This window comes from Anolis sagrei, chromosome X (genome assembly GCF_037176765.1).
Source record: "Anolis sagrei isolate rAnoSag1 chromosome X, rAnoSag1.mat, whole genome shotgun sequence".
Classification (NCBI taxonomy): domain Eukaryota; kingdom Metazoa; phylum Chordata; class Lepidosauria; order Squamata; family Dactyloidae; genus Anolis; species Anolis sagrei.
Genome location: NC_090034.1, coordinates 84,110,273 through 84,182,175, shown reverse-complemented (window position 1 = coordinate 84,182,175; position 71,903 = coordinate 84,110,273). Strand labels below are relative to the sequence as shown.

The window sequence follows — 71,903 nt, the reverse complement described above, 5'->3', positions numbered from 1 at the left end:
CATCAGAGAAGAGCTGCTGGACGAGAAGAGAATTTTCTCCTTGAGGCATTTAAAAGCATTTTTCCTTCCTTTTTTTCACTGATCTCCTGCAGCTGGATGAACTCATGGATAAAAGAAAAGAGAAGCTAGATTCTGTTATTGAATTCAGTGTCCCTGACTCCTTGCTGATCCGAAGAATTACTGGAAGGTAATCGCGAAGTGGGTCTCCTTTTGGGAAAATCTTTGGTGGCATTTCCTTTGTAATAGGTGACATCCAGCAGGAATGGAGATCACACAATCTTCTGGATTGTAATTCCCAGTTTCCTTTGCCATTGGTCACACTGTCTAGATCAGTGGTTCTCAACCTGTGGGTCTCCAGGTGTTTTGCCCTACAACTCCCAGAAATCCTAGCCAGTATACCAGCTGTTAGGAGTTCTGGGAGTTGAGGGCCAAAACATCTGGGGACCCTCAGATTAAGAACCACTGGAATGGATTATCACAGTATAAGTAAGGAACTGGCTAAGTTTTAGTGGGATCACTACTGTGTGTGTGAAGAGAAAAAGACTCACCCTGGTTAATTACAATACACAGGTTTGGTGAATGGTATAATTAAGGTTAGCAAGTTTGGGCCGCTCCCGTAGGGGTATAACTGGAGATTGTTTGTAATTCAACTTTGGGCTTACTGAATGTTTGCTCCTGAGCTTACTCCACCTTAACTCCTGGCTTGCTGCCTATTTGATGCAGGCAACTTTATCTTTTATGCTCATCTCCATGTCCAAGAAAGAAAGAAAGATGGGAAGAGAAACATTTTCTGTAGGAAGAATGACATGAGTTAAATTCAAGGACGATACGTGAGTGTGCTACTCCGGGGTCTGTGATTGTACTATGCAGTATTGCATTATTGGGAGGGATAGTGCACCAAATTGGAAGGGATAGACAATACTCCAGAAGATAGGAGCAGAATTCCAAATGGTCTCAACAGATTAGAGAGATAGACCAAAACCAACAAAATGAAGTTCAACAGCAACAAATGCAAGATACTCTACTTCGGCAGGAAAAAAATGAAATGCAAATATACAGAATGGGGGACACCTGGCTCTAGAGCTGTACGTGTGAAAAAGATATTGGAGTCCTTATGGGGAACAAGTTGAACATGAGCCAAAAATTTGATGCGGCAGCTAAAAAAGCCAATGGTATTTTGGCCTGCATAAAAAGGAGTATAGTGTCTAGATCCAGGGAAGTCATGCTACTCCTATTCTGCCTTGGTCAGACTACATGTGGAATCATACTGTGTCCAATTCTGGGCACCGCAATTTAAGGGAGATGTTGACAGGCTGGAATGTGTCCAGAGAAGGGCAACTAAAATGATCAAAATTCTGGAGAACAAGCCCTATGAGGAGCAGCCTAAAACGCTGGGCATGCTTAGCCAGCAGAAGAGAAGACTGAAAGGAGACATGATAGCCATGTATAAATATGTGAGGGGAATTCATTGGGAGGTGGGAGCAAGCTTGTTTTCTGCTGCCCTGGAGAATAGGACGAGGAACAATGGCTTCAAACTACAGGAAAGGAGATTCCACCTGAAGATTAGGAAGAACTTTCTTACTGTGAGGGCTGTTCAGCGGGGGAACTCTCTGTCCTGGAGTGTGGTGGAGGCTCCTTTTTTGGAAGCTTTTAAGCAGAGGCTGGATGGCCATCTGTCAAGGGTGCTTTGAATACAGTTTTCCTGCTTCTTGGCAGGGGGTTGGACTGGATGACCCACGAGGCCTCTTCCAACTCTATGATTCTAAGTTTGTGTTGATGTTACTGGTTTTTGAACTCTGTTGCGTAAGAATAAAATTTATGTTTTGCTCCTACTTGTGTTGCTCATATGAAATTACAAAAGGGCTAAGCTTCTGTTGTTCTTCACACATTGTCAAACCATAACATAGATCAGTGGTGGCATGCGTGCCAGAGGGGGCACTCGGAGCACTCTCCGTGGGTATGAACTCCATCACCAGCACAGACGTAGCTGTTCCCAAAAGAGGGCAACAGTTGGCTGTCGCTGGCCATGCCCCCCCTTCATGGCGTGGCTCCCTAGGAAATGTAGTTCTCGGTGCCTACCTCCCCTTTAGATATTTCATCACCCGGCTGGCTTTTGAAACAAGCAGAAAGCAGAAGTCAGGACTTGAAACTTTGAGGGCTTTAGTTTCCCTTACTCTAGGAGTGCATCTACACTGTAGAATTAATTCAGTTTGATACCGCTTTAACTGCTTTGGAATCCTGGGAGTTGTTGTGTGAGGCACTCTGAGGTTTTGGGTTGCTGTTTGGGCACTCGGTCGCTAAAAGGTTTGCCACCATGGGTCTTGATCTCTAGTCCAGCATCCCTTGGAGGACCCTACAGGGGGTCATCTTATTAATTCTAAAACGTTTATTCTTCTTGACCAGTACATGGATCTGAGAGGGGATGTCCGTAAGATGTGCTATGAACATTTAAATAATGTCCCCATCCATCGTAAATCATGACTGAGGTGCTCCTTGGTCATCTCATTTCTGAATATATGTGGCTGTATCTTGTCAATCTAAAAATGAACTCTACTGACTCCTGATAGTTTTTTCTAGGCTGATCCACCCAGCAAGCGGTCGTTCATACCACGAGGAGTTCAACCCTCCAAAGGTTGCCATGAAAGATGATGTAAGTGGTCTTCCTGTATTAAACTCTGGCTCTTTATGTGGCTTTATTCAAATTGTCTTTGACTGCTCTCATACGGAGCAGGAGAACCAATGGTCCTACCGTTCCCATCAGCCTCAGTCAGCAAGATCATACAGTTGGAAGAGACCTTGTGGGCCATCCAGTCCAACCTCCTGCCAAGATGCAGAAAAATCACATTCAAAGCACTCCTGAGAGATGGCCATCCAGTCTATTTAAAAGCCTTCAAAGAAGGGGCCTTCACCACACTCTGGGGCAGAGAGTTCCACTGCTGAACAGCTCTAATTATTGGGAAATTCTTCCTAATGTTCTAGTGGAATCTCCTTTTCTGTAGTTTGAAGCAGTTTTCCATTTTATTTATTTAATTTAATGATTGATTGCTTGCATTTATATTCCGCCCTTCTCACCCCGCAGGGGACTCAGAACAGATTACAGTGTATATATACATAGCAAACATTCAATGCCATAGACACACAACATATATAGACAGACACACAGAGGTTATTTAACATTCCAACTTTTTCATGAGCGTATTCTGGCCACCAGGGGAGCTGTCACTTCACCATCCATTTGTGACACTGATGAAGTACTTCCTCATTCTTTGCATGCTTGCTGGAGATTTTTATGGCATCATAAATTAGCCTCCCCGCATAAGTGGTACCTAAATTTCCTACTTGACAGATGCAACTGTCTTTTGGGTTGCAAAGGTCGACAGCAAGCAACACAAATTGGTCAGAAGCTCACTCTGACCTGGGCTGGCTTCAGACTCATGACCTTTTTGGTCAGTAGTGATCTTAATGCAGCTGGTTCCCAGCCAGTTGCGCCGCAGTCCCGGTGCCACCACAATCCCGGTGTGTCCTAGTCTCCAGGGCAGCAGAAAACAAGCTTGCTCCTTCTTCCCTATGATTTTCCCTCACATATTTATACATAGCCATCAATGGACAGAGCAATGGAAGTTGAAGTTCAGCAACATCTGCACAGCCACATTTCCCAGCTCTTCTGAGTGTACTTAGGGATGAAAATAATATGTAAAAAAGCATGGAAACCATGATTTAAGAGGAACAATAAACTGTGGCAAGAAGAATTATGAGGCGACAAGAATCTTTCCAATTCTGCATTTCATCTGCAAAAACTTTTTATGTGCAGAACAACCATGTGTACATTTTGGGCAGATTTTGGATGTCTTTCTTTTAGTGCAGTGGTTCTCAACCTGTGGATCCCCAGGTGTTTTGGCCTACAATTCCCAGAAATCCCAACCAGATTACCAGCTGTTGGGATTTCTGGGAGTTGAATGCCAAAACATCTGGGGACCCATAGGTTGAGAACCACTCTTACAGTGGGAAAGAAGTTTCTACAATTACTACTTACTCCAAGGAGATATTTAGTGAAGACTTCTGTCCCTGGGTGTACTGACTCTTGAGTGATAACTTCCGCGCTCCCATGATCATCTTTTAACAGTTGTATCTTTTTTTTGTCAGGTGACTGGGGAGCCCTTGATCCGCCGTTCGGATGACAACGAAACTGCCTTGAAAACTCGCCTGAAGTCATATCACACCCAGACAACACCTCTGGTTGGCTACTACTCCCGGCGTGGAATCCACACAGCCATTGATGCTTCCCAGTCCCCTGATGTGGTTTTTGCCAGCATCTTGGCCGCTTTCTCAAAAGCAACATGTAAAGACCTCGTCATGTTCATTTAGGACTCTTCTCCTGTCTGATCCGTCCTTCTTTCCTTCTTTCCTGTCTTCTGGGATCAGAGAGAGAGGTAAAGAGACAGAGAGAGATATTGGATGTGCATTAGGAGCAGGGTTCAGAATAGCCAGGTAGGACGGGCTGTTCAAACTGTCCATTAAACCGAATGTGACTCTTTCTGATTTGTTCGTATATATGTTTTTCCACTGGCCTGTGTCTGCAGCTGGCCGGCAGGGGGTGCAGCAGACTTAGGCTTGGCTCTCCTGAGTTTGAGAAGAGGATTACAAAATCGAAAGTGTTTTGCTGCTGCTGATAATTTGAGAGACATGGTTATAATCAGGAAAAAAACCCCACTGGTGCTGTTTGTGTGGTTACGCCTACGTGACTGTCATCCTGGCGCACAATGCTCTTTAAAGGCCACGTAGGAAAAAGGTGTTTGGCTGGCAGCCTCCTTTCCTGAGTCCCTGGCTCTTCTGTTGTGGCAGGAAATCAGGTGGCATGTCAGCAAAGAGAGAATGTACAAAAGCACAGCTGTCCAAAGGTAAAGACACCTAAATGTCTTTATGGACATCCTGTTTTGATTGAGCCAGGACACAGTTCCTTACTGGAGGAGTCTCTGTTTATATCACCACAGTAGCCCGATGTGAACTGCCTAGGCCTTGGCAGCCAACACAGAATTCATAATCTTTTCTTTCGTTAGCTCTGTTTTCCCCCTGAATCAGTGGGGCAGTGAATCCATTCCATCTTTTGGCCCAGATTGTAAAAACTATCCTTTCTCCTAATTAAAGTTCAGATTAAGTCTTATGAGAACTAATTTTCAATCCTTCTAAGAGCAGAAAGGTTGCAGGAATTGGGGAATACCAGAGCCGTTGCCCTATGTCCTCTTGGCAGCCTTGGGAATTTTGCTGGCAAAAACCCCCACAATCCAATGGGAACCTGACACTTACCATGAACTCTTGATCCTGGTGCATTTTCGAACCCAAGTCCTTGAGACGTACTTAAATTGGTTCAATCCAAACAGTGGAGGAAAAGAGAGAAGCTCCTGTTCATGCCTGCTATCGAAGAGGCTCCGCTTTCCACGAATATTAATTCATGCTGCCAGGAATACTGTGCTTCGTGGACATGATTCAGGCTCAAATTCTTCCAGCCACAGATGGGCTTGCTCCAGGGTCGCTACCCTCGAATGTTTAGCTGACTTGCTAGATTAGAGCTAGAAAGCACAGGATGTCCTTGGCAGAGGGAGGAGGACAGGGAGGGACCATACTATCTGTCCATTGACCTGTATCCTTTCCTCTTCTGTCCGTTGACCTGTCTTCCTTCCTCTTCTCTTTCATTCTTTAAATACCTTTTTTGCGTCTGGATGATTTTTCTGAAAGAACCATGCTCTTCATTTGAGAGAGGCTTAAATAAGCTGGGAGTGGATCATGCTGGGCAAGAGCACTTAGCCTATGACGTGGTCTGGAAAGATGATAGAGTATGTTCCCTTTTAGCAACAAAACAAGTACGCCCTTGAAGTTGAGAATGCTGGCTGGCTTGAAGTGGCAGCTGTTAGAGAAAACTACCCTAAAATAAAGCAGAGCATCCAAAAACAAACAGGATGCCAAAGTTGAGCATCAGCTCATTAGCGAGCAAAGTGTGAAGGTGCCATGTAAAGAATTAAGAGCTTAGGAGGCAAACATGCAGAGTCTAATCTTAAAAATCACAAAAGGTTTATTTACAATAATAAGAAATATCTGCATTTCTTAATAATAAAGAACTGGGTTTGAGCTACTTTAACAACCATCTCCTCTAAGGTTTCAAGAGAGGGGGAAAAACTCAATCACTACATCTCCCCAGACACACAAGCAGAGAGAGATCTCAAAGCACACAGCACATACTCTCTATACTAAAGTGTAAGAAGGCAGATTCAAAGAGGCTTGCAGTAGAAAAGTATCCATTTTAGACAACCAATCAGAATGAGATCTGAAACAGAGTGAGAGAACAAAATACAGTAGAGTCTCGCTTATCCAACCTTCACTCATCCAACGTTCTGTATTATCCAATGCAGTCTGCCTCCCACCCGGATCCACAGCTGTTTCAATACATTGTGATGTTTTGGTGCTAAATTTGTAAATACGGTAATTACCACATAACGTTAATGTGTATTGAACTGCTTTTTTTGTCGATGTGTTGTAAAGCATGATGTTTTGGTGCTTAATGTGTAAAATCATACCATAATTTGGCATTTAATAGGCTTTTCCTTAATTCCTCCTTATTATCCAACATTTTTGCTTATTCAACGTTCTTCTGGCCCATTTATGTAGGATAAGTGAGACTCTACTGTAAATACACTCCCAGTTGTCATACAGGAGACAAGGGTGAAGGGAAACCCTTACTGTATACCAGGGGTCCTCAAACTTTTTAAACAGAGGGTTAGGTCACAGTCCCTCAAACTGTTGGAGGGGCGGATGATAATTTGAAGAAAAAAAATGGATTCCTATGCACACTGCACATATCTTATTTGTAGTGCAAAAAACACTTTAAAACAATGCAATAATTAAAATGAAGAACAATTTTTACAAATATAAACTTATTAGTATTTCAATGGGAAGTGTGGGCCTGCTTTTGGCTGATGAGATAGGATTGTTGTTGTGTGCTTTCAAGTAGTGTCAGACTTAGGTTGACCCTGAGTGAGGGCCAGGTAAATGACCTTGGAGGGTCGTATCTGGCCCCCGGCCCTTAGTTTGAAGACCCCTGCTCTATACTAAATTAACTGCTCCTCATTGAGGACTTAAGACTTGAGCACTGTGGGTTTGAATTCCAACAGTGGCTGTGTCTTGCAGTATGGAAGCCAATATTTATCTGTCTCACACACTTCCCATCCCAATTTTTTATGTTTTGCAGGAAAAAATGTTCTGTTTTTTGGTTCAAGTGCACTTCTTTTTTCTGTGCAGAAAACACTTCTATGTACAGTAACCATTTTTTGCTGAGCAGAATACAAAATTATTCTATGCTTTTCAAAGCTTTGAGATGGGTAACAAGATTCAGACATTGGGAGTGGCTATGAGCTACCCCTTTTCTTTTGCAACCAACCTGCTCTGCTTGTTCTTGCCTTAATCTCTCCTGAGGAATCTTGACAGAGAATTCTGTGGTGCTTCTGGAGATTGCGTGCCTCCAAAAGAGACGAGACATGACGAGTGTTTCTTTTGTCGTCATCTCTGAGACAGAGCCGTCTTGTTAGCTAGGATTAGGGGCTCTCCCCGTGAGCATAAGCTGCTTTGGGAATCTTTGGCAGTCTGGCTAAAGAAGGCCTCTAAGAGGGCTGGGGGCTGGTAATTTCCTAGCAAACTCTGGAGAAGTGGCCATTCAATAAAAAATGTGAAAACCACCTTGTTTGGTCAAGCCAATGTCTGCTTAGTTGAGCTATAACGAGTTCCTCCCTCCATTAGGCATCATTCCTCTTGCTCTCATTTAGCACATTATATTGGAAGAGTGGGTTGTAAGTGGCCCCTGGGACTATTTTTGTGGCCTTTGATCTCTCCATCACATGCTTATAAGGTTATAATTGCCCTTTAACGACCATTGTTTCATCTTATGAAATATCTGGGACTTGCCTCTTAAGGAAGTGTAGCAAGAAGAATCAGACCCCTTCTACACTGCCATATAATCCAGATTATCAAAACATCTGCTCTGAAGTGGATTATACAAGTGTACTTTGCCATATGGAGCCCCCGGTGGCACAGCGGGTTAAACCGCTGAGCTGTTGAACTTGCTGGCTAAAAAGTCAGGGGTTCCAATCCTGAGAGCGGGGTGAGCTCCCGCTGTCAGCCCCAGCTTCTGCCAGCCTAGCAGTTCGAAAACATGCAAATTAGTAGATTAATAGGTACCACTCTGGCGGGAAGGTAACAGCACTCCGTGCAGTCATGCCGGCTCTTTGGCTCAGAAATGGAGATGAGCACCACCCCCCAGAGTCAAACACTGACTATACTTAATGTCAAGGGAGAACCTTTACCTTTACTTTACACTGCCATATAATCCAGGTCAAAGCAGATAATCTGGATTTTATGAGGCAGTGCAGAAGGAGCCTCAGCTGCAGAGCTCTAGTGCCTCAAACATCTCAGGATGCTATAGGAAGTTATGATGGCAGTTAAAGTGGAATCACAGTGCTGTAATTTTGTAGGATGAAACCTCTGCTCCCTCCTCTCCTCCATATTGTTTGGTAGTCTTTGTGGCCCTCCCTGGGCAGAAAATTGGCTCCTGTGTTTGCCCACCCCTACTTTAAATAAAGAGCTGCAGCTTTTCCCTTTTGCTCCTCATCCTTTGTGTGCTCTTTCCTATTTATCTGCTATAAGCCATAAGCGATTTTGAGATTTTAAGGATCGTTTTTTCCTTTTCATATTTGTTTCTATTTCAGCTGCTTGAATCCAAGAGGTGAACGGGACGGGACTCCATGGAGCGCTGCAGGGTCATCGCCCCCTCATCCACTCCTTCACCCCATTTTTCACTGTCGACATGGGGGAGAAGGTGTGGGATGGAGGGGTTTCTCACCAGAAGAATGTATTTTGGAAGAAAAATGAATTGCTGTGTTAAAAACAGATTGGAGGGCTAGTTGTCATCACTTTGACATTGGAAAATTATTTATGTTGCAAAGAATGAATTTTCTGTAATGAGAGATCAGACCAGAGGGGAGCATAGGCTGCAATTCCCTGCAGCCTAGAGTAAGGAATGCTGGGAATTGCAATTGAACATGTGGAGAACTGTGTCTTCCACCTTAAGTTATATGGGTTCTACCTCCCACATCTTCGTGAAGCCTAAATGTGCCCCTAACTTTTAATCAGTATTTCAGAGTTTGGAAATGTGCCTTTTTGGGGGCCACAGGTCCCTCAAAATGCCCAATGGGCAAACAGCTTTAAGGGCCTTCATCTCCCAGTTCTGCTATGTGGGAGATACCGGCGTACCAGGAAATTCTTTGTGTTTTTTTCCCCTTCAGAAGGCTATTAGCCTTTGCCTTTTAGAGTTGGTCCAGTTTCAGGCCAGTTTCCCCTCACACACCTTGTTTCCAACCTGTTCTCTCGCCTCCTTTAAAGAGACCGCCTCTTGCTTCAATAAAAATGGCTGAACATTTTGTATCTGACTTTCTACATTTGTGTTTGGGGGGCTGCAAAGGAAAGAGGGAGTCGGGAGCCAGAGGGTTTTGTGGCCATGGCAAAGTCAGTCTCTGTTGAGTTTTAGCCTGAATGTGAGCTTTTTAAAAACCAGAAGCCATTTAGAGTCTCGGGGCTCTCAAACACCAAAATGTCTCTGAAGTTGTACAGAGTGTTTTCTTAGTTGTTTCTAAGCAGCCTTCATACAAAGAGTTTGCAACTGGGAGGATTTCTGCATTTGCGTTGCTGCTTTTAACATGGACAATTCCTCACTCTTCTATGGAGTACACTGGTTGAGACCTTTATGCCATTTTCCCCCTCTCCCAGCTGTTTTAATACAATGAATTAGACAAGTTACAGAGCCGAGAAGAAGCCTATCGGTTTGGACTTCTCTGGTTTCCGTTCTGTCGCACCAAAAAGAGCAGTGCCCTCAGCCACCTACACAAGTCCCTCCAGAATACAAATAAAAACCACTGTTTCATATGGCTTCTGAAATAGCTGCTTGTCTTTCCCTCCTTTTGTGCCTGCCTCCAGCTACCGCTTTTCCAAATGTAGCTTACTTCCCAATTTAGTGTTGGTGACCCAGCGAAAACTCCCTCTCCGCCTGCCTCGGTGTGCAATTTTGGAGAGCTGCGGATTGCCTCAACTGCCGGTTTCTGTTCCCTTGGTCTACGCTCTGACCTTGTGGAAGATTTTCCCCTCTGCAATTCCAGAATATCTGCTCTTGCAGAAAGGGAACTGGCGGAGAAAACAATGGACCACAGTGGGAGCCTAGTTCTCATTCTTAAAAGTTGTGACGGTGAAGGAAATCTTAGCACCAACCTGACTGTTGTATGCCTCTGCCTTTGTTTCAGTGCCAGTTCACTCCTGTCATCCACAGCAGGAAATACCCTGTCTCTTTCCTATTTACCCATAAGCAAGCCCAATGATGTCCCATAAAGCTAAATCAAGGCTGTGATAGATTCAGATTAAATGGTTTACTGCTTTGGGAATTGTGAGCTAGGGTTGGCCAAGGCTGGAGCTGGAATGGGTGGCTAGAGCCCAGTGCCGGGGAAAGGATTGAAATCCTGTTTGTACTACAGTGTTATAGCTGCCATTTTCAAGGTTGTGAAGGTAGGCAGTTACAACCTTGCTAGTTACAAACTGCCTCTTCCATTCTTTACTTCCTTCATGACCTCCTTCATTCAGGCATTGCTAATGGAATTTGTGTTCACTGCCTCCAAACTGACGCTTGAGTCTTGGTTGACCCTAAACCAGCTTTCTCAACCTAGGAGTTGGGACCCCTGGAGGGGTTGCAAGGGGTTGTCAGAGAGGTCACCAAAGACCATCAGGAAACTCTTTTCTGTTGGTTATGGGGGTTCTGTGTGAGAAATTTCTCCCAGTTCTTTCATCGGTGGGGTTCAGAATGCTGTTTTATTGTAAACTATATGTCCCTGCAAATACAATTTCCAAATGTCAAAGCCTATTTTCCCCAAACTCCACCATTCACATTTGGGCATACTAAGTGTCCATGCCAAGTTTGGTCCAGATCCATTATTGTTTGAGTCTACAGTGCTCTCTGGATGTAGGTGAACTACAACGTCCAAAACTCAAGGTCAATGCCCACCAAACCCTCACAGTGTTTTCTGTTGGTCATGGGAATTCTGCGTGCCAAGTTTGGTTCAATTCCATTGTCGGTGGAGTTCAGAATGCTTTTTGATTGTAGGTGAACTATAAATCCCAGCAACTCCCAAATGACAAAATCAATCTGCCCCTAGCCCTACTAGTATTCAAATTTGGGTGTTTTGTATATTTGTGCCAAATTTGGTCCAGTGAATGAAAATACATCCTGCATATCTGATTCATAACAGTAGCAAAATTACAGTTAGGAAGCAGCAACAAAAATAATTTTATGGTTGGAGCTCACAACATGAGGAACTGGGTCCATTATCAAACCTCACACCACTTCAGCACCTGTAAAATCAAGACCATTATCAGTTCTGAGTTGTAAATTGGTGCGTAACCTTTAGAGACTTATATCATTACACAGGTGCAGTTTCAACATCCTGTGATAAATAGAAGTGGGTCTGGGGACATCTTAAATCAGGGGTCCTCAAACTTTTAAAAATGAGGGCCAGGTCACAGTCCCTCAAACTGTTGGAGGGCCGGATTATAATATGAAAAAAAAAATGAATGAATTCCTATGCACACTGCACATCTTATTTGGAGTTCGAAAAACACTTAAAAACAATATAATGATTAAAATGATGAACAATTTTAACAAATATAAATTTATTAGTATTTCAATGGGAAATGTGGGCCTGCTTTTGGCTAATGAGATAGGATTCTTCTTGTTGTGTGCTTTCAAGTCGTTTCAGGCTTAGGTTGATCCTGAGCGAGGGCCGGGTAAATGTCCTTGGAGGGCCATATCCGGCCCCCGGGCCATAGTTTGAGGACCCCTGTCTTAAATGAATGCCCCTCATATCAAATAGCTGGACCTAAACTGATCTGATTTCTAGCCTCTCTGACACCCAGGAGCCTGACTCCAGACATCAAAAGAGATTATTGACAGCGAGTCTAGCCAGCGCAGTTGCAGGGAAAGATTGCTGTGAAGTTGTGGATTGCATTTGAAATAACAGCAAGGGTGGGGAACATACTGCCTTCGCTGATCTGTTTCTCTCCACAGATGGGTTGGCTATGGATTAAAGAACTAATTGAAGTCTCTGCTTAACTGATTGTATTTAAATAGATTTGCATATTACGCTTGGCACCATATAGGACCCCCTTTCTCAGTGATTGATGGCATTAGGAAACTTGCAATTTAATCAGCGAATGCATTTCCCCCCTCTTATTAGCATATGAGTGTGTGCCCACTTAAGCAGAATGGGTGTTTTTTAACTGCCATGCCCATTCTTGAACAGACTTTGGAACTGAAGTGCCCAAAAACTGGGGGCTGAACCTCTCCTTTCCTTGAAATCATCTTGCAAGACTCAACCTTGAAGACTCCTGTATGTGGCTGAATTTCGTGAAGAATTATCAGTCAGAAGCATATTAAATGATCGAGTCCAAAGGAATATTAAGACAGTGATTGTTGTTAAACCCACCCAGGAATCATAAAGGCTGCCAGCAATACCCACAGTTACTTGGGAGTAAGTAACTGAACACATGGAGGACATAGTACAGTCTTCACATTTAAGGACGCTTCAAGGATAATGATTTGCTCTCTTTTTGAGAATACACAAGGTCAATAACAGCTTGACTGCCAGGACTAAGCCCTCTATCCACAGTTTGAGCTTTTCATAATTCCTTGCCATTGGCTCTGTGGGCTGGGATTTGCAGTCTTGGGGAAAACAGCATCATCAACATGGCTGTGGGTGGCAGGTTGGCTTTTTTGTGCTCCAGATTTGCCAGAACTGACTGCTGGCTCTTTGCTGGGCGAGGGTTAGCAGCCCCCACCGATGCCTTTGCACAGATGGCAGCAAATGCCTCTTTAAGATGCAAGCAAGGGCGGCTGCTGAGGTTCAAGGACCTGAAGATGGAATTCCCTCTTCTGTTGCTATGGCAACTGTTTCCATGGGAAACAGCAAACCCCTGGCATAGCAGCAGCAGCACAGTGATGGAGAGGGTGCCGTTGGTGGGGAAGACCAGCTGCGGGGGCGGGGGACGTGAGAAAGCATGCCGTTCCAGGAGTAGGAGTTACGGCCCTCAGGATATCTTTGGACTGTAAATCCCAGCAGCCCTCACCAGCTGGGATTGCCACTCCCACACTATGCAGGGTTCCCCAATTTGCCTATTTCCATTCTAATGGGAGAGCATATTTGCTGATTAAATTACAAATTCACAAATGCCATAAACAGTCATTAAAACAATTAAAACTTGTGCACCAGCTGCGCCCGCATCTTGGGAAGTCGGATCTGGCCACGGTGGTCCACGCTCTTGTTACATCCCGGATAGATTACTGCAACGCACTCTACGTGGGGTTGCCTTTGAAGACTGTTCGGAAACTTCAACTAGTCCAGCGGGAGGCAGCCAGATTGCTTACTGGAGCATTATACAGGGAGCATACCACCCCCCTGTTATATCAGCTCCACTGGCTGCCGATCCAGTTCCGAGCACAATTCAAAGTGCTGGTTTTGACCTACAAAACCTTAATACGGTTCCGGCCCAGCGTATCTGTCCGAACGCATCTCCCTTTACGTCCCATCTCGGAGTCTGAGATCCTCTGGGGAGGCCCTGCTCTCGACCCCGCCTCTGTCACAAGTGAGATTGGCGGGGATGAGGAGCAGGGCCTTCTCAGTGGTGGCCCCTCACCTATGGAATTCACTCCCCGGGGAGATCAGATCAGCAACATCTCTCCTTTCCTTCAGAAAAAATTAAAAACATGGATGTGGGACCAGGCGTTTGGGCAATCTGGCAGATGAATAAGGGACTGTGATGATGGATAGGAACTGGACAAGGTGGAACGAAATATGAACTCTGAGTGGCGAACGCTGTGTCTGAGATTGGCTATTGATTGTGTGATATATTGTTGTTTTAATTGTTTTTAATTGATGACCATTTAATTGCTGGTTTTATATGTTATTGTATTTGTGCAGGCACCAAAATGTGCCTTTTTGTAAGCCGCCCTTATAAATAAAAAATAAGTCACACTGAAAGGGATCAATACGGAGCTCAGAATTATTAGATAAAGATGTAAAAAAAAAAAAACAAGGCGGAGAAATTGAAATATATCAGGAGAAAAAAAGTGACATAATTGGACTCAATGGCTAGCATTTTGTTTCAGATGTCAGCTAAGATGGCCTGGAGCATGGTACTCAACCTTCCTAATGCCGCAACCCCTTAATACAGTTCCCCATGCTGTGCTGACCCTCAATCACAGCATTATTTTCGTTGCTACTTCATAACTATAGTTTTGCTACTGTTATGAATTGTAATGTAAATATCTGATATGAAGGATGTATTTTCATTCACTGGACCAAACTTGGCACAAATACCCAATAAGCCCAAATTTGAATACTGGTGGGTTTGGGGGGGGGGGTGGTGGTGGTTGATTTTGACATTTGGGAATTGTAGTTGCCTGGGAGTTATACTTAACCTAGAATCAAAAAGCATTCCCAACTCCACCAATGATGGAACTGAACCAAACTTGACACACAGAACTCTCATGACCAGCAAATATACTGGAAGGGTTTGGTGGGCATTGACCTTGAGTTTGGGAGCTGTAGTTCACCTACATCCAGAGAGCACTGTGTACTCAAACAATGATAGATCTGGACCAAACCTGGCACAGATACTCAATATGCCCAAATGTGAACACTGGTGGAGTTTGGGAAAAATAGAACTTGACAGCATTCTGAACACCAACGATGGAATTGAGCCAAACTTGTCCCATGGCCAACAGAAAATACTGGAAGGGTTTGGTGGGCATTGACCTTGAGTTTTGGAGTTGTAGTTCACCTACATCCAGAGAGTACTGTGGACTCAAATTCAATATGCCCAAATGTCAACACTGGGGAAAATAGATCTTGCCATTTGGGAGTTGTAGTTGCTGGGGTTTATAGTTCACCTACAATCAAAGAGCATTCTGAACCCCATCAATGATAGAATTGGGCCAAACTTCCCACACAGAACCCCATGCTTTGAAGGGACTCGCTTGTGCAAGCCTACTTCTGGCCTTGCATGCTCTCCCTCACCTGTACATGCCCACCACGCTGCCATGTGCTGAGCATGCCTGCTCTCCCCTCCCCACTTGGAATTTCAGAAACATTCCTCCCCTTGGTTGAGAGGCCAGCCAATCACAGCAGAGGAGGGCTTTTGGTGGGAGGATTCACCGTCTGTTTCCAAAAGGGAAGAGGACTGGTGGAGAGATCTTCAGCCTTCTCTGCCAAAGGGATTTGTAAGACCATCAGAAATATATGTTTTCTGATGGTCTTTGGTGACCCTTCTGAAACCCCCTTGCGACCCCCACCCAAGGGTCCCAACCTCCAGGTTGAGAAACAGTGGTCTGGAGGGGCGGCGATACAAGCAGAGGTCTATAAAGGTAAAGGTTTCCCCTGTCATTATGTCTACTCATGTCCGACTCTGGGGTTGGTGCTCATCTCCATTTCTAAGCCGAAGAGCCCGCGTTGTTCGTAAATACCTTCAAAGTCATGCAGCCAGGATAACTGCATGGATCGCTGTTACCTTCCCTATTGATCTACTCACATTTGCATGTTTTCAAACTGCTAGGTTGGCAGAAGCTGGGACTATCAACAGGAGCTCACCCCGCTTCCTGGATTCAAACCGCCAACCTTTCGGTCAGTAAGTCCAGCAGCTCAGCAGTTTAACCACTGCGCCACCAGAGGGCCCGATGTCAATACTGCTGTTTAAACCAAACTACTGCTTAAAACAGTAATTTCATATGTTCTTCCGCATTAAAAACTTTTGCCCTTTTCTCGCTTGTCAACATTTTTTCACTAAATTCTTATATGATTTCATCACATGTGTCCCAGTTTTTACTTATGAAATACTGGAGGGTATGTGATCTTGGGTTGAATGTCTGTTGTTCAATGCATTTTACACATACTTTCACCACACTTCAAATCCAGGAATAGCTAGGTTGGCATTGCAGCACAATAAAACAAAATCCACAATAAAGGTATTATTCTTTTGTGGATTTTATTCTATTCTTCCCCACACTGAAGGAGACTCTTATTATGAAGTCCACATTACAGGGACGGGGAGCATGGAGAGTTCAGTTTGCCCTTTGCACAACCTTTCAAAGGAAGGTTCATGTGCAGTTTCTCTGGAAATCTGTAACTACTGATACGCAAAACAAAAAATATTTTTCCCACAGCAGTGTGAGACCAACATGATTCTACAACTACTTGGAATATGGGAAGAGATGAGCAATTGATCAAGTCTACTAAGACATCTTGCAACATTTCAGTGACTAAGATGTCACATCTGCAACCTTTTCCAGGAAATAAACAAAACAAAACCCACAAAGCAGATGTATCTTTACTGGCCAATGAAAATTATTATAATTTTGCCCGAGGGTGACCATAATTTGGAAATGAATTGAAGGCACACAGCAACAACAAAGGATCCCCCGATGGTGCAATGGTTTAAACCCTTGTGACGGCAGGACTGATGACCGAAAGGTTGGCGGTTCAAATCTTGGGAGTGGGGTGAGCTCCCATCTGTCAGCTCCAGCTTCTCATGTGGGGACACGAGAGAAGCCTCCCATGGGATGATAAAACAACTGGGCGTCCCCTGGGTAACAACTTGCAGTTTCTCAAGTCGCTCCTGACACACACAAAAAAGCAACAACAAAGGCACACCTATCACAGTTTCCTTGGGAAGATTTATTTGGAGGGTTTTGCCACTGCCTTCCTTTGAAACGTAGAGAGTGTTACTTGCCCCAAGGTTTCCATGGCCAAAGGGGGACTTTGTGTTGCTTGTTAAACAATTGGGAGTCTGAAATCCTTGATGATTTTGAGTAAATCATCCTGAGATCTGCCCAATTCTAGACAGAATCTTGCCCAATGCTAGGCAAATTTCCACCTAAAGGTTTCAAAAGCAGGTTTCTAGTCCTTGTGATGTCAAAAAAGAATCTAGAAAATACGGATGGAGGTTGTATGAGGGCCTCCATAAAAAGGCTGCATCCCAAATGAAATTTTCCTTCAGCCTTCAAATTCCAAGCATTGCAGTGACTTTAAACCTCAGTTGAGCATTTAGAAATACACTTTTGACATTCTAAACAAAAGGGGCAAGCAGAATGGCCCAGGGAATGGGAACACTTCAGGGTTCTAGGTGTGAATTTTGTCAATGTCTTACTCTCTACAATGCCAGAAATTTGGGGACCGAAGAAAGAGGTACAACATTCTTACCTGGATCTGTTACCTCCCTCCAATACTGCTGTAATGGGGTCCAGAGTCCATATTTTTATTTATTTATTTATTTAACTTGTATACCGCTACTCCCAATTTGGCTCGGAGCGGTTTACAGAAATAGATTAAAAACAATACAATTAGCTTTAAAACAACCATAACAATAACAATAGGTAGCAAGGACAGACATAGCCCGGGTTGTTCACCCATCAAAAGCTTGCCGGAAAAGAAAAGTTTTACAGGCTTTCCGAAAAGCAAATAAGTCTCGGATGGTTCGAGTTTCAACCGGCAAGGCATTCCATAAATAAGGGGCTACAATCAAGAAGGCTCTATGCCTAGTAGATGACAAATGATAGGTCCGGATGTTAGGGACTGCAAGCACATTTTGGTCTTCAGACCGGAGTAATCTCTGGGGTTGGTAGGGGGATAAGCGGGCCCTCAGGTATGCCGGCCCCAGACCATATAAGGCCTTAAAGATTAGTACCAGCACCTTGAAAGTGATCCGGTACTCAATCGGTAGCCAGTGCAGCTGTTGGTGAACTGGGGTGATACGACACCTCGCCGGCACCCCGGCGAGAAGACGAGCTGCCGCATTTTGCACCAGCTTCAGTTTCCGGATCACTGACAAAGGAAGGCCAATGTACAGGGCGTTACAGTAGTCAAGCCTCAAGATGACCATCGCCTGGATCACCGTAGCCAGGTCGTTCCCAGATAGGTAGGGAGCCAGTCGCCTAGCCTGACATAGATGGAAAAACACACATCTGTTCATAGCAGAGACCTGGGCCTCCATTGTGAGCAGTGGGTCCAATAAAACACCAAGACTCTTTACAGAAGATGACGGACGTAGTGTCTCGCCATCCAGAGTAGGCAGCTGGGTCTCCCTCCCACCCGGACGGCCCAGCCAAAGGATCTCTGTCTTCGCTGGATTCACCCTCAACCTGCTGGCAGTAACGGCCTCAAGGCACTGATGGAAATTTTCAGGTACAGAGTCCGGCAGGCCCTCCATCCTCAGAATGAGCTGAGTGTCATCAACGTACTGGTGGCACTCAAGCCCAAAGCTTCGCACCAGTCGGGCAAGTGGTCATATATAGATGTTAAATAACAGAGGAGAATGGCTCCCTGCGGACCCCGCATACTAGCGGAGACCTCTTGGAAACCATCCCTCACCTCACCACACGCTGTCCCCGATTCTGGAGGAAGCAGGACATCCACTTAAGGGGTATCCCCCAACCCCAGTCATGGCTAGGCAATGCATGCCTTGCAGACCTCCGTAAGAACTGACCGATGACTGTCTTTTCCCATTTTGTGACAGCAGGGAGGATGGGAGAGTCACGACTTTTGGATTTGGCAAGCAGCCAGCAGTCCTTTCCTATGCAATCTCTTGTATCACACACAGCGGCCAAGTCTGTTGCTGGCCAAACCTGGCACTTGGACATCAAAGCATGAATGCCATTTTATTTCCCAGCTGTGGCAGATTGGCTTTGCCAGCTGGAAGCCTTTTCTTCTTTTGGCAGAGGTGCCCCAAGAAAGCTGAGTTTTCTTCAGTGCAAAGGCCAATGCATAATCTGCCCTTTTAAACACACATACAAATATGTAAGGATGGAGTGATGCCTTTGTAGAGCGGAGGGGTGGGTGGGAGGGAGAGAAATGTAATGCCTTTTTCTCCCTAGACTTTATCCGGTTGCAAAAGGGGAACCGTTCCCCGGCAGAGACACTCTCCCATTCCCAAAAGGCTCAGCCTTCATCTGGACGATGCTGTGGTCGATCCGAGCATGTTCTAGTCTTTGGGGACATTTGCTCTGCACGTTCAAAGGCTTTACTTTGTTCTCCATCATCCCAAAACAGGAGATCTAGACCCAAGGGGCTGACTGGGCAGAGAGGGAAAATCACTGCCTTGTCTTGTCTCTAGATCTCCTAGTGGAATTAACAGCTTAAACCAATCTTGAAACGAATTGTATTATTTGGACTACAGATCCCAGAATCTCCAGTCACTTTATCAGCTGATTTTAAAATGTTCCAGTTTCTCCATCCTCTTTCTCACACTCTCCTCATTCATTCACAGTTTACTTTAATTGCTGGAAACAAGAGTAATTTGCACTTTATTAAGTCAACAGAGGAGATGGTTGAACGATATCCTTCCTAGCAGGCTTAAACGAAAGCAAACTGTTATAAGCTTTGCTTAGATTGTTGTTTCGTAACCTGGGGCTCGGGATCCCTGGGGGAGTGGGGGTCTTCAGGGGGTGTCAGAGTGGTCGCCAAAGACCATCAGAAAACACAGTATGTTCTGTTGGTCATGGGGATTCTGTGTGGGAAGTTTGGCCCAATTCTATCATTGGTGAGGTTCAGAATGCTCTTTGATTTTAGGTGAACTATAAATCCCAGCAACTATATCTCCCAAATGTCAAGGTCTATTTTCCCCAAACTCCACCATTGTTCACATTTGGGCATACTGAGTATTCGTGCTAAGTTTGGTTCAGATGAATCATTGTTTGAGTCCACAGTGCTCTCTGGACGTAAGTGAAATACAACTCCCAAACTCAAGGTCAATGCCCAGCAAACCCTTCTGGTATCATCTCTTTGTCATGGGAGTTCTCTGTGCCAAGTTTAGTTCAATTCCATCGTTGGTGGAGTTCAGAATGCTCTTTGATTGTAGGTGGACTATAAATCCCAGCAACTACAACTCCCAAATGACAAAATCAATCCCTCCCCCCCAACCCCACCAGTATTCAAATTTGGGCATATCGGGTATATGTGTCAAATTTTCTCCATTGAATGAAAATACATCCTACATATTAGATATTTACATTACAATTCATAACAGCAGAAAAATTACAGTTATGAAGTAGCAACAAAAATAATGTTATAGTTGGGGGTCACCACAACATGAGGAACTGTATTAGGAAAGGCAAGAACCACTGGCTTAGACGGTATTTTCCTTATTAATAACATTGACCATCTGAACTGCACTCTGATGTTGCTTGACCACATATGTTTCAATTTTCAACAGTAAGATACTGTAGGCCAGATATACACCAATTGAATGTGTCCCTCACCCAGGTCCTTGCACACATTTAAAATACACCTTAAAATGCTTGTTGAGACCAAACTTGCCAATTTTGAGCATTAATGCTGCCTCAGCAACCATCCCACCTCCAAACAGCCCAAAAGATAAATTATCAGGATGCTCAGTATATCCCATTAGGCGACATTTCCTCCAACCTTCTAGAGGTGGGGTTCTCAACCTGTGGGTCCTCAGATGTTTTGGCCTTCAGCTCCCAGAAATCCTAATAGCTGGTAAACAGGCTGGGATTTATGGGAGTTGTAGGCCAAAACACCTGGGGACCCACAGGTTGAGAACCACTGTTCTAGAGGTTTTGGACGTTGATGTTATCCCTGAAGATGGTACACCCAATGTAAAGGTCATCATAACTACTTCTGCCTTGGGAAAATACAAAAGACTGTTCCCTCAATCAGGTTATTCTTCCTGAAAATTAAGAAACCATACCTTATTTATGGAAGGTATCATCATAACCTGCAATTATGGTTATCACAGTATTTTGACTGAGGTAAAATGAGATAAAATAGTGAAGAGTAGAGACATCACAGTAGTAATGAAGATCCCCATAGTTAAAGCAATGGTATTCCCCATAGTCACCTATGGATGTGAGAGCTGGACCTTAGGGAAGGCTGAGCGAAGGAAGATAGATGCTTTTGAACTGTGGTGTTGGAGGAAAGTTCTGAGAGTGCCTTGGACTGCGAGAAGATCCAACCAGTCCATACTTCAAGAAATAAAGCCCAACTGCTCATTGGAGGGAATGATAGTAGAGGCAAAGATGAAGTACTTTGGCCATGTCATGAGAAGAAAGGAAAGCTTAGAGAAGACAATTATGCTGGAGAAAATGGAAGGAAAAAGGAAGAGGGGCCAACCAAGGGCAAGATGGATGGATGGGATTCTTGAAGTGAATGGATTGACCTTGAAGGAGCTGGGGGTGGTGATGGCTGACAGGGAGCTCTGGCGTGGGCTGGTCCATGAGGTCACGAAGAGTCGGAAACGACTGAACGAATGAACAACAAAAACAAAATGAGTGTGATACAATGAGTTAAACCCTTGTGCTGGCTGAACTGTTGACCTGAAGGTCGGCGATTCGAATCTGTGAGACGGGATAAGTTCCTGTCTGTCAGCTCCAGCTTCCCATGCGGGAACATGGGAGAAGCCTCTCATGGAATGGTACAACATCTGTACATCCCTTGGGCAACATCCTGCAGACGGCCAATTCTCTCACACCAGAAGCAACTTGCAGTTTCTCAAGTCGCTTCTGATACGATTAAAAAAGTGTGACTTATTAGTGCACAAACCATCCTATTTCGAACAAACTAATATCTCCAACTTTGTATAAAATTGACAATAACTTTGAAAATGTCCAATGTTTCGAGAAATTTCTGGCATCTTTCCATTCATGAGGAAAGTACCTCTCTTGAAAATGCCCTTTCTGATACTGATATGTATTGTGTATTCAGGATTATCTGTGGTCAATGAAAACTGCAATTTAAATGTAAAGCCGCTTTGAGTTTCCTTTGTGGAGAGAAAAAGTGGGGTATAAACAACAACGACACCAACAATAATAGTCAGTGGTTTTTCCGATGCGCTTTTGGAGAGTAGCCGTATTATCATACACAGTTGCTCCCCCTCAACGGTTTTTGTCCGCAGAGTATAATTCCCCACCTGTATGAAGGTCTATATTTATGACCCTGTTCCTTTATGAGATACAGAATGGGGGACGCTTGGCTTGAGAGCAGTACATGTGAAAAAGATCTTGGAGTCCTCGTAGACCACAAGTTAAACATAAGCCAACAATGTGATGTGGCGGCAAAAAAAGCCAACGGGATTTTGGCCTGCATCAATAGGAGCATAGTGTCTAGATCTAGGGAAGTCATGCTTTGGTTAGACCACACCTGGAATATTGTGTCCAATTCTGGGCACCACAATTCAAGAGAGATATTGACAAGCTGGAATGTGTCCAGAGGAGGGCGACTAAAATGATCAAGGGTCTGGAGAACAAGCCCTATGAGGAGCGGCTTAACGAGTTGGGCATGTTTAGCCTGAAGAAGGGAAGGCTGAGAGGAGATATGATAGCCATGTATAAACATGTGAGAGGAAGCCTGCTTCTTGGCAGGGGGTTGGACTGGATGGCCCATGAGGTCTCTTCCAACTCTTTGATTCTATGATTCTCCCCCACAAACAATCCGCTCCATCCCTATCTCATACTGATTTTAGTATTTTAGTTTTTATCTTGTATATGCGGCCCGCTCATTGTTACGTTATTTTATTTTAATGTGTATGATTTTGCTTTGTTGTTTTTGTACTCCTATGTTGTATGTATTTTACTGTGTTGTTATTGTGTTTTGGTTTTACTTTATTGTAATACGCTGTTGGGCTTGGCCTCATGTAAGCCGCCCCGAGTCCCCATTGGGGAGATGGTGGCGGGGTATTAAATAAAGTTTATTATTGTTATGATTATAGTGGTGAAGGATTCTGGCACTTGACGTTGAAAAGCTTCCACAGCTGGGAAAGTCTGTGCTGGCCTCTAACCTGCTCTGGATGCAAAAGAGCTGTTGCACATTCTGACTTGCAGTTTTCAAGAGAAGTGACTGCGACCTCATCTTGCCTGTTCCCCTGTGGCCATATACGCACACATTTTCATTATTGTTTCATTTTTGGCTGACTTTGGAACAAAGATCCACTGTTTCCCATAGCAACATGAAGGGCATGATAACCGTGCCTGCTTTTGCACAAAACTGGGAGGCTGATAAGAGCAAATAATGCTTCATTAGGAAGGAAACTGCTTTGGTGTTTTGTGTCCAAGGGAGGAACAGGCAGAGCTTAAAAGTTGCATTTCTAGAACAAGATAGGCAGTCACAAGCAGAAATGTGTTACCCCCTGCTTTCCTGATCCTGATCAGAGATGTTTACGCTCTTTGTTCATGTTCCATGATGGAAAAGACCAATTAACACATTAACTACCTGGCCTCAAATACAGGAGCAGTTTTTGGTGTTGTGTGCCCTCAGGTCATTTTTTTAATTATGGTGATGATAGGGAGAACCTATCATGGCTCTTTCTGAGGCTGAGTGTATATGCCAGTGTTTCTCAACCTGGGGGTTGGGACCCCTGAGGCGGTCACAAGGAAGTGTCAGAAAGGTCGCCAGAGACCATCAGAAAACACGGTGTTTTCTGTATTGTCGAAGGCTTTCATGGCTGGAATCACTGGGTTGTTGTAGGTTTTTCGGGATGTATGGCCATGTTCTAGAAGCATTCTCTCCTGACATTTCGCCTACATCTATAGCATCTACATCTATGTACCGTCCACCTCGCTGCACTACAGTCTCCCTACCTGAGCTAGCGGGGGTGGTCTCGAGCCTGGCATTGAAGTCTCAACGGCTTCTTGTGCTGGGAGACTTCAACGTCCATGCCGAGACGACCCTCACAGGCGCGGCTCAGGACTTCATGTCTGCCATGGCAACCATGGGGCTGTCCCAACAAATATCTGGCCCCACCCACTGTGCTGGACACACATTGGATTTGGTTTTCTGTCAGGGATGGGAACAGGGTGGCGGTGTGGAGGAGTTGTCCATCTCTCCGTTGCCATGGACCGACCACTTCCTGATCAGATTTAGGCTCACTGCGCCCCCTAACCTCTGCAAAGGTGGAGGACCCATTAAGATGGTCCGCCCCAGGAGACTGATGGATCCGAATGGCTTCCTGACGGCTCTTGGGGATTTTCCCGCCACCTCGGTAGGTGACCATGTCGAAGCCTTGGTGGCTCTCTGGAATGGGGAGATGACCAGGGCTATTGACATGATTGCTCCGGAACGTCCCCTCTCAAGTAGCCGAGCTAAACCAGCCCCTTGGTTTACTGAGGAGCTGGCAGCTATGAAGCGAAGGAAGAGGGAACTAGAGAGCGTGTGGCGTTCGGAACCGAGCGAGTCAAACCGAGCACGGTTTGTGTCCTTTCTTAGGGCATATGCCGCGGCAATAAAGACCGCAAAGAAAACTTTCTTTGCGGCCACTATTGCGTCTGCAAAGAACCGTCCGGCGGAGCTGTTTCGGATTGTCAGAGGTCTTTTAACTCCCGCCTCTGCAGGTGGGAGCCCTGACAATTCGGTCGCGCGCTGTGAAGCATTTGCTCGGTTCTTCGCAGACAAAGTCGCCTTGATCCGTTCTGGGCTGGACGCCGCGTTAGATGCAGACTCTGTGGATGTAACGAGAGCACCTGCTTGTCCTATTTTGTTGGATTCTTTTCAGTTTGTGAAACCCGAGGATGTGGACAAGATGCTTGGAGGAATGAGGCCCACCACGTCCATCCTAGACCCCTGCCCATCCTGGCTTCTGAGAGAGGCCAGAGGGGGATTGGCCGAGTGGGTAACAGTGGTGGTGAATGCCTCCCTTCGGGAAGGCAAGATTCCAGCGAGCCTAAAACAGGCTATTATAAAGCCGCTGTTGAAGAAGCCATCACTGGACCCCACTAAATTGGACAACTTTCGGCCTGTTTCCAATCTCCCCTTTTTGGGCAAAGTCATGGAAAGCGTGGTGGCCTCACAACTCCAGGTATTCTTGAGAGACACGGATTATCTGGATCCGGCACAGTCTGGTTTCAGACCGGGGCATGGTACCGAGACGGTCTTGGTCGCCTTAGTGGATGATCTGCGCCGGGAGCTAGACAGGGGGAGTGTGTCCCTGTTGGTGCTCCTGGACCTCTCAGCGGCCTTCGATACCGTCGACCACGGTATCCTTCTGGGGCGCCTTGCGGAAATGGGTCTTGGAGGCATTGCTTTGCGGTGGCTCCGGTCATTTCTGGAGGGTCGCACCCAGAAGGTGTCATTGGGGGACTCCTATTCCGCACCACAACCTTTGACTTGTGGGGTGCCACAGGGTTCCATACTGTCCCCCATGCTATTTAACATCTACATGAAGCCGCTGGGTGAGATCATCCGGAGTTTCGGGGTGCGGTGTCATCTGTACGCAGATGATGTCCAACTCTGTCACTCCTTCCCACCTGCTACTAAGGAGGCTGTCGAGGTCCTGAACCGGTGCCTGGCCGCTGTAACGGTCTGGATGAGGGCGAACAAACTGAAACTAAATCCAGACAAGACAGAGGTACTCCTGGTCAGTCGCAAGGCCGAACGGGATATAGGGTTACAGCCTGTGCTGGACGGGGTCGCACTCCCCTTGAAGGCGCAGGTTCGCAGCTTGGGTGTGACCCTGGACTCATCGTTGAGCCTGGATCCCCAGGTTTCAGCGGTGACCAGGGGAGCATTTGCACAGCTTAGGCTCGTGCGCCAGCTGCGCCCGTATCTCGGGAAGTCTGACTTGGCCACGGTGGTACACGCTCTTGTCACATCCCGCCTGGATTACTGCAACGCTCTCTACGTGGGGCTGCCCTTGAAGACGGCCCGGAAGCTTCAGCTGGTCCAGCGTGCGGCAGCCATGTTACTAACTGGAGCGGGTAGCAGGGAGCACACAACGCCCTTGTTGTCCCAGCTTCACTGGCTGCCGATTTGCTACCGGACCCAATTCAAGGTGCTGGTCTTGGCCTACAAAGCCCTAAACGGTTCCGGCCCAAAATACCTTTCTGACCGCATCTTGGCCTACGAGCCCACGAGGACCTTGAGATCGTCTGGGGAGGCCCTTCTCTCGATCCCGCCTGCATCACAGGCACGGCTGGCGGGGACGAGGGAGAGGGCCTTCTCGGTGGTGGCCCCCCGGCTGTGGAACACTCTCCCGGCACACATCAGACAGGCGCCCTCCCTCATGTCCTTTCGAAAAAGCCTTAAGACCTGGCTGTTCGAGAGGGCATTTAATTAAGTGGTAAGCAACAACATTACGGTAATGAGAACTGGAATGGTATAAGGAAAATGAGACTGGCTATGATTCTACTAAGAGACGAAGCGGATTTTTATGTAGTTTGTATTTGTTGTATAGTCATATGTTGTTGATACTGGCCTCTGTAACTGTCTTTTTATGTGTACTGTACACCGCCATGAGTCGCCCGTAAGGGCTGAGAATGGCGGTCAATAAGTGCATCTAATAAATAAATAATAATAAATAAATAAATATGGCAGGCATCCTTAGAGGTTGTGAGGTCCTCTGAAGATGGCCTGCCACAGATACAGGCAAAACATCAGGAGAGAATGCTTCTAGAACATGGCCGTACAGCCAGAATTGGACACAACAACCCACAATATTTTCTGTTGGTCATGGGGTTTCTGAGTGGGAAGTTTGGCCCAATTCTATTGTTGGTGGGGTTCAGAATGCTCTTTGATTGTAGATGAACTATAATTCTCAGCAACTACAACTCCCAAATATCAATGTCTATTTTTCCAAAACTCCACCAGTGTTCACATTTGGGCATATTGAGTATTTGTGCCCAGTTTGGTCCAGATCCATCATTGTTTGAGTCCACAGTGCTCTCTGGATATAGGTGAACTACAACTCCAAAATTCAAGGTCAATGCCCACCAAACCCTTCTAGTATTTTCTCTTGGTCATGGGAGTTCTGTGTGCCAAGTTGGGTTCAATTCCATCATTGGTGGAATTCAGAATGCTCTTTGATTGTAGGTGAACTATAAATCCCAGCAACAAAAAACTCTCAAATGACAAAATCAACACACACACACACACACCCATCCCACCAGTATTCAAATTTGGGCGTATAGGGTATTTGTGCCAAATTTGGTCCTATGAATGAAAATACATCCTGCATCTCAGATATTTACATTACAATTCATAAAAGTAGCACAATTACAGTTACGAAGTAGCAACAAAAATAATTTTATGGTTGGGGGTCACCACAACATGAGGAAGTATATTAGGAAGGTTGAGAAACACTGGTATATGCCTTATCCAAGGCCACCTAGTGGGTTTCTATGATTGACTGGGAAATTACAGTAAACTCTTGTCTTCGGGTCATCTTTGCAATAAGCCCAGGCCAGTTGCCTCTCCTCACTTGTTGGTGTTATTTTCCATCAAGTCCACTTCAACAGGAGACAGCTGGACAGCTAAAGAACTCCTGAAAGATGTCCCTCCAACCTCTCATTTAAAGACCTCCAAAGAAAGAAAATCCACCATCCTCTGAGGAAGTCTACTCCACTGGAGAACGGCTTTTACTTCTGGCAAACTTTTACTTAAGTTTAGGTGGAATCTCTTTTTCTTGTCCTCCTACAGCTAAGGTCCTACCTACTGGGACAAAAATAAACAAACTGGTACCACCATCTGTACAAGGGTTATTCAAATATTTGAAGACAGCGGTTATTTATGTACTTATTTATTTATTTACAGTATTTATATACCGCTTTTCTCACCCCTGGGAAGACTCAAAGCGGTTTACAAAAAAAAAATGGCAAAATTCAAATGCTTACATACAGAAACCACAACGCTCTCTACGTGGGGTTGCCTCTGAAGACTGCCCGGAAGCTGCAGCTAGTCCAACACTCGGCAGCCAGACTACTAACGGGTGCTGGGTACAGGGAGCACACCACTCCGCTGTTACACCAGCTCCACTGGCTGCCAATTAGCTTCCGAGCACAATTCAAAGTGCTGGTGTTAACCTATAAAGCCCTAAACGACTCCGGCCCTGTTTACCTCTCCAAACGTATTCTCCCCTATGAACCATTAAGATTATTAAGATCGTCTGGAGAGGCCCTGTTCTCAGTCCTACCGGCTTCGCAAGCGCGTCTGGTGGGGACGAGGAACAGGGCCTTCTTGGTGGTGGCCCCTCGACTCTGGAACTCTTTCCCACTGGAGATCAGAACTACCCCTTCTATCCTGACATTCAGGAAGCAGGTGAAGACGTGGTTATGGAGACATGCATTCGATGAGTGAGCCAACACCCTGAGATATGGATGGAGGATGATGAACACCGATTTTAGTGTGACGACTGACCACTTTATTTATTGTATGTAATTGCTGTTTTAATGTTTTATTGTAACATGAATTATGATGTTTTATTGACTGGCAAATATTCAATATCCCCAAATTTGAACACTGGTGGAGTTTGGGGAAAATAGAATCTTGACATTTGGGAGTTGTAGTTGCTGGGATTTATAGTTCACCTACAATCAAAGAGCATTCTGAACCCCATCAACGATGGAATTGAACCAAACTTGGCACACAGTTCTCCCATGACCAACAGAAAATTCTGGAAGGGTTTGGTGGGCAGTGTCCTTTGGTTTTGGAATTGTAGTTCACCTGCCTCCATAAATCACTGTGGACTCAATGATAGATCTGGACCAAACTTGGCACTGATACTCAATATGTCCAAATGTGAACACTAGTGGCGTTTGGGGGTTGTATTTGCTGGGATTTATAGTTCAATCAAAGAGCATTCTGAACTCCACCAATGATGGAATTGAACCAGTCTTGGTACACAGAACTCCCATGAACAACAGAAAATACTGGGTTTAGTGGGCATTGACCTTGAGTTTTGGAGTTGTAGTTCACCTGCCTTCACCACGCGAGCGTTCCCTGACCACGGCCACCCAGCGCCGCTCCGTCAATTGCGAACACCCTCTGCTCCAGCCGCTCTGCTCTGCAGAGGACCCACCTGGGAGGCTTCTCCCTCCCACACAGGCAGAGCGGCCGGAGCAGAGGGTGTACGCAATTGGCGGAGCGGCGCCGGGTGGGCGTAGCCAGGCCAGGCCGCGCAGGCCGGAGAAATGCCCTCGGCGGGCCACATACGGCCCATGGGCCGTAGTTTGGGGACTCCTGGTTTAGCTACTCCTGGGCCAAAATGGCTTCTGAAAAGTCAGCACTGAGACTGTGGACAGCTCACTTATTGATCTGTAAAAGTGAAGTTCATTAGCCTCTCATTGGCAAAACAATTGACTCATCAACTTGCAAAATGTAAAGTCCTGCATCTTGTACATATAGGCAATATGTACAAGATGCAAGCCTTTCGGTGCTGACTGTTCCTTGCTCAGAGCTCATTTCTTGCATTCTATTTTTAAAAATTATTTATATACTCTATTTGCATTCTGCCTTTCTCTACCCCAGTGCTTTTCAACCTTCCTAATGCTGCAACCCCTTAATATAGTTCCTCAGGTTATGGTGACCTCCAACCAGAAAATTACTTTTGTTGCTACATCCTGACTGTAATGTTGCTACTGTTATGAATCATAATCTGATATGCAGGATGTATTTTCATTCATTGGACCAAATTTGGCACAAATATCCAATACACCCAAATTTGAGTACTGGTGGGGTTGGGGCAAATTGATTTTGTCATTTGGGAGTTGTAGTTGCTGGGATTTATAGTTCACCTACAATCAAAGAGTATTCTGAACTCCACCAATGATGGAATTGAACCAAACTTGGCACACAGAACCCCCATGACCAACAAAAAATACTGGGAGGGTTTAGTGGTCACTGACCTTGAGTTTGGAAGTTGTAGTACACCTACATCCAGAGAGCACTGTGGACTCAAATTCAATATGCCCAAATGTCAACATTGGTGACGTTTGGGGAAAATAGATCTTGCCATTTGGGAGTTGTAGTTGCTGGGATTTATAGTTCACCCAGAGGCGGCCCTAGGTAATTTTCAATGGTAAGCAAACAGTATTTTGCGCCCCCCCCCCAACCAATCATTGATATATATTTTCTGTTCATCATGGGAGTTCTGTGTGCCATATTTGGTTCAATTCCATAATTGGTGGAGTTCAGAATGCTCTTTGATTTTAGGTGAACTATACATCCCAGTAACTACAACTCGCATATGTCAAGATCTATTTTCCCCCAAGAGCGCCCCTGGGCAAAATCAACAATACTGCAAATGCTTACTTTGCGTAATGGGTTGAGCCGCCCCTGAGTTCACCTACAATCAAAGAGCATTCTGAACTCCACCAATGATGGAATTGAACCACACTTGCCACACAGAACTCCCTCCCAAAAATACTGGGAGGGTTTAGTGGTCACTGACCTTGAGTTTGGAAGTTGTAGTACACCTACATCCAGTGAGCACTGTGGACTCAAAAAATGAAGGATCTGGACCAAACTTGGCACGAATACTCAGTTTGTCCAAATGTGAGCACTGGTGGAGTTTGGGGAAAATAAACCTTGACATTTGGGAGTTGTAGTTGCCGGGATTTGCTCTACTCCAAAGGGAACACAAGACGGCTTTACTTTATTTATTTATTTATTTATTTATTTAATATACTTGTACCCCACTCTTCTCATCCCCGAGGGGGGACTCGGGGCGGCCTCACAGCAAACACCATTCGGTGCCATCATAATGATAAAAACAATTAACAAATTCATTAAAACAAAACATTAACAGTTGTTAAAACATGCCGATTAAAATCCGGGTCCAGGTCAATTCATTGTCACCTTTAAATTGCTTATGTCTTCTTGATACAAACCGTTATTCAATGGTCAAAAGCAAGGTCCCACAGCCAAGACTTTAGTTTCCTTCTAAAGGATAGGAGGGAGGTGGCCAATCTGATGTCTTTGGGGAGGGAGTTCCACAGATGGTGGTGGAGGGCACTGTTGAGAAGGCCCTGTCTCTTGTCTCCACCAATCGCGTTTGCGATGGTGGTGGGATCGAGAGCAGGGCCTTTTCAGACGATCTTAAACTTTGTGATGATACGTTTGGACATGTAGTCTGGGCCAGAACCGTTTAGAGCAGGGGTCCTCAAACTAAGGCCCAGGGGTCAGATACGGCCCTCCAAGGTCATTTTTCCAACCCTTGCTCAGGGTCAACCTAAGTCTGAAATGACTTGAAAGCACACAACAACAACAATCCAATCTCATCAGCCAAAAGCAGGCATGCACTTCCCATTGAAATACTAATGATTTTAAAAAGGGAGGAGGAAGGAAAGAGGAAGAGAAGGAAGGAGGAGAGAAGGAAAGAAAAAAGGGAAGGGAGGAAAGACGGAGCAAAGGAAGAAGAGAAAGAAGGAGAGAAAGAGGGAGGGAAGGAAAGAAATAAAGAGAAGGAAGGATGGGAGCAAAAAGCTAAGGAAGGAAGTAAACAGGTAGAGAAGGAAGAAAGGAAAGAAGAAAAGGAAATGAAGGAAGGAGTGAAAGAAGGAGAGAAGGTTGGCCACAGCAACATGTGGCGGGTAAAGCTAGTAAAATATAATTTTGCATGCCTTGGCTGATGAGAATAAACAGGGGCTGTTTTAATTGGGTTGCATACAGAACCACAGCCTTATTACCCCCATAAAGATTCCAGTTCATTGGGTTACGTATTGAAATTGGCTGGCCTTGCTGGAGGCAATGAGGTGACATAACATACGCATACATAACAGAAACAGAAACAAGGCATGGCGAAGGGGAATTTTTCATCAGGAAACGATGTTGCAAGGTTTTCTTTCTTTGCTGAGAAGACACTGACTTGCTTTCAAAAACATCCTCACAGTTACTGAGAACACAATCCATCTGCATGCCCTCCAGAACTTCCTCCGAAGTCACCTTTAAGCCTACAGCCTGCTTTTGGCCTGAACCAAGTTACAATCAATCTACTGAATCAGTAAAAGTTAGATGAGTTTTGACTTTCTGTTTTGAATCCAATGATGGTGATGTTTATTTACACCCTGCCTTTTCTCTCCATAAAGGAAACTCATACTGCATAGAGAAGACTCTCTTGAATTCATGGATTTTGTAAATGGATTTACTGTTTTGAAAGCTATTACTTTCCCAAACAGTGATTCCCAAACTCTGGTGCTCCAGATGCTTAATTTATTTATTTATCGTGTCATCCGCAACCAGAACATTGTATTACATTTCTAACAGAACAAAACAAACCAACAGGTTAAAAACACACACACACACACAATTTTTGCTAATTTGGTAGCTGATTAAATGTCCTTTGACCAGTATCTGGCCACTTGGAGTGCCTCTGATGTTGCTGCAAGAAGGTCCTGCATCGTGCATGTTGCAAGGTTCAGGTTGCATTGCAGCAGGTGGTCAGTGGTTTGCTCTTCTCCACACTCGCATGTCGTGGATTCAACTTTGTAGCCCCATTTCTGAAGGTTGGCTCTGCATCTCGTGGTGCCAGAGCACAGTCTGTCCAGCGCCTTCCAAGTCGCCCAGTCTTCTGTGTGCCCAGGGGGGAGTCTCTCATCTGGTATCACCCACGGATTGAGGTGCTGGGTTTGAGCCTGCCACTTTTGCACTCTCGCTTGCTGAGGTGTTCCAGCGAGTGTCTCTGTAGATCTAAGAAAACTATTTCTTGATTTAATTCGTTGACGTGCTGGCTGATACCCAAACAAGGGATGAGCTGGAGATGTCACTGCCTTGGTCCTTTCACTATTGGCTGCAACTTCCCGGTGGATGTCAGGTGGTGCAATACCGGCTAAGCAGTGTAATTTCTCCAGTGGTGTAGGGCGCAGACACCCTGTGATAAAGCGGCATGTCTCATTAAGAGCCACATCCACTGTTTTAGTGTGGTGAGATGTGTTCCACACTGGGCATGCGTACTCAGCAGCAGAGTAGCACAGCGCAAGGGCAGATGTCTTCACTGTATATGGTTGTGATCCCCAGGTTGTGCCAGTCAGCTTTCGTATGATATTGTTTATAGCACCCACTTTTTGTTTGATGTTCAGGCAGTGCTTCTTGTAGGTCAGAGAACGGTCCAGAGTGACTCCCAGGTATTTGGGTGTGCTGCAATGCTCCAGTGGGATTCCTTCCCAGGTAATCCTCAGAGCTCGGGATGCTTGTCTGTTCTTAAGGTGAAAGGCACATGTCTGTGTTTTAGATGGATTAGGGATCAGTTGGTTTTCCCTGTAATAGGCAGTTAGAGCACCTAGAGCTTCGGAGAGCTTCTGTTCAACCACCTCAAAGCTCCCTGCTTGAGCGGTAATGGCACGATCATCAGCATAGATGAAACTCTCTGTCCCTTCTGGCAGTGGCTGGTCATTTGTGTAGATGTTGAACATGGATGGAGCGAGCATGCTCCCCTGAGGCAAGCCGTTCTTCTGTTTCCGCCATCTGCTTCTCTGGCCCTAGAACTCAACAAAAAAGCTCCTGTTTTGTAGCAGGTTTCCTATGAGACGGGTGAGATGGTAGTCCTTTGTGATATTATACATTTTTCTCAGGAGGAGGCGGTGGTTCACAGTATCATAAGCCGCTGACAGGTCTATGAAGACAGCTCCTGTGATCTGCTGCCTTTCAAAGCCATCTTCTATGTGCTGAGTCAGGTTCAGCACTTGCGATGTGCAGCTTTTGCCTTTCCTGAAGCCAGCTTGCTGTGGAATCAGACATGGGTCTATTTTCTCCATAATTCTATGCAGAATAAGTCTCTCCAGAACTTTGTAGAGGTGGCACAGCAGGGAGATTGGTCTGTAGCTTTTTGGATCATTACGGTCTTTGCCTGGCTTCAAGATGGCAATGACTCTTGCTTTCCTCCAGATTTTGGGGATCTAGATGCTTAATTAATTTTGTTAAAAACAAGGATAGTCCTATATTTTGGTCAAACAGCTTTGTAGGTTCTTGAAACAACGCAAAGGGACCTGCTGAATGTGTTTAGGAGAGACAACTGTGAGGCTGAGTCACATTTCGTGAGCAACAGTTCCTTTGTAACTATTGTTGTCTGGCTCCAGCATCATTGTCTGCAATGTCATTCTGACTCACAGTGGCCAACAGACAAGGGTTGGCTTTCCCCTGCAACTCTCTGAAAGCTGATCCATATAAAATGATTTAGAAAAGCTGTGAACACACTGTAAAAACAATTGTTTGCCCATTTAAAAAAGAGGTAACACTCTGTCACTGGAATGAAATGAAACTTTATTTGTAGCCTGCCCTATCTCCCCAAAGGGACTCGGGGCAGCTCACAACAAAATATACAATGGCAAACATTCAATGTCAACAGTAATATGTAAACAAATGGTTAGCTTCCATCGTGAGTTGAACATAAGAGTCCTGTTAGAAGACCTAGAAATTTCTAGAGCGGTGTTCTCTGAGATTAAAAAAAACAAACAAAAATCCAGTAATGTCCAACCCCCCCCCGCCCCCCCCAAAATCCAGCAATTTATATATTTTTCACTTTCATGGGGTCCTGTGTTCCAATTCCCTTCAGAGTATTCATTTTATATATGCCACTTTTGTGTCAAAAATAAACCACAGAATTTGTTGTCAACGGCTTTCATGGTGGGAATCACTGGGTTACTGTGAGTTTTCTGGGCTGTGTGGCCAAGTTCCAGAAGCATCCTCTCCTGACATTTCGCCCACATTAATGGTAGGCATCCTCAGAGGTTTTGAGGTCTGTTGGAAACTAGGCAAGTGAGGTTTATATACCTGTGGAATGTGCAGGGTGCAGGGTGGGAGAAAGAACGCTTGTCTGTTTGAGACAAGTGTGAATATTGCAATTGGCCATCTCACAACCTCTGAAGATGTCTGCCATAGACACAGGCAAAACATCAGGAGAGAATGCTATTAGAACATGGCCATATAGCCTGAAAAACCTACAAGAACCCTACAAGAACCCAGTGATTCCTACCATGAAAGCCTCCGACAATACAATTGGCTGCCTTGATTAGCATTTAATAGTTTTGCAGCTTCAAAGCCTGGCTGCTTCCTGCCTGCGGGGAAACCTTTGTTGGGTAGTGTTAGCTCGCCCTGATTTTTTCATGTCTGGAATTCCCCTGTTTTCTGAGTGTTGTTCTTCTTTTACTGTCCTGCTTTTAGAGGGTTTTTTTTTTAATGCTGGTAGCCAGATTTTGTTCATTTTCATGGTTTTCTCCTTTCTGTTGAAATTGTCTACATGCCTGTGGATTTCAATGGCTTCTCTGTGCATATAGTCTGACATGGTGGCTGTCAGGCATGTAGCGGACAAGCGGACAAATGTCAGTGTGCTGGAAGAAGCAAAGACCATCGCATTGAAGCGATGGTCCTCCAACATCAACTCCGCTGGGCCGGCCACATTGTCCGGATGCCCGACCACCGTCTCCCAAAGCAGTTGCTCTACTCTGAACTTAAGAATGGAAAACGGAACGTTGCTGGACAGGAAAAGAGATTTAAAGATGGGCTCAAAGCCAACCTTAAAAACTCTGGCATAGACACTGAGAACTGGGAAGCCCTGGCCCTTGAGCGCTCCAGCTGGAGGTCAGCTGTGACCAGCAGTGCTGCAGAATTCGAGGAGGCACGAGTAGAGGGTGAAAGAGAGAAACGTGCCAGGAGGAAGGCGCGTCAAGCCAATCTCAACCGGGACCGCCTTCCACCTGGAAACCAATGCCCTCATTGTGGAAAAAGATGCAGAGCAAGAATAGTGCTCCACAGCCACATACGGACCCACAAGGAAACCCATCATGGAAGACCATCTTACTCATCCAACAAGGGATCGCCTAAGTAAGTAAGTAAGCCGGGGGGGGGGGCTTGAGTCCCCCCTCCCGAAATTCTCATGGTGGTTCGCGAAAAGGTCTTACTGGTGCATTATTTAAACTGTTATCTTTATTCATATCATGATCTGATCACCATACTCAATATATCTCATATGCATGGGGGTATTGGGGTAATGATACAAAAGGTTTGCTAGGGTAGACCCTCTTTCACTCAGACTCAGCCCCCCCGAACCCCCCCTGAAAAAAACTCAACCCCCCCCCCCCCCCCGAATCGAAATCCTGGCTACGGGCCTGGTGGTTGTGAGAGTGGTCCAGCATTTCTGTGTTCTCAAATAATATGCTGCGTCCAGGTTGGTTCATCAGTTGCTCTGCTATGGTTGACTTCTCTGGTTGGATTAGTCTGCAGTGCCTTTCATGTTTCTTGATTCGTGTTCACGGTGCTCCCTATGTAGACTTGTCCACAGCTGCATGGTATATGGTAGACTCCTGCAGAGATGAGAGGCTCCCTCTTGTCCTTTGCTGAACGTAGCATTTGTTGGATTTTCTTAGTGGGTCTGTAAATTGCTTGTAGGTTGTGTTTCTTCATCAGCTTCCCTATGCAGTCAGTGGTTCCCTTGATGTATGGTAAGAACACTGTTCCTCCGGGTGGATCTTTGTCTTGACTCTCGTGGCTTGGTCTTGGTCTTGCAGCTCTTTTGGAACAGGGCTACGTAGACCAGAAAACTCACAGCAACCCAAACTACGAAATCCTAATGTACAATACAGTAAACCACTTTCAACTCCGCACATGCTCAGAAACTCTCATCATACGGCTCAAGGACTCTATCTTGCTAAAATTGATCAGAAGGATTTGCTCATTGGCTTAAGAACACCTCTTTCATGTGTGTGTTTATATAATAGAATCATTATATATAACGATTCTATTATATTGTATTCTTATTAATATTATAGTGTATGACATAATATTATTATCATTATTATTGGACTATACAACTATACTGCCATGTTCTTAGTAATATTACATAATATTACATGTAATATATAATATATTGTACTATATTATTATTATACCACAATATATATAATACACTACCAGTATATTACACTGGTAACATTATATATATATATATATATATATATATATATATATATATATATACACACACACACACACACACACATACATATTATGTCATTATGTATGACATAATATTATTATCATTATTGTACTATACCACTATACTGCCATGTTCTTAGTAATATTACATGTAATATATAATATACTGTACTATATTATTATTATACCACAATATATATAATACACTACCAGTATATTATACTGGTAACATTATATATATATACTAGCTGTCCCCTGCCACACGTTGCTGTGGCCCAGTCTGTTGATCTGGAAAATAAAGTAATGAGAAAGTGTTGGTTTCTAATATATGTAATTTTTTTATGCTTGTGGGTAAACAGTATTTCTTGCTGTTTCTTTGTCAGTGTTGATGTGGAGAGTGTCTGATTTGCCTACTCTGGAACATGCAACATTCAGGGGTCCCTTTCAAATCTATGTTATTGTATCTGTGTGTGTGAATCATATCTATCTATATCTATGGCTGGATGGCTCTTTGTCAGGAGGGCTTTGATTACGTTTTCTTGCCCTGGTGAAGGGAGTTGGACTGGATGGCCTTGAGTATTTTTCGTTGGTCATGGGGGTTCTGTGTGGGAAGTTTGGCCCCATTCTGTCGTTGGTGGGGTTCAGAACACTCTTTGATTATAGGTGAACTATAAATCCCAGTAACTACAACTCCCAAATGTCAAGGTCTATTTCTCCCAAACTCCATCTATGTTTATATTTGGGCATATGGAATATTCATGCCAAGTTTGGTTCAGATCCATCATTGTTTGAGTCCATAGTCTTCTCTGGATGTAGGTGAACTACAACTCCCAAACTCAAGGTCAATGCTCACCAAACCCTTCTAGTGTTTTCTGTTGGTCATGGAAGTCCTGTATGCCCCGGTTGGTTCAATTCTATCATGCTATTTGATTGTAGGTGAACTATAAATCCCAGCAACTACAACTCCCTATCTATCTATCTATCTATCTATCTATCTATCTATATCTATGGCTGGATGGCTCTATGTCAAGAGGACTTTGATTACGTTTTCTTTCCCTGATGAAGGGAGTTGGATTGGATGGCCTTAAGTATTTTCTGTTGGTCATGGGGTTTCTGTGTGGGAAGTTTGCCCCGATTCTGTCGTTCGTGGGGTTCAGAATGCTCTTTGATTGTAGGTGAACTGTGAATCCCAGTGACTACAACTCCCAAATGTCAAGGTCTATTTCTCCCAAACTCCATCTGTGTTCATATTTGGACGTATTGAGTGCTTGTGCCAAGTTTGATCCAGATCCATCATTGTTTGAGTCCGCAGTGCTCTCTGGATGTAGGTGAACTACAACCCCCAAACTCAAGGTCAATGCCCACCAAACCCTTCCAGTATTTTCTGTTGGTCTGTGTGCCAAGTTTGGTTCAATTCCAGCGTTGATGGAGTTCAGAATGCTCTTTGATTGTAGGTGAACTATAAATCCCAGCAACTACAACTCCCAAATGACAAAATCATAATTTTTGAGTGATGGTCACTCCTTGTATTGTGAGATGTTTTGTTGCCACATTTGGTGTGATTTCGTTCATTGGTTCTTTTGTTTTTAAGGTACTCATTATGCACAGAGCATTTATATATAGATAGATAGATACATACATACACACACATATATATAATATGCATGTAGTACCTGAGCATAAGGAGGAGGGAGAACACGTGTCTTCTGCAGCAGCAACACGTCAGAACGCAGGTAACCAATGCTGAAGGGGTATGAACGTAATCTTGCTCTATCTAGCCCTTTTCCCATGCGGCGCATGCGCATACTGCAAGACTGGCTTTGAGAGAGACAAGCCTGGATGGAATCTTCTGCGCCTGCGCAAGAGAGGGTTGCCGGTTGCGGTGTTACCTCAGCAGCTCAGTTAGTGGGTCTGTTGGTCGCCAGGCGGCGCATGCGCTCAGGGATCCCTTTCACACCTTCACTTTCTCCCTAGGATTTGATTTATTTATATTCATATTTATCTCTCCATACGGTGACTCAAAGCCGCTCAAAAATATTACAAATTCAAATATACAAAAATAAAACAGTATTATCATTATATATCATTATATATTATCAGTAGTAATTATATTTAATACAGTAGTAATTACTGTATTTACAGTAGTCGCCTCCCAGCTTCAGGGTTTTCTAGATGACATCAACTACCTAGATCAGTCACAGTCTGGTTTCAGGCCTGGTCACGGTACCGAAACGGCCTTGGTCGCCTTGGTGGATGACCTCCGTAGAGAGCTAGACAGGGGGAGTGTGACCTTGTTGGTTCTCTTGGACATCTCAGCGGCTTTCGATACCATCGATCATGGTATCCTTCTGGGACGACTCTCTGGGATGGGTCTCGGGGGCACGGTTCTGTCGTGGCTCCGATCCTTCCTGGAGGGCCGATCCCAGATGGTGAAGCTGGGACATGCCTGCTCGGACCCCTGGCCTTTGACCTGTGGGGTCCCGCAAGGCTCTATTTTGTCTCCCATGCTTTTTAACATCTACATGAAACCGCTGGGAGAGGTCATCCGGGGTTTTGGAGTTAGGTGCCATCTCTATGCAGATGACACACAACTCTACTACTCCTTTCCACCTAATTCCAAGGAGGCCCCTCGAGTGCTGAACGAGTGCCTGGCCGCTGTGGCTATCTGGATGAGGAAGAACAAGATGAAGATCAATCCCGACAAGACAGAGGTCTTCCTGGTCAATTGTAAACCGGATCGGGGTATAGGGTGGCAACCTGAGCTGGATGGGGTTGCACTCCCCCTGAAGTCACAGATCCGCAGCTTGGGAGTTCTTCTGGATTCATCACTTACGCTTGATGCTCAGGCGTCGGCGGTGTCCGGGAGGGTTTGCGCACAATTAAGACTTGTGCGCCAGCTGCGACCGTACCTCGCAAAGTTTGATTTGGCCAGGGTGGTCCACGCCTTAGTCACCTCCAGATTGGATTACTGTAATGCGCTCTACGTGGGGCTGCCCTTGAAAATGGCTCGGAAACTCCAACTGGTTCAACGGGCGGCGGCCAGGATGTTAATTGGTGCTCCTTACAGAGAGAGGTCAACCCTCCTGTTTAAGGAGCTCCATTGGCTGCCGTTTACCTACCGAACCCAATTCAAGGTGCAGGTGCTTACCTACAAAGCCCTAAACGGTTTGGGACCTGCCTACCTCCGTGACCGCATCTCTGCTTATGTACCCACACGCTCCCTTCGGTCATCTGGAGAGGCCCTGCTTGCGATCCCACCTGCGTCGCAGGCACGCTTGGTGGGGACGAGGGATAGGGCCTTTTCTGTGGTTGCCCCCCGACTTTGGAACGACCTCCCCAAAGACATTAGACTAGCACCCACGTTGGAAGAACTTGAAGACCTGGCTATTCCGACGTGCCTTTCCAGAATAGGCTAACCCAGCACTTTGTCCCAGCAGCACTTTACTAGAGTTTAAGACTCTCTGCACATGGCACTTGCCCAGAATTCTAATACACCTCCTGTCACACCCAGCACTTTTTAACCTGTACCCATCATTGGCCCGGCCATGGTTTTTATTGTGTAATAGTGTAATGTTTTGTTATTGCTTATGTTTTTTAATTTGCTTTCTTTTGTATTGTTGTTGTTTACTACTGTTGTGTTGAAGCCTTGGCCTTTGTAAGCCGCATCGAGTCCTTTGGGAGATGCTAGCGGGGTACAAATAAAGTATAATAATAATAATAATAATAATAATAATAATAAAGTAATTATATTTAATAGTATTAGTATATTAAGATATTATGATTCTATTATATTGTATTCTTTTAGTACTGTATGATATTATAGTATTAAAATATATAATTATATTACTAGCATAGCACAATAATAGTATTCTGTATCACTATATTGTACTGTACCACTATACTGCAATATTATTAGTAATTTTTGCTGTTATTTGCTTCCTACTCTTCGTGACCTCCTGGACCAGCCTACACCAGAGCTCCCTGTTGGCCGTGGCTGCCCCCAGCTTCTTCAAGGTTAAGCCAGTCACTTCAAGGATATCATCCATCCACCTTGCCCTTGGTGTCTCCTGAGTAGCTATAGCTGTTTGTGGAAGTGGGAGCTTGTCTATGGAAGTGGATACCCCAGCCACACAAACATACAATTTTTCACTTTTATTATGTATAGATAGATTATATCAAATACATGAACAGTCATCCCAAGGAAAACTAGGAATCAAATTGGAAAACTCTTGATAGCCGGATTTATAAGGAACTACAACAGGCTAACTTCATGACTGATGAATTAAAATAATATTGGAAATAGAGGTACAACTGTTGCAGGAAGGTGGGGTGTAAAACTGATTGATATAAGTAGTAGATATATGTATGGAAACAGGTTAAGAGAATAGGATATACCAAAACGTTGTTGTTGTTCATTTGTTCAGTTGCTTCCGACTCTTCACGATCTCATGGACCAGCCCATGCCAGAGCTCCCTGTCAGCCGTCACCACCCCCAGCTCCTTCAAGGTCAAGCCAGTCACTTCAAGGATACCATCCGTCCATCTTGCCCTTGGTCGGCTCCTCTTCCTTTTTCCTTCCATTTTCCCCAGCATAATTGTCTTCTCTAAGCTTTCCTTTCTTCTCATGATGTGGCCAAAGTACTTCATCTTGGCCTCTACTATCCTTCCCTCCAATGAGCAGTCGGGCCTTACTTCCTGAAGTATGGACTGTTTGGATCTTCTCATGGTCCAAGGCACTCTCAGAATTTTCCTCCAGCACCACAGTTCAAAAGCATCTGTCTTCCTTCACTCAGCCTTCCCTATGGTCCAGCTCTCACATCCGTAGGTGACTATGGGGAATACCATTGCTTTAACTATGCGGACCCATCTAAAACACAGACATGTGCCTTTCATCTCAAGAACAGAGAAGCATCCCGAGCTCTGAAGATCACCTGGGAAGGAACCCCAGTGGAGTATTGCAGCGCATCCAAATACCTGGGAGTCACTCTGGACTGTGCTCTTACCTACAAGAAGCACTGCCTGAACATCAAGCAAAAAGTGGGTGCTAGAAACAATGTCATACGAAAGCTGACTGGCACAACCTGGGGATCACAACCAGATACAGTGAAGACATCTGCCCTTGCGCTGTGCTATTCTGCTGCTGAGTATGCATGCCCAGTGTGGAACACATCTCACCACACTAAAACAGTGGATGTGGCTCTTAATGAGACATGCCGCATTATCACGGGGTGTCTGCACCCTACACCACTGGAGAAATTACACTGCTTAGCCGGTATTGCACCACCTGACATCCGCCGGGAAGTTGCAGCCAATAGTGAAAGGACCAAGGCAGAGACATCTCCAGCTCATCCCCTGTTTGGGTATCAGCCAGCACGTCAACGACTTAAATATAGAAATAGTTTTCTAAGATCTACAGAGACACTTGCTGGAACACCTCAGCAAGCGAGAACCCAAAAGTGGCAGGCTCAAACCCAGCACCTCAATCCGTGAGTGATACTAGATGAGAGACTCCCCCCTGGGCACACAGAAGACTGGGCGACTTGGAAGGCGCTGAACAGACTGCGCTCTGGCACCACGAGATGCAGAGCCAATCTTAAGAAATGGGGCTACAAAGTGGAATCCTCGACATGCGAGTGTGGAGAGGAGCAAACCACTGACCACCTGCTGCAATGCAACCTGAGCCTTGCCACATGCACAATGGAGGACCTCCTTGCAGCAACACCAGAAGCACTCCAAGTGGCCAGATACATTAAAGGACATTTAATCAACTACCAAACTCACAAATTTTGTATTCTGTATTTTGCATTTTTGTATTTTGTCTGTTTGTTTGCTTTGTTCTGTTAGAAATGTAATATAATTGACTGGTTGCTGGTTGCTGATGACTCGATAAATTATAACTATGCGGATCTTTGTTACTAGTGTGATGTCTCTACTCTTCACAGGCCCGTAGCCAGGATTTCGTTTCGGGGGGGGGGGGGGGGGGGGCTGAATTTTTTTCAGGGGGGTTTGGGGGGGCTGAGTTTCGGGGGGGGGCTGAGTCTGAGTGAAAGAGGGTCTAGCCTAGCAAACCTTTTGTATCATTACCCCAATACCCCCATGCATATGGGATATATTGAGTATGGTGATCAGATAACGATATGAATAAACATAACAGTTTAAATAATGCACCAGTAAGGCCTTTTCGCGAACCACCATGAGAATTTGGGGGGGGGGGGGAGCCCCCCCCCCCGGCTACATGCCTGACTCTTCACTATTTTATCTCATTTTACTCATTTTACCCCAGTCAAAATACTGTGATAACCATAATTGCAGGTTATGATGATACCTTCCATAAATAAGGTATGGTTTCTTAATTTTCAGAAAGAGTAACCTGATTGAGGGAACAGTCTTTTGTATTTTCCCAAGGCAGAACTAGTTATGATGACCTTTACATTGGGTGTACCATCTTCAGGGACAACATCAACGTCCAAAACTTCTAGAAGGTTGGAGGAAATGTCGCCTAATGGGATATACTGAGCATCCTGATATTTATCTTTTGAGCTGTTTGGAGGTGGAATGGTTGCTGAGGCAGCATTAATGCTCAAAATTGGCAAGTTTGGTCTCAACAAGCATTTTAAGGTGTATTTTAAATGTGTGAAAGGACAATTTCCCCCAGCATCATTCTTTTCTCCAAGCTTTCCTGTCTTCTCATTATGTGGCCAAAGTACTTCATCTTTGCCTCTAATATCCCCCCCCCCCCCCCTCCAATGAACAGTTGGGCTTTATTTCCTGGAGTATGGGTTGGATTGATCTCGCATCCCAAGGCACTCTCAGAATTTTCCTCCAAAATTCAAAAGTGTCTATCTTCCTTAAGGTCCAGCTCTCACATACATAGGTTACTACGGGGAATATCATTGCTTTAACTATGCGGAACTTCGTTGCCAATGCGATGTCTCTACTTTTAACTATTTTATCGAGATTGGTCATTGTTCTCCTCCCAAGAAGTAAATGTTTTCTGATTTCCTGGATGCAGTAATATTTGCTCCTAAGAATGATAATAAACAATTATCATCATAATAAACTTTATTTATACACCGCCACTATCTCCCCAAAGGGGACTCGGGGTGGCTCACATGAGGCCAAGCCCAAAAATACAATACAGCAAAATAAAATACAAAACAACAATAAATTACATCACGATAAAATACATAATGTAACAAGATATAATAAACAATGCAAAATAACATAATAGAAAGTCAAACACAATGGGTGGGCCAAATGCACAAAATAAAATGATAAAACCCTGGGTGAGAAAGGAGTGGGGGAAAAAAGACAATCAATGGGGTTGGGCCTTCGTTAAGGATGGGGGGAAAGTGCATTATGAGGACAACACTGTAGATGGAATAAACAAAAATGGGATGTATGGTCACTCTCCAGAGGCACATCAGAAAAGCCAAGTTTTCAAATCCTTAAAGGCTGCTAGGGTGGGGGGTTGCCTAATCTCACCAGGTAGTGAGTTCCAAAGCTGGGGGGGGGGGGGGGCACAATGGAGAAGGCTCTCTCCCTCGTTCCCACAAGTCGTAGCTGTGATAGAGGAAGGGACGAAAGGAGGGCCTCCCCAGAATACAAAGTCTGCCACTACCTCCATGTTTTCTCCCACTGTTTGCCAGTTCTCAATCAGTCTGGTTGCCATAATCTTGGTTTTTTTATGTTTAACTGCAACCCAGTTTTTGCACTTTCTTCCTTCACCTTGTTTAGAAGGCTCCTCCGTGCTTTCGGCCATCAAAGTGGTATCATCTGCATATCTAAGGTTATTGATGTTTCTTCCAGCAATTTTAAGTCTGGCCTTGGATTTGTCAAGCCCCACATGTTGCATGATGTGTTCTGAATACAAGTTGAATAGGTAGGGTGAAAGTACTCCTTTCCCAATCTTGAACCAGTCAGACTAAACACAATCCCTGGGGAAGATAATGGCAACCCACCCCAGTATTTTTGCCATGAAAACTAAATGGATCATTACAGCCAGAGATATGTCGGTATGCCATTGGAAGATGGGACTCCCATGTCGGAAGATGGTCAAAATGTTACTGAGGAGGAGCAGAGGATAAGTTCAACTAGCCCCAGATGTGATGGCGCAGCTAGCTCAAAGCTGAAAGGAAGGCTAGCGGTCAACAGTGCTGGAAGTGAACGACGAATCAATTGTTCTAAATAACAACACACCATAGGAATCTGGAATATAAGATCGACGAGCCACGGCAAACTGGATGTTGTTATTGGTGAGATGTCAAGACTAAAGATAGACATTCTGGGGGTCAGTGAACTGAAAAGGACTGGAATTGGCCACTGCACAACAGATGACCACCAGATCTACTATTGTGAACAAGAGAAACACCGAAGAAATGGAGTAGCCTTCGGCAGTGTAGGTTTCAGCGGTGACCAGGGGAGCATTTGCACAATTAAAGCTTGTGCGCCATTTGCGCCCGTACCTTGGGAAGTCTGACTTGGCCACGGTAGTCCACACTCTGGTAATATGCCATATAGACTCCTGCAATTCACACTACGTGGGGTTGCCTTTGGAAACTGTTCGGAAGCTTCAAATTGTCCAGCAGGAGGCAGCCAGGCTACTAACGGGAGCAGCGCTCAGGGAGCATACAACTCCGCTGTTGTGCCAGCTCCACTGGCTCCCAATTTGCTACCGGGCATCATTCAAAGTGCTGGCTTTAGCCTATAAAGCCCTAAACGTTTCTGTCCAACTTACCTATTCGAACATGTCTCCCCTTATGAACTTTCCAGGAATTTAAGATCATCTGGGGAGGCCTTGCTCTTGATCCTGCCTGCTTCACAGGCACGCTTGGCGGGGATGAGGGACAGGGCCTTCTCAGTGGTGGCCCCTCGGCTGTGGAACTCCCTTCCTGGGGATATTAGATTGGCCGTCTCCCTCCTGACTTTTAGGAAAAGAGTAAAAACAGTGACCTCATGGACCAGCCCAAGCCAGAGCTCCCTGTCGGCCATCACCACCCCCAGCTCCTTCAAGGTCAGTCCAGTCACTTCATGGATGCCATCCATCCATCTTGCCCTTGGTCGGCCCCTCTTCCTTTAGCCTTCCACTTTCCCCATCATAATTGTTTTCTCTAGGCTTTCCTGTCTCCTCATGATGTGGCCAAAGTACTTCAACTTTGTCTCTAGTATCCTTCCCTCCAATGAGCAGCCGGGTTTTATTTCCTGGAGGATGGACTGGTTGGATCTTCTCGCAGTCCAAGGCACTCTCAGAACTTTCCTCCAACACCACAGCTCAAAAGCATCTATCTTCCTTCGCTCAGCCTTCCCTAAGGTCCAGCTCTCACATCTGTAGGTTACTACAGGGAATACCATGGCTTTGACTAGGCGGATCTTTGTTGCCAGTCTGATGTCTCTACTCTTTACTATTTTATCGAGACTGGACATTGCTCTCCTCCCAAGAAGTAAGCGTCTTCTGATTTCCTGGCCACAGTCTGCATCTGCAGTAATCTTTGCACCTAGAAATACAAAGTCTGTCACGGCCTCCACATTTTCTCCCTCTATTTTCCAGTTGTCAATCATTCTTGTTGCCATAATCTTGGCTTTTTTTATGTTTAGCTGCAACCCAGCTTTTGCGCTTTCCTCTTTCACCTTGATTAGAAGGCTCCTCAGCTCCTCCTCGCTTTCGGCCATCAGAGTGGTGTCATCTGCATATCTGAGGTTGTTAATGTTTCTTCCAGCAATTTTTACCCCAGCTTTGCATTCGTCAAGCCCCGCACATCGCATGATGTGTTCTGCATACACGTTAAAAAGGTTGGGTGAGAGGATGCAGCCTTGCCGTACGCCTTTCCCAATCTTGAACCAGTCTGTTGTTCCGTGGTCAGTTCTTACTGTTGCTACTTGGTCCTTGTACAGATTCCTCAGGAGAGAGACAAGGTGGCTTGGGATGCCCATCCCACCAAGAACTTGCCACAATTTATTATGATCCACACAGTCAAAGGCTTTAGAGTAGCCAATGAAGCAGAAATAGATGTTTTTCTGAAACTCCCTGCCTTTCTCCATTATCCAGCGGATATTGGCAATCTGGTCTCTCGTTCCTCTGCCTTTTCTAAACCCAGCTTGAACATCTGGCAACTCTCGCTCCATGTATTGCAAGAGTCTTCCTTGCAGGATCTTGAGCATTACCTTACTGGCATGAGAAATAAGGGCCACTGTACGGAAGTTGGAGCAGTCTTTCAAATTTCCCTTTTTTGGTATGGGGATATAAGTTGATTTTTTCCAGTCTGATGGCCATTCTTGTGTTTTCCATATTTGCTGGCATATGGCATGCATCACCTTGACAGCATCATCTTTTAAGATTTTAAACAGTTCAGCTGGGATCCCGTCGTCTCCTGCTGCCTTGTTGTTAGCAATGCTTCTTAAGGCCCATTCAACCTCACTCCTCAGGATGTCTGGTTCTAATTCATTCACCACACCGTCAAAACTATCCTCGATATTATTATCCTTCCTATACAGATCTTCTGTATAGTCTCGCCACCTTCTCTTGATCTCTTCAGCTTCTGTTAGGTCCCTGCCATCTTTGTTTCTTATCATACCAATTTTTGCCTGAAATTTACCTCCAATGTTTCTAATTTTCTGGAAGACTGTACTATATCATAACTTGTAGTATATAAGATGCTATTTAAAAGAGGGAAGGGGGAGTGGGTTGGTGGGCTGCGCTTACTTACTTACTTACTTAGGTGATCCTTCGTTGGACGAGTAAGATGGTCTTCCATGATGGGTTTCCTTGTGGGTCCGCATGTGGCTGTGGAGCCCTATTCTTGCTCTGCATCTTCTTCCACAGTGTGGGCATTGGTTTCCAGGTGGAAGGCGGTCCCGGTTGGGGTTGGCTTGACACGCCTTCCTCCTGGGAAGTTTCTCTCTTTCACCCTCCACTCGTGCCTCCTCGAATTCTGCAGCACTGCTGGTCACAGCTGACCTCCAGCTGGAGCGCTCAAGGGCCAGGGCTTCCCAGTTCTCAGTGTCGATGCCAGAATGTTTAAGGTTGGCTTTGAGGCCATCTTTAAATCTCTTTTCCTGTCCACCAATTCCGTTTTCCGTTCTTGAGTTCGGAGTAGAGCAACTGCTTTGGGAGACGGTGGTTGGGCATCCGGACAACATGGCCAGTCCAGTGGAGTTGATGGTGGAGGACCATCGCTTCAATGCTGGTGGTCTTTGCTTCTTCCAGCACGCTGACGTTTGTCCGCTTGTCTTCCCAAGAGATTTGCAGCGCTGATGGAATCGTTCCAGGAGTTGCATGTGGCGTCTGTAGACAGTCCACGTCTCACAGGCATATAGCAGGGTTGGGAGGACAATAGCTTTATAGACAAGCACCTTGGTATCCCTACGGATGTCCCGGTCCTCAAACACTCTCTGCTTCATTTGGGAAAATGCTGCACTTGCAGAGCTCAGGTGGTGTTGTATTTCGGCGTCGATGTTGACTTTGATGGAGAGGTGGCTGCCAAGGTAGCGGAAATGGTCAACATTTTCTAATGCTACACCATTAAGCTGTATCTCTGGCATTGGAGAGGGGATGGCTGGTGACTGCTGGAACAGCACTTTGGTTTTCTCGATGTTCAGTGACAAGCCAAGCTTCGTGTATGCGCCCTAGAACCAGAGGCAGCCCTAGGTAATTTTCAACGGTAAGCAAACAGTATTTTGGCACCCCCCGCCCAACCAATCACTGATATATATTTTCTGTTCGTCATGGGAGTTCTGTGTGCCATATTTGGTTCAATTCCATCATTGGTGGAGTTCAGAATGCTGTTTGATTGTAGGTGAACTATAGATGTCAAAGTATGTTTGGCTTATTGAATAATACGTAACTGCTGTAAAACAAATGTAATAACTATGATAAAATTATATATATATATATATATATATATATATATATAAACTATACATCCCAGTAACTACAACTTGCATTTGTCAAGGTCTATTTTCCCTCAAGAGCGCCCCTGGGCAAAATCAACTATACTGCGAATGCTTACTTTGCGTAATGGTTGAGCCGCCCCTGCCTATTTATTTATTCATTTACGACATTTATATGCCGCCCTTCTCACCCGGAAGGGGACTCAGAGCGGCTTACAAGGTGTATATACATACAATATATTATTAACATAGTACAATATCAGTTTTAAATATTGCTATATTGCACTATATCAATTTTACTGCCTAGAACCCCTTCTCCCCAACTTCTTCAACTTCTTCAGTGGCGGCGCATGCGGCCAGGGCTCCTTTCCATTAAAGAGCGGGAAGGGAGGGGTGAGTGGGTTGGTGATGGGCGCATGCGCCTTGGAGGCCCTTTTTCTCCGTTTGGGTACGCATGCGCTCAGTGTTCTGCTCAACCTCAGAGCGGAAAGCGTTTTTTTTATTTACCTCAGAGGCGGCGCAAAACGGAAAGGGGCTGTCCGCGCATGCGCGCTTGCCGCCTCCCCCCTTCTTCTCCTCAGAGGCGGCGCAGAGCCGGGGCGGGAGAGGCAGCTCCTCTTCTTTCTCCTGGCGGGCGATGGGTTCGGAGAAGGACTCGGAGTCTCCGCGCTCGAGCTCCCTCCCCGCCGCCGCTCCCCCTCCGCCGCCCCCTCCGCCTCAGCCGGCCAAATGCCCCGGAAGCGGCGGAGGCGGGAGCGCCAGGCGCCGCCGCCGCCTCCGCCTCCTCAGCTTCCAGAGCGTCTTCTCGGCCGCCGCCTCCGCCGCCTCGTCGGGGCCTGGAGTCCGGCGGAGGAAGAAGGCCAAGGCCAGGCCGGAGGAAGAGGACGAGGAGAAGGCGGCGGAGGAAGGCCCACCGCCGCCACCGCCGCCAGGGCCGCCGCCGCCTGCCCCGGAAGAAGAGGCCTCCGCCGCTGCCGCCTTGGCCTGTGAGGCCCCTGAGGAAGCAGCGGAGGAGGAGGAAGAGGAGGGGGGGAATGGCAGTGGCGAGGGCCATGGCAGCGCCCCTCCGTCGTCGCCGCCGCCTCCCTCGGAGCTGGAGTGCCCCTTGTGCCTGGTGCGGCAGCCCTCGGGGAACGCGCCGCGCCTGCTCTCCTGCCCGCACCGCTCCTGCCGCGCCTGCCTCCGCCAGTACCTCCGCATCGAGATCACCGAGTCGCGCGTCCACATCAGCTGCCCCGAGTGCGCCGAGCGCCTCGACCCCGCCGACATCCGGCGCCTCCTGAGGGACTCCCCGCAGCTGGTGGCCAAGTACGAGGAGTTCCTCCTCCGCCGGTGCCTCGCCTCCGACCCCGACTGCCGGTGGTGCCCGGCCCCCGACTGCGGGTGAGAGAGGGAGGGAGAAGGGGGCGAAGAGAAGGGCGTGGGACGCGCAGGGGCAAACGACAACTCCCAGGATTCCATAGCATTGAGCCTTGGCAGTTAAAGTGGTGCCATACTACATTTATTCTACACTGTAGAGAAGGCATGGGCAAACTTTGGCCTTCGAGGTGTTTTGGACTCCAACTCCCACCATTCCTAACAGCCTCAGGCCCTTTCCTTTTACGCTTAAGCGGCTGAGGGGAAAAGTTTGGAATTGTGGGAGTTGGAGTCCAAAACACCTGGAAGGCAAGAAGGGAGGGAGAATGGGGAAGAAGGGAAGGGGGAAGAATACAGGAAAGAAGAAGGGAAGGGAAGGTGGGGAAAGGATACAAGAAGGAAGAAGGGAGAGAGAATGGGGAAGAAGGGAAGGGGGAAGAATACAGGAAAGAAGAATGGAGGGAGACTGGGGAAGAAGGGAAGGAAAGGTGGGGAAAGGATGGAGGAAGGGAGGGAGAATGGGGAAGAAGGGAAGGTGGGGAAGAATATAAGGGAAGGAGAATGGGTAAGATGGAAAGGTGGGGAAGAAAACAGGAAGGAAGAAGGGAAGGAGAAAGGGGAAGGAAGGTGGGGAAGAAGACAGGAAGGAAGATGGGAAGGAGTATGGGGAAGAAGGGAAGGTGGGGAAGAATACAGGAAAGAAGAAGGGAAAGAGATAATAAAGAAGGGAGGAAGAATTATGATTATTATATTTCTTTATTCCCCGCTCTATCTCCTCAAAGGGGACTCAAAGCAGTTTGACATAAAAGCATGAGCATACCATTTAAAATATACAATTTTTAATAAACTTTGAAAGGGAGTTAAACACAGCCCTAAAATATTCACATTTAAAATCAGGCATTGTTATTGTTATCATGTCACAGCTACTGTAATTTTAAAGAGCCCCTGGTGGCACAGTGGGTTAAACCGCTGAACTTGCTGACTGAAAGGTCGTGGTTTGAATTAGGCGAGCAGGGTAAGCTCTTGCTGTTAGCCCCAGCTTCTGCCAATCTAGTGGTTCGAAAACATGCAAATGTTAGGTACAGCTTTGGTTGCAAGGTAACGGCGCTCCATGCAGTCATGCCAGCCACATGACCATGGAGACATCTACGTACAATGCCAGCTCTTCGGCGTAGAAATGGAGATGAGCACCAAACCCCAGAGTTGGACTTGACTAGACTTAATGTCAAGGGGAAATCTTTACCTTTATATAGAATAGGTTTTAATGTTTATATTGGAAAGTGCTTATTGTACTTTTAAAGATTGTATATTATTTGATGTTTTGGCCTATAGCTGGTACAATAAACAATTCAGCACAGTTAAAAGGAGAATGGGGAAGAAGTGAAAGATAGAGAGAGGGAGGGAGAGAATGAGGGAGGGAAGAATATAGGAAGGAAGAAGAGAAAGAGCGAGAAAGGGAAGGAAGGTGAGGAATGGGAGGAAAGGAGGCCAGGAAGTAGAGAAAGAGGAAGGAAGAGGAAGAAAGAGGGAGAGAACAAGGACGGAAGAAGAGATTGAAGGAAAGCAGGGTAGAATGGAGGGAGGAAAAGAGGAAAGAAAAGAGGTGAGGGAGGGAAAGAGGAAAGGGAACAAGGAAAGAAGAGGGGGAGCAAGAAACAAAAAAAAGAAAGGAAGAAGGAAAGAAAGTGGTCAAGGAATGAAAGAAATGAAGGGAAGGAAGAAGAGAAAGGGAGTAAGGCAAGGAGGAAGCTAAAAGATTGAGGGAAAGGAGAGAAGAAGAGAATAAAGGAGGGAGGGAGAAAAGGAAGAAAGAAAGGAGATGAGGGAAAGAGAAAATGGAACAAGGAAAGAAGACGGAGGGAGGAAGAAAAAATAAAGGAAGAGGGGGAGGGAGAAAGGAAGGGAAGGAGGAAAGGAAGACAGAGAAAGGGAGGGAGGGAAAGAAGGAAAGAAAGAAAGAAGGGAACAAGGCAAAAAGGAAAGGAAAAGAAAGGCGGAAGAAAGGAAGAGGATAGAGAACCAGGAAGGGAAGGAGGAGGAAGAATAGGAAGGGGGCACTAGTCCCCTATGTGTCATAAGTCCTGTAAGTGAGGGGGAAGAAGATGGAGTGACAACACCTCAGGAAATGTGTTATAAGTCAAAGGAAGGGGGAACAGCAACCACACGCCCACGCAAAAAAGTACTGTAAGAAGGAGGAGGGGGTGTGGGACATCCAATCCCCCCCCCCCCAAACAATAACAAGAAAAGCACAAGATCCCTTCAGGCCCACTTTTCCTTTAGCTCCATGGCAGTTTTTACCACAGCTCTCCCAGTCAGGCCAGTTAGTTTCATGGTGACTTCTGAAAATAGGCTGAGGAGGGAGTGAGGGGGAAGAAGATGGCGGATGGACAAATGTTTTATAAGTTAAAGGGAGGGGTGACACCAACACTCAACACACCCAACCAACCTCCATTAAAATATAAGTGTAATAAATAAAAATAATCAAAATGCAAGGTGTGTTGGAATGTACTTTTACTTTCGTTTCCTGGAAACTTTTGTAACAAGGCAGGTCAGTTACTTTCAGTTACTTTCTGTCATAAAGACTGTCAGAAAGCGAAAGTAAAAATGAGCATGGATGTTCCTTGCACTTTTCTTTCTCTTTTTTCTTTTACTTACATCTACTTTTAACACATTGGGGGATGATCCCCCCCATTGTCATTCCCGCTCTTCTCTGAATGAAGACTGAGGAAGAGGGGGGAATGACAAAGGAGGGATCATCCCCCAATGTGTTAAAAGTAGATGTAAGTAAAAGAAAAAAAGAAAAAGAAAAGTGCAAGGAACATGCTTTCTGCTTTCTGACAGTCTTTATGACAATTCCCCAAGGCAGGACAGTTGGCTTCACAGTAACCCCCTGAAATTAGGCAGGGGAAGGAGTGGGGAGACGATGGAGGGATTGACTGTGGATTTTACTGTTTGGCAGTTGTTCTGTGGGTCTAGGTGGGAGTAACAGTTGGTTGTGTACCATTGTGTGGGGATGATGGTGTCATTGTAACTGTGCCAATGTAGTTCAGAGTTGCCAAAATAAAGTTATCACAAGGAAAAAAAACAGTGAAGAGTTAGAAGAATAAAATAGATCCAAAGGGCCTATGGAATCAAGCCCAAAAGTGTTTTTGGAAGAGGGAGATTATATTCTTGTATAGTTCAGCACCTCATACTGAGTTATGAACTAATTCCATATCCATGTGGAGGTATCCCACCCTCAAACTTTGTGGACCCCCTATTTTGAGATGTATGTCCCATCATCTCTGACAGTTGGTTGTACTGAATGTGATGCAGTGGGAGTGTGGTTGAAAATGTTTATGGCTCACCATGTTGGGAAAGACAGTTTAGAGTTGATGTATGAGAGCAGTGGTTCTCAACCGGGGGTTCCCCAGATGTTTTTGGCCTACAACTCTCAGAAATCCCAGCCAGTTTACCAGCTGTTAGGATTTCTGGGAGTTGAAGGCCAAAAACATCTGGGGACTGCAGGTTGAGAACAACTGTATGAGAGAAATTGGATTTCACCGTGTATGTTTCATACTATTTCTTCATGTTGTTTTCCGATGCACAATGAGTCCGTGAAAATAACATCTACTCCCTATCCCCCTATGTTGTAGGGTGGCAGGATGTACCTGAGGATTTTGCAAGGATGTGAGCTTCTATATTCCAGCAGATGTATATAAAGCATTATCTTCCAAATAAGATACCACTACATCAGGCATGGGCAAACTTCGGCCCTCCAGGTGTTTTGGACCTCAACTCTCACAATTCCTAACAGCCAGTAGGCTGTTAGCAATTGTGGGAGGTGAAGTCCAAAGCACCTGGAGGGCCGAAGTTTGTCTATGCCTGCATAATCATCATCATCATCATCATCATCATCTTTATTTATACCCCACCACCATCTCCCCAAAGGGGACTCAGGGCGGCTAACATGAGGCCAAGCCCAAAAATAATACAGCAAAGTTAGACGCAAAACAACAGAAAAATTACATCAAAACAAAGTACATAAAGTAATAAAATAAACTAAACAGTGAAAAATAACATAATAAACAGAAAGGGTGGGCCAAATGCACGAGATAAAATGTTAAGACGTTAAAACCCTTGGTGAGATAGGAATCAAAGTTTATTTGTGAGGGAGGAGTCCAAGAGGGGGAGCAGTGGGGTTTGGCTTTGTTAAGGATAGGGGGACAGTGCTTCATGAGGACAATTATAGATGGAAACAAACAAATTGGGTTGAATGGTCACTCTCCGAAGGCACATCGGAAACCCTTTTCAGATGAAACCCTTTTCAGAGAGATCTCATTACGAAATAGAAACAGGGTATGGATGACCTTGGAAAGAGATGTGGGGCAACCCATCAGGAGGGAAGTCCCAATGGTGGGCAGAACAAGTACCTGCTGAAAGTAATCTAGTCTCAGCCAAAACCACTCTGTGTTTGGAGCCTTCGGACTGGTACTGTGAAGGGTATTGAGTTCACTGAGTCCTGCAGCGTATGGTGCTTCCTAAGTATTCTTACTCAGTTACACAGAATTGTTCTTAATCATTGACTTAAGGAGACGCTATGCCCTGACTCAGTTTGGTCAATAAAACAATTACTGGTTTTAGATTTTGTTTAAACAGAGCAGATATTTCACAGCATAGAGTTTATTTTCACACAAGTGGGGAATCAGAAGTGACCCTCAGAAGCTGAGCCACAGATTTCAGGTGTAAAAGTTCCCCAGCCTTTTTTCTGAGGAAATGTAAAATCAGTTAATACCTAACATTTCAAGCTGCGGTGGATTTTCTGAGATATTTCTTACTAAAATGAAAAGGAATTTCTGGTCTCTTCCTGTCAGTTGTATTTTTCTAGGAAATCCAAAAGTTGCACAATGCTTTTTCACATTTGCGGGAAATGCTGTTAATGTTGACTTCTCAGTATTAGCTACATGAATCTTGTTTCTGTATAGTAATGGAGGAAATGTTGAATCACTGTTAATTGAGCTTCCGATTTAGGTACATGGAAAAAACCTATTCTTTATCAGACAGTCAAAACAAGATTTTAGTTAACAAGATTTCTTTTTTTACTTTCTCTTTTCTTTTAAGTAATGCTCCTTAAAGTCTCTCTGGCACAGCATACAGAACATAAGAGAAGGGGTCTGTTTGCTGCCCTTGGAGTCATCAGCATTTGAATAAATAAAAACAAGGTTATGGAAGTTGTAAAATAAGGATATTTGGGATTGTTTGTGTGATCGCCTCAGATTCTCAAGATTCTTATCAAGTACTCTTAAGTTTAGGGAGCATTGTTGCTCTTGAGTAGTCCAAGTTACAGGATTTCATGAAAAAGTAATTCTCTGATTGTGGCATTACAAATAAGCATATGATGTTCATGGAGCTCTGCTAAATTGTGCAGCGCAGTGTTTGAGCTTTACTAAATCAGTGCTAGAATCAGATTGCCATGAACTATGCTTCAACTATTCAGCTGATACAAAATGTATCAAATCGGATGTGAAACAAAAGGGAAGCCAGTAGAACACCCTGTCCTTGGAGAGGCACCTTGTTTATGCTACTGCTTGGTAACCTCCTCAAGGTTAGTGTGCAATTTAACTGTTTGTGAAATAAACATCACATTTGGTTTCCTTGTATTCTGCGCCATTAGCATGCACATTGTGATTGCCTAACAATGTCCTAAAGAATCTATAGTACTGTAATGCCTATAGAAAATAACAGTGGTAACTAGTCAGTAGGTTCTGGATCTTACTGACTAATTACAAACAAATAAATTTCTTGGTCCAGATGGAACCCATCTGAGAGTTCTTGAAGAGCTCAGATTCGAAATTGCTGCCCTTCTAACAAAAATATGCAAAGTGTCTAAGAATTACCCTCTGCCACAGAACTGGCCAACACAACACCATTACTTCATCATCATATCATAGGCTATCACTCATGGCCGAGTATGATTGCTTTCCAAGTGTAGAATCTTGGTGGTGGATCCATAAGTGACTGAAGACCTATTCTGGATCTACATGGCCACAATAAGGATATTGATTTCCAGATGGAAGGTGGTACCGACAAGGGTTGGCTTGATGCACCTTTCTCTTGGTCCATTTCTCCCTTTCACCCTCCATTTGTGCCTCATCAAAATCCACAGCACTGTTGGTAACAGCTGACTCTAGTTAGAACACTCTAGGGCTAGGACTTCCTAGTTCTCAGTGTCTATGCCACAGTTTTTAAGTTTAACTGTAAACCCATCTTTACATTTCTTTAGCTGTCCACTGACATTCCATTTTCTGTTCTTGAGCTGAGAGTAGAGTACCTATTTTGGGAGACTGATCAGGCATTTGGACAATGTGGCTGCTCCAGCAAAGGTGATGGCAGAGGATCATTGCTTCAGTGATGATGGTTTTGTCCAATATGCAGGATTTTTTGGAGGCAACACAGATGGAATCATTCCAGAAGTTGAGAGGGACGTTTGTAGACGGTCCACGTTATTTCAAAAAGAGTGAGATCAAGCAAGGATCCAGGAGATAAAAAGGCCTGCCAGTTTGGGATCAGTTGGTGGAAGGGTGTGCTTCATAATGCAACCCCCCTTGCCCCCCTCCCAATATCAGTGTGTCTCGGTCACTGGGAAGAGCAAGTGGGTTCAAGAGGTCCTGTTGCACTTATAGCCTGCTTATGGACTCCCATAGGCAACCTTTGGGATTCTGTATGAACTGAAACTTGGTCTGGATCCAGCAGGGCGCTTCTTAAGTTATTATTAAGGGACATGTGGGCTATGCCTTCTGGTGAATGGCTGTCAGCTCTGCACAGAGGCTAATTCAGCTCAGTATCAAAGATAGTATGTAGAAGGGCGCATAAGAGGTTTGTAGATACAGAAGGATGATTTTGTTCTCAGCTTCTTACATGTATTCTGAAGGATCTTTTATCTGCTGGATTTCCTAGATTAGTTTCTCTGTGAGATGATGGCAAAAGCATGTTTCAAGATGCATAGCATGTAGCATATTGATGTCTTCTGCATCCCACCCATGCTTTAAGCAGCTTCATATATTGGCAAGCTTAGCGATTCTGCCTAGAGAGGTAAATTGCAGACATAACATGATGTGTTTCCATGGCAATGCTGGTCTTCTGGTGCATAGTTAGATCTGCATACAAATCTGGAACTACCTTTTTCTTTGTGGCCACAGCTCATACTGCTGTCTGGCATTTATTGCTCCCTATTTTTCTCAGGGATGTTAGGGAAATTTCAGGGTATGAAAACAATGGCATTGTGTTGGCAGGATTGAATTGAGCAGAGCAGAATATGTGTTAGGTGGAGCTTTGTATGATGTACTTGTATTGACAGCAGGAGTGGAAGTTAGTAGGTAGTTTAGTAGATGAAACCAGAGAAGGAGCAGCATCATATATACTAATAGTGAGCTTCCTTTTGACTCTGCTTGCTGTTTATCAAAAACAGTGTTATCTTTCCACAATAGAGATACTAGTATGTTAAAGAAAACTCCAGAGTTTGCAGAGCAAGCAGATATTTTAGAGATATCCCTCCTCTTCCCAATGGATGTGCATGGGACATAGAACAGCCAAATAACCAAGCATGCTCAGTGGGCTGAGGCTACTTACTACTGAAGAAAAACCAAAATACTAAGGAATGGGATGGAAAGAAAATCATGGATGGAAATTTAGACTAGTGCATTCCTAGCTGAAAGACATTGTGTTCTGGAGGTCCTACTTCTCCATCCTGTTATCACGCCAGACCTTTGCAGTAGCAGAAAGGCCAGAAGCTACTGTTGCAGTTGAACCTTTATTCAGAAGTGACTTGAAACAGGTGGGGTAGGACAAATATGTTTGAATATAGCTGAGCTGACATTGGTGTTTGGCCACTGAAACCCTGTGATTGTATGTGTAGTATGTTCAGAGGCAAAACATGAAAGGATTAAAGTAGACTTGAGAATTCATTCTTGGTTTCTATTTCTACAGACTAAAATTCATTCTAATACTGTGTCAGTAATCTTGTTGCTATCAGCTGTCCTTTTAACTTGGGTTGTGAAACAGAATATGCGTGAGGAAGCAGTTGTCTCCTATATATTAATGGGCCAAGATAGCTCCCTGGAAGTGCCTCAGTTCTAAGAGTTGTGTTGAATAGTTAAAACCCATCTCCCCACCTGTTAGGGGATTATCAGTCTTACAGAAGGGCAGTAGCCGGCATGAATTCTCCATCAACTGCTGACAGAAGGCTGAGATACTAGTTTCCCCTCAGTAACAGACATGGTTCATTTGGGCTTTTGCGTCCTGAAAGGAAACACATATCCTGCAACATAAATGAGTTGTGCAAGATAAGCATACTGTCTCTATGTTAAATGAACTTTATGTGGGCTGCATTTCAAGAGCATCAAGTGCAGGACCACGATAACTCCTTGAAGTAACCAGGGGCTACATACTGCTTTAGTTTTTTAAGGACAGTCCCCATAGGGTTCTCCTCAGTAGAGTTGGCCTTTCACATTTGCAGGTTTCATTAATCACATATTTGATTGAAACATTCTCTCTAGGATCTCCTGATGTTCTCTTAGTTTTCAAAATAACTAATCTTTGAATTCATGGGGTTTTTTTTACTTCTGCAAGGGTCCTCAGCAACTGTGGAGGGCTGATTAATTTAGTCTGGATGTTACTAATATAGGTAATTGATGGAAGACCCACCTTCTCTAAACAACATTACAGCCTAAACTGATAAAACACATTGTTGCTAGTCATTGTTGCTACCTTCATTTACACAGAACTGTGCACTTAATCGTTACTTTAGAGGACATGTTATCTCATCTGTACCAGCTGTAACCTTCTTTCCCAACTTGACCATTTTTCCATCTCACAGAATTTCTTCCTTCTCACTGCAATCCTCCCTGGGGATTGTAGTGGAAGTTAGAGCCACATGCCATCTGACCTGCAATGTCTCACCAAACCTGGTATCAGCTAACTGAAACTCTTCTCTGCTGATATTCTCCTCTGCTTTTATTAATATACACCCCCCTTATTTTTTAACTGCTATGACTGAAAGAGAGTCTGACCTTGGTTCTAGATCTGAAGCCCAATAAAAATAAGACCACCAAACTCGCTGACATTTACCCCGTCCACAGACAAAACTCAATAAAAATACAAAAATGTTCTGCTCCTAGAAATTGGTTTGTCAAAGTGTTGCATCTGAATCCCAAGCCATTATAGGAGGTGGGAAACCTGATTTGATAATAAATGTGTACTCTTATGCTTGGAGTACACATTGTCAGTTGGGGGTCTTTTTCTGGCCATGTTAATTATTACTGAGGTCTGAAAGGAAGTTACCTACATTTTTGCCAGGATCTAGGTCACAATGCAAATCCGGGAGAGAACTAGGCTAGGGCAATCTCAACTCAGTTCAATGCATCTTGACAGGCTAGATGAGCTGTACAAATACACTTTGTTTGGCACAGTCCATTATGAGCCCAGAAGAAGGCAGCCCACTTGCTCTTGCTTCACTAACTGTCATGCCGTTTTCTCCCCCCCTCCCCCCCAGGTATGCTGTTATTGCCTATGGATGTGCCAGCTGCCCTAAATTGACGTGTGAGAGAGAAGGGTGCCAGACTGAGTTTTGCTATCATTGCAAACAAATATGGCACCCAAACCAAACGTGCGACATGGCCCGCCAACAAAGAGCACAAACTCTGCGGGTGCGAACAAAGCACACCTCAGGCCTCAGTTACGGACAAGAATCCGGCCCAGGTAAATTTTTAAAGGCTTACAGGCTGGCTGCTGTTTCAGTTGTGCTGGGAAATGGTCATTGTGACTGAAAGTCTGGTGGAGAGAGCTACTTCTTGATGGGACAGATGGGGCTGAGGTCAAAGTGTACGTGCTAACACTTAGCAGTGGTTGGATTGGATAGCCTTTGTGATCCCTTCCAACTCCTTAAAATTCTGTTTTTCTTTTTTCCTCCAGTTAGTCTCATGGTAACCCTCAAACTTCTGTTGCTGCTGCATTATTAACTGGAAAGAAGCCTGTAATTCTCAGTGTTTTAGTAATTGTGATGGTAAACCTGTATTGCCAAGAGAGTCCATTAATAATGTACTAGCACACTATTTAATCTAGTTTTATGCAACTATTCTCCTCCAAAGCCTGAACACTAAAGAGATTTAAATATTTAGTTTTTTACATGAACCCTGAAAGCTTGCGTTAAACGTCAAGCATGACAAAAAGTGGCCAATTGAATGAAAGAAGTGGGTAATTGATTCTTATCATATACATCTAATAAAGTTTGAACTAAAACAGGAAGTTGCTTTATATCCAATTTGGTTGTCAGCTTTGCCAAGTATTGTCTGTTAAAACTAGGTCTTAGACAGCTCTTTCCCCATCACTTGCTATTTGATCTTTTTTAAATTAGAGATGTCAGGGATCTGGCATGTAAAACCTGTGCCTTATCACTGAGCTGTGCTTCTATATAGTACTCTCTTCTGCTTGTAAACTGTTTAAATCTGATGAAACTCAGAGGGTATTCATAACATTTTAATGGATAGACTTATAATCTTGGACATGCAATCAGTTGGATAGGAATTAGTGATATTTGCAAGTGTTAATCTGCCAAGTAATTTAACCACTTTTTTCAAATATAAAGGTGGCCATAGTCTCAAGGCTAAGGCCCTTCTGTCTAACGATGAAATATCTTTATAAATTCCAGTGCCTTCTTGATGTGTGCAGAACCTGATAAGCTTCCCTTCTTTACTCCCACAGCAGATGACATTAAGCCATGTCCACGTTGCAGTGCCTATATCATCAAAATGAATGACGGCAGCTGTAATCATATGACTTGTGCAGTGTGTGGCTGCGAGTTCTGCTGGTTATGTATGAAGGAAATCTCTGATTTGCATTACCTCAGGTAAGGTCTGGGTTTCCTCTGCCTTCAAGGCAACATTTGTTCCTGGGTGCTTGTTGTCCAAACCAAAACTGCCCAAGTACACGGCCCCCATTAGGCTTTGCCTAATATAGAATAGCTATAGTGGTTTCTGTTCTCACTCTGAGGCCCCTTCTACACTGCCATATAATCCAGTTCAGAACAGATAATTTTATATGGCAGTGTAGAAGGGGCCTGAGAAACTGAATCTTTGAGGAATAACAAAATTGGGATGGGAAACACCTCTTGCTTTAAAAGCATTTGGTTTGTTTGGATCGGAAATTGTTTATATTCTCCAGATATTGTTGGACTAGAACTCCCAGCATTCCCTATTTTTCACTGTACTGGCAATGGCTGCTGATGCTTGCAGCCCAGAAACACCTGGAGACTGCATGAATTCCAATATTGCTGCAGGTGTATTCAGTCATTTGGAAAAAGATGTTTTCTAGGAGCTTTGTCAATCCATTTTTTTTTTGCTGTTTTGAATTCTGACCTTTTAAGGGCCAATTGTAAACTCTCTTGCAGTCCTTCTGGTTGCACTTTCTGGGGCAAGAAGCCATGGAGTCGTAAAAAGAAGATTCTCTGGCAGCTTGGGACGTTGATTGGTGCCCCAGTGGGCATTTCCCTCATTGCTGGTATTGCGATTCCAGCCATGGTCATTGGCATCCCTGTTTATGTTGGGAGAAAGGTGAGTGTAAGAGCTTTGTATGCATAAGATACCAAACAAAGGGCTTGAACATTTGAGTGGGGTCATTGGGTCCTGTGGGTTGTATTGTTGAGAGAGAGAGAGAGAGAGAGAGCAATCCTGACAACCTCTTGATACGGAAATGTATTGCATCTGGTGACCAATGTTTCATGCCATTCCTCCACAATAGGCCTGAGATGAACACTAACTGAATGTTTGTTATGTCTTGCCTATGTGATATCTTAGTAACGAGAAAAAGAACTTCCTTCGGATATACGACATCGATCATTGTTTTTCCAGCTCAGATTTGTGTTAGTTTGAGCATTAGTGAGGGCCTTAGCATTCTTCAGTCTTCTTTTCCTTTTCTGGAGAAGAGTCTGTGCTCTGGCCTGTTATGAAGTATCTTGAGTTGTAGGGTGGTTTCCTTTCTTTTCCTGGTGGAATTGCCTGCTGTAGCTTTGATTCTTCCTCTGCCAGATTCACAGCCGGTATGAGGGAAAGAAGACCTCCAAGCACAAGAGGAACCTGGCGATCACTGGGGGCGTGACCTTGTCTGTGATTGCGTCGCCTGTTATTGCTGCCGTCAGCGTAGGTAAGCATCGTGAGGTGGACTTAGAGGGAACTATATGGTGGGCTACAGAACCCCTATGATCCTTGTAAACCAACTCTGGGTGGCTGGGAAGCCTCTCACATGGGTTCCTTTGGACTGGAGGAACTTCTGGTTCTGTTAATCCTGGATATCATTTACATCATGAGTGTATTCTTTTAGGAATGTAATACTAAAAGTACACCTTCAGTGACATAACCCATAATATTTGTAAATAACGCGCGTTCCTTTCCTTTGCCAGGTATTGGAGTCCCTATTATGTTGGCCTATGTCTATGGAGTTGTGCCGATTTCTTTATGCCGGGGTGGCGGTTGTGGAGTTAGCACAGCCAATGGAAAAGGAGTTAAAATTGAGTTTGATGAAGATGATGGGCCAATTACAGGTAAAGACGTAATGCCTGTATGATCTTCTTTTGGAGAAGAAAATGTATCAGGGTTATGTTGTAGGGTTATGTGTAGAGTATGGTTTTAATGCCAGGTTGAATACTGTCTCCACTTGAACCCCACAGGCATCTATAAGCCTGTTTTGCAAGTAACACTTTCAGCATGCTTTGCTGTTCTATTCTGAAGAAGATGAAGTTCTCCAAACTATACAACCCTTTCATTAATTAAGACTGCATTGCTTCTAGGGGTGAGCTAACTGGTTGGTTTAGTGTACGAATGCTGCTCTCCGGTCACCTTTTGCCTCACATGCCATAACTTGTTTTGGTGCAGTGGCAGATGCGTGGAGAGCCCTGAAGAATCCCAGCATTGGAGAGAGCAGCATCGAAGGCCTCACTAGTGTCTTGAGCACCAGTGGGAGCCCCACGGATGGACTCAGTGTGATGCAGGGCAACTACAGTGAAACAGCCAGCTTTGCAGCCCTCTCAGGAGGCACTTTGAGCGGCGGAGTGCTTTTGGGCGGGAAAGGAAAGTACAGCAGGTAAACATTCCTTTAGCCAGAGAATTCCTCTTAGACGTGTATGCGGAGTACTGTGGGATTTGGCTTCTGTTCATAACCCAAAACAAAGTGGCTTCTCTTTCACAACTCCTGAAGAGTATTTTCCTCCAATGCTTGCATCATGGTTACCTTGCAAAAATCCACATGAACCAGTGACTTTCCAAATAGCTAGGAAACTTCCTTCATCTTCCTACACATCCTGCTTTCTTAGTGAAATGAGAAGAGAGTTTACCACTTGACTCATAAGGTTACAGCACACTTGTTTCCTCCAAGCCAACCTCCAAGTTAGGAGGATGTGTGGTCAGGCATCCTTCACACAATGAGTTTACAGCCCAGGAAGGTGCTGCTCAGACAGGGGCCCTTGGTTTCATTTGTAGGGTTCACAGGGGCTGAATAAAGCTAGATTGACGGCACTTAACAAGAACAGCTCCAAAACATATATTCCACAGAAACTCTGTGAATCACTGGGATAGGCATGACTCAAGTGCTGCTCAAGAAAAAAAATGAGCAAAGTAAAGGTTCTGCCAGTTGAAGATGGGAGTGAAGCAAAATGTTCCTTGAAGCTGAGTCACTTGATTCTTAACTCTTTTGATACTTTAAATGAGTCTTTTGCTGTAGTAAGTGGGACTGAGGGAAATGATATCAAGACAAGCTTTTAAAACTGATTTCATGTCTCCGGCCTAGACTGGAAGTGCAAGCAGATGTGCAGAAAGAGATCTTCCCTAAGGACTCGGTCAGCCTGGGAGCCATCAGTGACAATGCAAGCACACGAGCCATGGCTGGCTCCATCATTAGCTCGTACAACCCCCAGGACAGGTAGGCCAGTCCAGCAAAGGGTACCACGAGTTAAAGCCAGTGCTCTTTGGGAAAGCTTGACCCTTCAGCTTCTGATCCCTTCTAATACGCCTTTTGCAAAGGGAGACATTACTTGCTTTCTGAGGTCTTTGCTTGTGTCTGGCAGTGGGATATGAACAGAAAGCAGAGACCTGTTGTTGTTGCTGTTGCTCTTGCATTCATTTATTCCAATCTTTCCTTGACCATCTTGTAATAATGGGATTCTTTTCCAATTTCAATGAAGATATGCCAAAATTTGAGTTGTTCTCTGGAGCAATAATTCATTTGGGCTGGTTTTAAGTGGCTAGCTTATATTGTGACGTCTTTTTAAGTGTCCACAACATTTTAAAGTCTGTTGGCTCTTTCTCAGATGGTTGGGAGGTAGAATGAAAAAATTATACTTTAAAAAAAAGTTTTCAGAGCTCTAGACTGAATTGAAGGCAGCATACAAAATATTGTATAGTTGCTCTATGGTGTTAATCATACCAGGGTTTGTCATAAATCCTGAAACAATTAACACCAGAGAGTATCTATAACTATATTTGTATGCTATCTGTATTTTAATCTAGATTGGGGGTTCTTTCATTTTTTGTTAAGGGTTTTCTGCTTTCAGAGGCTTCACCCTGGCACTAGGATAGTTTAAATCAGTTTGCCTTTCTTTCTGCCACTCGCTCTTACGTTTTTCCCCATCCCTATCAAACAGGATGCCAGGAAGGGTTAGAAATATATTTCTAGAAATGTGAACTGAGTGCTTGCTTAGGCCTTTTAAGATCATTCTCAGGGCTGCTAAATTGCCTGCTCCCACAGGATGGATTTAATATGGCTTAGGTCTTTAAAGAGGAATTGTGTTTACAAGCACAGTCTGGAGCTTTCCCTTTTTGATTGCTGTTCACTATGAACACATGCCCCCCTCCCTTTGTTTTTAGAGCGCAGCAGGTCCAGGTCAACTCCCAGGCCAGATCGAATATGCCAAACAGCACACTGTAATATCCTCCTTTTGTTTCATGTACAAGGCAGAAGGCCAGATAATTCCTTCTCCGTGTGTCAACGCAAAACACAAACTTTCCTCTAATCCTGCATCAGGGAGAAGGAAAGGTTGTGAAGCTCCCTAGGTTTTTAGTGGAGTAGGAAATGAGAAGACATTTCTCTTTGTGTCTGTTTGTGCTTGTGTAGAGGTAATTCATTTTGTAGTGCATTTTTAAAAAGTAAGTGTTGTTAACATGCTAAACCCTTTAGGACACATGTGTCAAACACAAAGTCCCTGGACCAAATCTGGCCCTCCGTGTCATTTAATGTGGCCTTCCTCCAGATGCTGGACTGCAACTCTTATATTCTTCATCATTAGACATCTCTTTTTTTCGTGTCAGGAACAACTTGAGAAATAGCAAGTCGTTTCTGGTATGAGAGACGTTGTTCAAGGGATGCCCGGATGTTTTATGTTTTAATATCCTTGTGGGAGACTTCTCTCATGGGGAGCTGGAGCTGAGAGGGGGAGCTCAACCCGCTCTCCCCAGATTCGAACCGCTGACCTGTTGCTTAGCAAGTCCTGCTGGCACAAGGGTTTAACCCATTGTGCCACTGGAGATTCCATTAGACATTATGACAAGAGCTGATGAGAGTTGTGTTCCAGGAACATCTGGAAGGCTGCTGTTTGTTCTGTTTAGTCGAGAGAGTGAGGCCTGAAATGAGATACAAGGTTTGTGGAGACAATATCTTTTAGAAAATACCCTTTAACCTTTCCCCAACCTTAGAGCCACAAGGGCTGTTGGGTTGCTGTTTCCATTATTCCCAGTCTGCATGATGGATAATCCAAGATGATGGGAGTTATCGTTCAGTAACAGCTGGGGACCCAAACTGGGTAAAGGCTAAAAAGCACCGATCACTATGTAAAAAATGATAGATTTGGTCCTCTGGGAGACAGGGAGTCTCTGTCCATGGATTCAGCGGCCCTTTGAAGGCAACCATAATAAGGCTGATGTGACCCTCGATGGAATGAATTTGACACCCCTGCTTTAGGATCAGGAATCACAGTAGAAGTGACGACTAATACTAGAACTAACTCGGCCTTTTCCCTGCAGAGAGTGTAACAACATGGAGATCCAGGTGGACATTGAGACCAAGCCAAGCCACTACCAGCTTGCAAGTGGAAGCAGTACGGAGGACTCACTCCACGTTCAGCCCCAGATGGCGGAGAATGAAGAAGAGGAGGAAGAGGAAGGTGAGGAGGACCAGGAGCCGCTATGCCACCACCAAAGCTGTGAGCCGAAGGACTGCGCGACCAGCCAAACCTGGGACATCACGCTGGCACAGCCGGAGAGCATCCGGAGCGACCTGGAGAGCTCTGACAGCCAGTCGGACGACGTGCCGGACCTTACCTCGGATGAATGTGACTCCCCCTACCCTCAGACCGCCGCCTGCCTGCCTGCCCCCTGCCCCAGAGGTGCTGAGAGCCCAAGTGCCCACATCAGCCAGTGCGCCCAAGCTGAGGGCCACCGGCCGGAGGAGATCGTTTCTACTTTGGAGTGCATCGAGGCCCGAGTATGAGGCTGCACTGGCAGCTACCTCTGGAGAAAGGAAGGAAGGAAGAAGCACACTGATTGTTACACCCTCCATGATGGGGGGGCCCAACAAGGGGAGTGAAGGGTGGGGTGGGGGGGTCAGAGTTTGCGGCAGCAGCGTTGGATGTGTCCCTCTTGGCTTTTGTTTGTTTCCATTTCCCCCAAATGCTGTCCTGACCGGACTGGGGCAGGGCAGGGGGAGGGGACGTCATTTCTCCCATGAAGATAACGGGCCCTTGGTCTCTCTTTTTGTTCTTTTTAATTTATTGGTTCAAGCGCTTGGTGATGCTCTGTGAGTTGTGTGTAAGAGTGTACATAAAATGTGTGCGTGTACCATCGTATGTCTGCCAAACATACGCCTAAGGGAACGCCTTTAAAAATAAAGATTTCTCTTGGCATTCAGTGTGGATCCTGTCCCCCTTTTCTCTGAACCAGCGCCTTTCTGTACTGTATGGTTTGAATGAATCCTGGGTGCGGCTTAGAGGCAGTCTCAGCAAGAGTTGGATGGAAACATGTGCTTTTGCTGCCCCCAAGAGGCCTAGCTGGTCCCTGCAGCTGTCATGTTCCTTTAAACCAGGCATAGGCAAACTTCAGCCCTCCAGGTGTTTTGGACTTCAATTCCCAGAATTCCTAACAGCCTCGGGTCCCATCTTTTCCCCCCCCAGCTGCTTAATGAGATTTGAAGGCCCATAACAACAGCAACCGACTATTGCTGTTAGCAAAACCCAAACTGTATTAATTCTACAGTGTAGACTAGGCAGGGGCAAACTTGAGCCCTCCTGGTGTTTTGGACTTCAACTCCCACAATTCTTCAGCTTAAGTGGCTGAGGGGGAAAAGGAAAGGGCCTGAGGCTGTTGGGGATTGTGGGTGTTAAAATCCAAAACACCTGGAGGGCCAAAGTTTGCCCATGCCTGCTTTAGGCAGAAGGTTGCATGAGCCCTTGATGCATCTGGATGACAATGTTGTTGGAGTGCATTTACCAGATGCTGATGGGATCTGTATTCCAGTCACATCCTGAGTCCACTCCAGTTATGTCGGGGTGATTATTCCAAGGAATATGAAACAAGGATAACATTTGTGAAGTGAAGAATACTGTATTTACTCATGCACCATTAAATCTAATAAGTACCTCAGTTTTCAGATCCCTGAAACAAAAAAAAAAGTATTTGCTGCCAAATGCAATGTGCAGCAACAAAAACTGCCCTCTGTCATTTGGCCATTACTGTGGCTTACTGCTTTAGAATTCCTTCTTTGAAAACCAAACTGTTAGGACACCAAAGCTTTCACAAATGCAAAACAAAACCTTGCATGTATACTGTAGAAGGAACCCACTTTTAACTGCCTTGGTTCAATGGGAAGGAATCCTGGGGGCTGTAGTTTTACAATAATAATAACAACAACAACAACAACAACTTTATTTTTGTATCCTGCCTCCATCTTCCCGAAGCAACTCGGGGTGGCTTACGTATGGCACAAAGTAGCTAAAACAACACATAAAATAAACACAGTACAATACAAAAATAAAACCAGTAGCATATAAAACAATTTGAACTCAGAACAGCACCAAATATCCTATGGTGAGAACTGTCCTAAAACATGGCCAACTGTAAACGAGAACAAGGGAATGGGATAGTGCAAGTTGTAGCTAAGGAACAAGGGCATGGGATGAAAGTGCAGTGCTGTGTGATTAATTGTGAACTATTGGGGCTAGACATTCTCAAAGGCTTGTCTAAACATCCAAGTCTTCAATTCCCTCTGGAAGGCCTTGAGCCTTCTCTGCCAAAGAATATGGATATCTCACCAAACTACAAATCCCAGCATTGCATAGAATTTATTTATTTATTTATTTATTTATTTCACAGTTTTGTATACCGAGCTTCTCAACCTCATTGAGGGACTCAGCCCGGTTTACAGCCATAAAAACATATACATTCATTAAAATATCATATATCACAAATTACACATCAACTTTAAAATACACTAAATATAAAACTACAGTGGTCCTATTAAGATGGATCTATATCCACTTCCATCCAGAGTCCTATGGTGTTGTCTCATTCCTCGAAGGCCTGACTCCACAGCCACATCTTCACCCGTTTCCTAAATGTTAGGATGGATGGGGCGGTTCTGGCCTCCAGAGGGAGAGAGTTCCAGAGTCGCGGGGCCACCACCGAGAAGGCCCTGTCTCTCGTCCCCACCAGGCTCGCTTGCGAGGCTGGTGGGACCGAGAGCAGGGCCTCTCCAGATGATCTTAGTAATCTTGATGGTTCGTAGGGGAGAATTAAGTGATGGCTGTTAAATTGGAGACGATGTCCCTGAAAGAGGAGCTCCAAGGGCTTCTGAAGTAGCTTCCCCTTTTGCTTGGGCTCAACACTAGGCTTACTGTGTGATGTGAATTTAATGCACACCCTCATTTAGGCAAGGTAATTTAGCCCAAATAGGTGAGTGTTAGATTTGAGTAAATAGGGTATATGGCCAGCTTGTGCGACAGCTTAGACTGCTCGAACTCCCCCCCCCTTTTTTTTACTGGTATTTACCACAACTGAGGTCCCCATAAGAAGTCAAGGATTGCTTCTCCAGTTCTGCTGCAGGGAGCAACACACACAAAGAGATGGAACAAGCTGAATCCAAGGCCAGAATTTGTGCTGGAGGCCTGGAGACAGCTGTCCACTGAATGATACATTTGCTTAAAGTGAGAGCGTCTTGTAATTCTGTGTTCCTCATTTGAGAGGTGTAGCCTGGTAAGAAGATGTCTGGAGGACAATAAGTTGCAACTTGCAAAGAGGGTGTGACATGAATTATTCAGTGTCTTGCATGGAAAGGGACAAGACATGGAAAAGTGGGATGTAATCTAGCATTCCCTTTAAGTAATGTTTTGGGCTGAGCTTTTGTGGATTTCAAACCACTTCTTCAGATGCATTAATATGCAGTATTAGCAGTTGTGTTGAATAGAACTGGACTGTATCAGGATACAGAAGATGCCTCTTTGTAACTGGCCATAAACCTTGAGAGCAGTGTTTCTCAACCTGGGGGTCGGGACCCCTGGGGAGGTCATGAGGAGGTGTCAAAGGGGTTGCCAAACACTATCAGTAAATTTCTGATAGTCTTAGGAACCCCTTCAACAGAGGAGGCTGAAGATCTCTCTGCATGTCCTTCTATTCATTTTTGGAAGCATTTTCTGCTGGTCAGGGGTTCTGTATGGGAAGTTTGGCTCAATTCTATCATTGGAGGGGTTCAGAATGCTCTTTGATTGTAGGCCAACTATAAATCCCAGAAATGTCAAGGTCTATTTTCCCCCAAACTCCACCAGTGCTCACATTTGAGCATATGGAGTATTCGTGCAAGTTTGGTCCAGATCCATCATTGTTTGAGTACACAGTGTTCTCTGGATGTAAGTGAACTACAACTCCAAAACTCAAAGTCAATGCCCAGCAAATCCTTCCAGTATTTTCTGTTGGTCATGGGAGTTCTGTATGCCAAGTTTGGTTCAATTCCATCGTTGGTGAAGTTCAGAATGCTCTGATTGTAGGTGAACTATAAATCCCAGCAACTACAATTCCCAAATGACAAAATCAGTCCCCGCCCCAACTCCACCAGTATTCAAATTTGGGCATATCGGATATTTGTGCCAAATTTAGTCCATCCTGTATATCAGATATTTACATTACCATTCATAACAGTAGCAAAATTGCAGTTATGAAGTAGCAACTATAATAATGTTATGGTTGGGGGTCACCACAACATGAGGAACTCTATTAAGTGGTCGCAGCATTAATATGGTTGAGAACCACTGCTCTAGAGAGTTGTGTAAGACGATAAGATGTTTGTTGAGGTACGAATGCAAAACTGAAACCCATGAATCATGCACAAAAAAAAGAGCTTAAAAAGGCTGCTAGTTCCCTCCTATTTCCCCTTTTTGTGCTACAAGAGACTAACACTGCCATCTCTTAGGAAATTAGCTTTTCATGGTAATGCAAGGCGTGGTGCAGTGCTTGTCCTGAACTACTGATCCATAGTAATTCAATGCACAGTAGCCAACCTTTCCCTTCATTCCTTCCAGACTCCTTAAGGCCCCTTGACATCTGTTGGAAGCATGTCTGCCCTCCCTTTTGGTTCAAGGCCTGGTCAGGTGAATACTGCTTTCATAATAGTATAGCATTCAAGCTCAAAGAACCAGCCCTTTGCAGAAAAAAGCCTTCCTACGCTTCTATTCTGGTCGCCTTACGCAAGAAGCCCGACTGGTAAATGGCTGTTTGAATGGTCTAAATATTTCATCCTCCCCTCCTCTTCGTAATGACTTTCGGAGCAGAGCAGTTGGAACAAGTGCAATCAAGGGAAGGAAATAGCTGTCATTACTGTTCTCTGCTAAAATTGGAATGAGGAGAAGAGCAGCAGTGGCGTTGAGCAGCATGTCCTTGATGCAAAATCAGGGTGACCATTTATCTGACTGTCCTTCCCAGTTTTGAGAAGCATCGTGGCAATGTGACACAATTGGCACTTGAATAGTAGAGCGATCTATTCGGATGGGATCCTTAGAGGCCATCAGGTCTAAATCCCTTTCCCATGTAGGGTCCCTATTAAAAGGCTTCTGACAGATAGCCATCCAAAGATTGGTTTTACGATGATTGAATGAAAAGTAATGCCTCCACCTTCGTAACTCCTCAACAGATGGCAGTTCCAGAGGAGAGCGACTAAAATGATAAAAGGTCTGGAGAACAAGCCCTATGAGGAGCGGCTTAAGGAGCTGGGCATGTTTAGCCTGAAGAAGAGAAGGCTGAGAGGAGATATGATAGCCATGTATAAATATGTGAGAGGAAGCCACAGGGAGGAGGGAGCAAGCTTGTTTTCTGCTTCCTTGGAGACTAGGACGCGGAACAATGGCTTCAAACTACAAGAGAGGAGATTCCATCTGAACATCAGGAAGAACTTCCTGACTGTGAGAGCCATTCAGCAGTGGAACTCTCTGCCCCGGAGTGTGGTGGAGGCTCCTTCTTTGGAAGCTTTTAAACAGAGGCTGGATGGTCATCTGTCAGGGGTGATTTGAATGCAATATTCCTGCTTCTTGGCAGGGGGTTGGACTGGATGGCCCATGAGGTCTCTTCCAACTCTGATTCTATGATTCTATGACAGATTGATTCAGGACGATAAACAATAAATTCGGAGCTTTACATCACAACGCTGCAAACTTTGAAATGACGGCTAACAAGGGTCCGAAAGGAAAAGGGAAAGGGAAATGTTTTCCTTCAGCATGACAATGCCAGACTACATACTTCAGTTGCCTCCACAGCAGAACTTCAGCAACTGGGTCTCACCACTGTACAGCACCCTCCATACAGCCCAGATTTAGCACCGTCTGACTTCCTTCTGT

At 45.0% G+C, this 71,903-nt stretch overlaps 2 protein-coding genes across 4 annotated transcripts in view; both read left to right on the top strand.

The window, feature by feature from the left end:
* AK2 (adenylate kinase 2) overlaps window positions 1-9,461 on the top strand; it is a 17,325-nt gene extending 7,864 nt beyond the window's left edge. The window contains exons 4-7 of one of the 3 annotated variants that reach the window (XR_010908720.1): window positions 93-187; window positions 2,578-2,650; window positions 4,144-4,430; window positions 8,751-9,461. Coding sequence is in view for 2 of the 3 variants with exons in the window: in XM_067460610.1 (XP_067316711.1) it covers window positions 93-187; window positions 2,578-2,650; window positions 4,144-4,365 (390 nt within the window). In the remaining variant the exon portion in view is untranslated. Of the gene's footprint in view, window positions 1-92; window positions 188-2,577; window positions 2,651-4,143; window positions 4,535-8,750 lie in introns of those variants that run through there. The other 2 variants (XM_067460611.1, XM_067460610.1) reach the window with 2 other exon arrangements.
* A 39,752-nt stretch (window positions 9,462-49,213) lies between these two features.
* On the top strand, window positions 49,214-66,936 carry RNF19B (ring finger protein 19B). The gene is made up of 9 exons (XM_060784107.2): window positions 49,214-50,041; window positions 59,544-59,749; window positions 60,752-60,896; window positions 61,437-61,599; window positions 62,074-62,188; window positions 62,445-62,585; window positions 62,917-63,124; window positions 63,827-63,958; window positions 66,055-66,936. Exons 1-9 carry the CDS (start codon window positions 49,296-49,298, stop codon window positions 66,518-66,520), a joined length of 2,322 nt encoding a protein of 773 aa, XP_060640090.2. The 5' UTR covers window positions 49,214-49,295; the 3' UTR covers window positions 66,521-66,936.
* The last annotated feature ends 4,967 nt before the right edge of the window (window positions 66,937-71,903 follow it).

Bases quoted from the DNA above. Each gene is read 5' to 3' on its own strand.
- RNF19B (XM_060784107.2), top strand. From the start codon at position 49,296: ATGGGTTCGGAGAAGGACTCGGAGTCTCCGCGCTCGAGCTCCCTCCCC. The intron at 61,600-62,073 runs GTGAGTGTAAGA...TTCCTCTGCCAG, and splicing joins CTGTTTATGTTGGGAGAAAG to ATTCACAGCCGGTATGAGGG. The intron at 63,125-63,826 runs GTAAACATTCCT...TCTCCGGCCTAG, and splicing joins GGGAAAGGAAAGTACAGCAG to ACTGGAAGTGCAAGCAGATG.